Source organism: Sus scrofa, chromosome 8 (genome assembly GCF_000003025.6).
Source record: "Sus scrofa isolate TJ Tabasco breed Duroc chromosome 8, Sscrofa11.1, whole genome shotgun sequence".
NCBI lineage: Eukaryota > Metazoa > Chordata > Mammalia > Artiodactyla > Suidae > Sus > Sus scrofa.
Window position 1 is genome coordinate 8,544,428 of NC_010450.4, and position 72,089 is coordinate 8,616,516.

The window sequence follows — 72,089 nt, forward strand, 5'->3', positions numbered from 1 at the left end:
AGTGAACAAATGAATGCCTACATTTCTTTTTTCAAGGGTCATAAACTATAAGTTGTGTTAAACCCTTTGCTAAAGGAACACTTTCAGGAATTAGAAACACGGGTTCTAAGAAGAAGAGACTAGACTTTTTCTTGCTGGCATTCCCTTCATTTTTCTTTCCTGGTGGTCCCTTGGATCCCAGCCATTGGAAGCCCTGGTGCCAATTTGTCTCACATTAAGAATTGATGTGCTCCATAAACTACCCGTAATGGACTCGAATGTGGCTCTCGGGCTTTCGTGTTCACTGTGAGAACCTCCTGCTCTGCTTACATAGCATCTTTATTATCCGCGTGGAGTCATGGAGTCCCCACATCAGGAAAAGCTAGATGTTTCCTCCTCAGAGACAGATATTTGACTCTATTGCTGCTCAAACATGACTTTTCTACTTGAAGTATCGGAGAGATTTGCCACTGCATTTCTTATCTCAAAACACCAGGAAAGAATTTCCCATACATCAATTTAGCAAATATGTCTTGAGGGCCTCATATAGTCTCAGACTTCAGTGGACCTGGAGAGACCGTCTAGTCAAACTTCCTTATTTCACCGAGAAAATCACAGAACCTCGAGAGGCTCCTGACCTCAAATCCATTAAATAATTTTCTATGCATGAATATAAAAATGTGTAGTACGCTCTCCCAATCTTCAACAAGAAAGAGGTCCAACGATAAATAGGCAGCAATAACATATTTTGACTAACTAACACAGTGCCTGGTATATAGTAAGCATATAATAATATCCTCTTAAATAAGTGAATGATTAGGTGAATAAATGAACATGTCAATCAGTTAAAGAATGCAATATAATATTGTACCTACAAGAGTTTATATTTATGTGACTATTCATTAAAACTGCTTCCCTTATCTAAATATTAGGTTGATGAGAAAAAGACAGTTTGTTATTTGCTAACTATTGGAGCTCCCATGTTTCTCAGAGTACATGGAACACAGAACAGTTGGTCCTAGTTATTTATAGATTCTATATTTGCAAATTTACCTATTCCATACAATTTATCTGTAATCCTCAAACCATTATTATTGTTATTCATGGAACTTTGGTCAGTCACCGACATGCATAAAGTGGCCACAAATTTTAGTTGCTTGGCACACAAGTTCCCAGTTGAGGTCAAACAAGGTGACCCTATGCCTTCTTGTCTCAGCTCTTACACTATAAACAAATATCCTTTTCACATTTAGGAAAAGCTATTGTGATGTCCCAGATTACACAATTTCAAAGGTTTTATTGGTGATTTCACTGTTTATATGCCCCCCAGTGTAGTGTTGAAATGTTGTCAAGGGTCCCTTAGTGCGAGAAGCCTGTGATGGGCTTTACAGACAGAACACTTGTCTTAGATAAGCTTCATTCAGGTGTGAATTACAGTAATGTTGGCTGTGAGTTCAATGGTGATGAAGCAATAATATATATATATACACACACACATATATATAAATATATATATACATATATATAAATATATATATACATATATATATACATATATATAATTAGATGCCCTTAAATGGAATAGCACATAAAACAAGATTATGTATTGATTGGTTGGTGAAAATGAAACCAGAGGCTTGCAGGAACCTAATGCTGTATTTCCTCTGGGAGCAATAGCAGAGGAATTCGGTGATTGTGTTACTTTTAAACAACGTAACTACAAAGAATATTGAGTATCAACTGTATAGGTTCAATGAGTATAGAAGGGAGAGAGAGAGGAAGGAAGGAAGGAAAGAAGGAGGGAAGGAGGGAAGGGAAGAAAGAGGAAAGGAAGGAAGGAGGAAAGGAGGAAGAAAGCTCATGCTAGGTGGGAGAGAAAAATCTCTCCATTTAGTCATTCTAGTTGCCTTTTAGGGAAGCAGATTCTACGTGCTTTGGACAGTAGAGAACTCATCCTGCGGCTTTTAAACAAAGCTTCTGAGGAATCCTAAAATACCAACCACCAGGGAGATGTTTATCTGAGAGCTTAGGTGGGGGCTGAGAAAACAAACACCTTGAATGTGTTTGGTGTTAGGGTGGAAGGCACCAGGTCCTCCTCGATCGACTTGTGGAGTCCCTGCCTCCACTCGCCGCCCCCCGTATCTAAGAAGACCTGAACTTAGACCCTGAGTGGAAGGGGAAAGTGTGTGCTGTTTGTACAGCTGAAAACAAGATGAAAAACCCCAGGCCCCCTCTCACACCCCATTAGGCCCTGAAGTCCATGGAGTGTTGCACTCAACACATAAACACTCTGCTTGGGGAAGCCGTGGTCCGGGTGTGAGAGGGCGCGACGGCGTCTTGGGGAAGAACAATGGCATCTCTGTGAGAGGCAAGCATCCGCCTCCAGCAGCCCCTGCCCCAGGAGGCATTAATCACGACCCCCACCTGTGTGCTTCAGGAAACCCCCACGGCCTTTGGGGACTGATGACGGGACAACAGGTAAGAGGATAGCCAATCAGAAAATAAACACTCTTGGACCAAGGAGTGAACATCCCTCTTTTCCTCTCCAGGGTGGCAGAGGGAGAGAAAAAGAAAGTTAGGGCACATGATAACTGGGCTCCAATCTAAGCTCCCAGCATAGCTGGTGTGGCACTGAGTAGCTGAGAAAGGTCTCTGGCTTTCTGCGGCCCTACTCTCATAGTTCCTAGGAGGATGGTGGATGTGACTGTTTGGGTTCTGCAACACGGACAAGAACATATGGAAAGCCACTTGTGAGCTATGATTGACCAAGAATTGACTACCGTGCCTGCTTACGTCAATCCCTGGCCTCAGCAGGGCGGTTACATTTATCCAGACGTGGACACGAGACATGGAGAGGAGATGTGTACTCCTTTGTCACATCCCTCCCCTGCACATTGTTCCCGCCCTTTATAAGCAGAAGGACTCCTGACAATCGCTGCTGATGCCACCCTGGGCTCAACCCTTTCATTCTGTATGCCATAAGGAATCTCTCTTGCTCTCCTGACTTGGCCTTGTGCATCCCTCCCTCAGCAAACCTAACATACTCCTCTGCCCATTGCTATCTGCCTGATATTTTCTCCTACCACATATGCTTTCTCCAGGGATATTCTTACCTTTCTAGGAAAAACCTCCCAGGTCCTGTTCTCAGAGAAGCCTTTTCATTTTCCCAGCCTACGCCTAGTGTTTCACACCCTTCTCGGTATCCCCTCTGCAGGCCATAATAACACTTTTATTAAAGGACTTTTTCATGGCATATTGGAATTTACATGCCTGCATTTACCCTTTGCTTTTCAGTAGATGGTCATGTCTTTCCACTTTCTAAGTTAATACAGATTATGAGAGTGGAGCCTCTAGTTTATCACCTTAATCTCTGCAAACACAATTCTACAGGTACACTCATTGTGTTTGCAGCTATTATGGGTTAATTGTGTCCCTCTGAAAGATGCTGGAATCTTAACCCCTGGTCCCTACAAACCTGACTTGCCTGGTTGTTTTGTCTTTGCAGATGCAATCAGGTTGAGAGGAAGTGATACTAGGTTAAGATGGGGCCCTAAATCCAAAGAATGGTATTGTTTTTTTCCCTTTTTTTTTCCTTTCCCTATTTTGGTCACACCCAAGGCATATGGAAGTTCCTGGGCCAGGGATTCAATCCAAGCCCCATCTGTGACCTATCCCACAGCTGCAGCAATGCCGAATCCTTTATCCACTGCAGCACAGTGGGAATTGCAGTGAATGGTATTCTTATAAGGAGAAGAAGATTTGGAGATTGCTGTGGACTGTGGAGATTTGCTCTGTCCTCTCCAAATTCAGATGTTCAAACCATAATTTCCCTACATGATGGCATTGGGATGGGACCTTTGGAATATAATCATGGTGCCTTCCTGATGAGATGAATTCCTTCTAAGAAAAGGCACCAGAGAGCTTTCTCTCTCTTTCTCTTTGTAAACACAAAGACATCATCTGTGCACATAACTAAATAATGACCACCTACAAGCCAAGAAGAGTCCTCAAAATGAAACCTTCCCCACTGGCACCTTGATCATGAAACTGGAACATTTTACATCAATTATACTTTGGTAAAAAATCCTTATCACTATTGTTTAATAATAAAGAAATCAACATGCTAAAAAAGAAAGAAATTCCCAGATGCTAGAACTATAATTTCTAGTGTTTAAGGTACCCAGGCTATGGTATTTTGTAATAGCGGCCTGAAATAAGAGAGAAACACAGGAAAATACACAGAAGGAAGAAATCCATGTGAAGATAGTGGTAGAAGACGGAGTGATGTCACTATAAACCAGGTATTTCCAAAGATTGCTAGCAACCACCAGCAGGTCAAAAGCGACCGGGAGGAATGATTTGCTAGATCTTCAGCAGAGTGTGGTCTTGCTAACGCCTTGATTTCTGACTCCTAGTCTCCAAAACCGTGAAGGGATCATGTTTTGTCATTTTAAGCAACCCAATTTATGACAACGATAGGAACTAGGGCAAAGGTATGTCCCTTTTCATTCTTCTTGATTTGACTGACCTTTGGCTCCTCCCTGTTTTCCTCTGGGATACAGGAATAGAACCTGATTGAACATTTCCCTCTCTACCAGCCCCTTCCCTGTAGCTGATGTAAATGTTCCAGTCTCCTACATTTAAAGCAACATTAGAAATGCTCTTCTGGGACTCGAAGTCCCTGTCTAGAAAAAAATAACCTCTCCTTTTCTCACAACTAAATTTCTCAGTATGAGTCTGCTCTTGCTGCCAGTCCTCAAATCCTATTCACTCTCCATCCTACATGGAAGTCACTTGGCAAAAATCATGACTTACCAAACTCCATCCTTTCTTTGCAACCTTTAGCCTACTCTGCTGCATGGGTTAAAATCTACCCATATCTCTTTTTGTCCTAATCTGTTTGGGTGGTTATCACAAAATACTACATACTGGGTAGTTTATAAACCACGGAAATTTGTTTCTCATAGTTTCAGAGGCTGGGGATTTGAGACAAGAGTAGCAGCATGGTCCATCAGGTGAGGACCCTGTTTCTAGACACAGACGTCTTGTGCACTCACACAGGGGAAGGGGCATGGGAGTTCTGTGGGGTCTCTTTTGTAAGAGCACTGATACAATTCGTGAGGGATCCAGCCTCAGGACCTAGTTACCTCCCAAAGGCCCCACATACCAATACGATCATCACGGCAGGTTAGGATTTCAACATATGAATGTGGGGCGCCACAAACATCCAAGCCATAGCACTTTCCCGTGGCTTCTGTGATAGAACTTTATTCAATTTGCCTCTAAGTTCATTTCTTTCTCAGTTTCCTGGCGAACCCTCTTTCCTCTAACGTACCCTTATTTGTTCATAGGACAGTGTTCTGACCTCAGTCCTCTTCACGTTTTCCTTCACATACTCTCCTTAATCAATTCCATCTACGGGACATCTTCAATGATCATCTGTTGAGTAGTCCTTAGAGGTCTCTCCTGAACAGGCTTTCTCGTTTGTTTCAATATGCATAAGCTGAGAATGTTCCAAATCTCTAGGTTCTAATTTGTCTTGACGAACGAGGTGAACGTTAGATTCACTCACCTCTTCCTGCGTTTTACTACAAGCAATCAGGAGGAACCAGGCTGTTTCCTCTGCGCTTTGCTTGGAGAGTTCCCCATCTGATATCCAGTTGCACTGACCGCAGTTTCAACCTTCAACACCAGCTCTTGGACAGAATTCATCCAAGTGCTGTGCCACTTGACAACAAGGATGGTCCTTCCTCCATGTCCAAATGTGTGTTCCTTACTTCTGTCTGAGACATCATCAGAAAGGTCTTTATTGTTCATATTTTGCAACAGTCTATGCAGGATTACTTAGGCATTTTTGCAGAAGATTGAGGCTTTCTCTACAGCTCCCCTCTTTCCTTTTTGGGCCTTTTCCAGAACCATCCTTAATGATGCACTGATAGAAATATATGCTTTCACAAGCTTGCACCCCAAGATTCTTCTAACTTCTATCCATTACTCAGTTCCAAAGCTTCTTCCATGTCTTTCGGTATTTGTTACAGCAGCACCTCATTTCTTCATATCAATTTCTATTTCAATATGTTTAGGCTTCCTTAACAGAATACCATTGGCTGAGTAGCTTAAACAACAGAGATTTATTTATCACAGTTCTGGAGGCTGGGAAGTCCAAGATCAAGGCATTAGCAGATGTGATGTCTGATGAGGGCCAGCTTGCTCATTTATGGATGGCAGTCTTTTCACTGTGTCTTCACATGGACAAAGGGGAAAGGAATCTCTCTGTGGTCTCTTTTATAAGGGCACTAATCTTGTTCTTGAGAACATGATCTAATCACCTTCAGAGGCCCCAACTCCCCAAATCATGATATTGACAGAATTCCAATATGTGAATTTGAGGTTTGGGCAGGGGAGACATTCAGCCTATAGACATTCAGTGCTATTTATTCAAAAAAAAAAAAGCTTTGTTTTGGGCACTATTAAATTCCTAGAATATAAATACATTAAATACCATGTGACATTGTATGCTCTTCTGAAGAAAATGAGCTCATGAAGAAACATCAGTGCAGTGCAATAAATATTAGATAAAGTAGGAGCACAGAAAAGGGAGACATGAGAAGCAAAATATAAATAACTGCAAAGATGCATAAGTGTCTCTTATGGATAGAATATTTGATGCTTGCATTTGCATATGTTAGCTAATTAGTGAGAGAAAAGATCATAATGACATGTGATCTTTCAGCTGGCCATGACTTTGGTCATTGTTCATTCTAGCTTGCTCTTCTAGAAGTGAACAATTTCTTGGTCTGGAATAGGCTTGGATAAGTGTTATGGAAGAGCTGAAACTGACCAAAAACTTGACATCTTCCTCAGACCTGAATAGGCTTAAAAGTGGAAAAGGTTATTATGGAAGAATTCCATGCAGTAAGAGATTACATTCAATAAAACCTCTATCACTCTAAATTTAACCATCTTTTTAAAAAAAAAGTTCTTAAAAAAATAAAATCCTGTATTATTAACTAGCATTTTAAAACTTACCACTTGACCTTCCTGGCATTCTTAGAGGTCTCCTAGCTTTTTTTTTTAAGCAGTCATTATATTATATTAATTATATTATATTATTACATTATAAAGCGTCAGTAATCTAAAACTATTCCTACATAATTAAAAATCTTACAAAATGGGAAATGATTAACTGTATCAGATTTTCCAAAATGTGCACTGATTCTTTTTAGTGAAAAAAGTTTGCATCAGGAATAAATTCAAACACTTGTGGTTAGATACTTCATTAGACTAGTAACAGTAACTTGGATTTCAATCATAGCAAAATTGGCACATATAGGAATTCTTCACAGAGAATGGAAAAAATTTAACCTTTTAAACAACCACCACTTGAGCTCAAGAGCACAGCCTTCTCTTTGATAACCCCAAAGGAAGATCTCATTCCTTATCATCTATAAATCACAACTAATACTTAGCATCCTTAACAAGCCAGCTCAGACCCTACAGTTGTTCTGCTTATCCACTGGTTTTTATCTTCAGTTCTTGCTCTCAACACAGTGATCAGCTGTGGTCAGACTAACACACCCAGTCTCTCTCAGCACAATGGACAAAATGCAAACCACCCTAAACCCAAACAAACTAGCCTGAGATGCCACAATACTAGGACAGAACTTCCACATGCTAAGTTCACTGGATGCACCAAGCCCTTAAATCCTACTTAAAGATTTTTGTAGAAATCAAGAATATCTTCCTGCATGAGATGTGAGAAAAGCACTGTGTTTCCTTTTAAATCTCTCACAAAAAAAAATGTAATTTTCATAAAGAACAGCCTCAGAAGTTCATCCAAAACAACTTTTGCTTTAATCGACTCAAAATTAACTTGTATTTTGGAGACAGCCGTTCCCAATGATTTACAAATAAAATCACTGCCAACCATATTATTTGCTTAACAAATGGCTCAAATGCAGAAAGGAAAATTTAATACAATTTGGTAAACTGTTTTTGAAACAGTACATTAAAAAATGCAAAACCCTAAGAAACAGTGTACCAAGTACACTATGTACGATATACCTCTTTGATTTGAAGTGGTGAGAATTTCCAAGAAACCCAATCCCTGTTTTTCAGAATGATTTGCATTTTAATCTTCCGCATATTTTGTGAATTATGAGGAAGGGGCTTTAGACTGTTCTCAGCTAGGATGGACAATAGCACTTTGCTATGGAAGAAGTCTTTCTAAAACCCAAAGTCTAGGAGTTAATGAAACTGACTAGGATCCATGAAGATGCAGGTTCGATCCCTGGACTTGCTCGTGGGTTAAGGATCCGGGACTGCCATGAACTGTGGTGTAGGTCGCAGACATGGCTCAGATCCACAGAGTTGCTGTGGCTCTGGTGTAGGCTGGCACCTACAGCTCCAATTCGACCCCTAGCCCGGGAAACTCTGTATGCCGCAGGTGCGGCTCTAAAAGACAAAAAAACTAGAAGACCAAAGAAAAAAAAAAAAAACCCAAAACCCTGAAGTCTATTTGCTGAATTCTGGTGTGCCTGTCTTAACCTCCCTCACATAAAAGTACTTGGCTCAGTGGAGTTCCCGCTGTGGCGCAATGGGGATTGGTGGCGTCTTGGGAGTGCTGGGACATAGGTCGGATCCCCGACGATGGCACAGTGGGTTATGGATCCGGCATTGCTGCAGCTGCAGCTTAGGTCACAACTGTGGCTCAGATCTGATCCCTGGCCTGGGAACTCCATATGCCATGGGATGGCCAAATAAGAAAAAAATATGTATATACTTAAATGTATCAACAATTTGTGCAGCTGGATTGATTATCTAATGCACTCCATTGTACATTAAACTCGATGTTCTGGAGAAGCAGTTGAAAGCCAAAAGTGGACATTTTCCTGAGTCCTTATTTGGAAGGAAAATCTGCTTTTGAATATTGAAGCAACTAAATATCACATTGTCATTTACACTATTTAATATATTTTCTCCTTTTTTATATCAAATAAAGTCAGATTTGCATTTTCTGAGGGATTTTTTTCCGCAACCTATACAGTATTTTGAAAAAGACTTATTATATTCTTTTAAATCATCCTTGAACACACTCTTCCACTGGATACTTTGGTTAACAGAGATGATGATATATTTTCTCAAGTATATGATACACTTGAGCATTAGCCATCTGGGGTAGATGAACAGCGAGGCTTTCTTGGGCTTCTGAGAGAGAGGTCTTCTGACTTTTATGAACATAAGCCAGGTTTTCTCTCTCCTCCAAGTCATGAATGAGAATCCTGCACCCCAGGCTATTGACAGGCATATTATAATCATGGGAGAATTTGCCTTAGGACAGAATCAATGACAGATTTTGATGATACCATTAAATGCTGGACTGACCAGTCTTGAAGCCCACACACCTCTGAAGTCCTTCTCATCTGAATTTATGTTTCCATAATGTTCAGAATAATTCAAGTTTAAATTTCTATTATTTGCTGCCAAGAGCACTCCAATAGACACTCTTGCTTTTCCTGTCTATTTTTACATCAAACCCTAAAATGGGAAAAGCTGCAAGACTCCAGCCCTCTCAAAAATATGGAGTAGAATTCTATGTTGTTCTCATTTCCCACTGACTCCTCTGATAAGAGGAGCAGTGAATATCTAGGTGGAGATTTAACCTGAGTGAATGTCAGATCTGACATTCACAGTCTCTTCTTCGCTGATGGGGAAAGGGAGGCCTCTGTTCACACTGTTAATGTAAGATACGGTATGAGCAGGTGTCTGCTCCCTCTTCAGGCAGCTTAGCTCCCATGTGCCCCACTGAAGAGCAGATAGAAGAAAGTAGAGAAGGCCCCACAGTGCCTAATCAAGCTTGACCAGCAACAAAACAGGTGTTACACATTTTTTTGTGCCTTAGATACAAGAGTACAGTCACAATTAGTTCAGAATCAAGGAGGATTAATTAACACCTTCAATACCTGGCAAGAGTGGTTATGTCTGAGTACTAGGGGTAGGGGTAGTTACCTGCTTTCCAAAATAATAATAATAATAATAATAATAATAATAATGAACTTTTATATAGCAGGACTGTCCTAAGTATTTTACGCCTGTTGTCTGTAATCTCCACAAAATTAGATAGGTAGATATATAGATAGATATAGATACGTATACATAGATGAGCTAAGATTCAAACATTGAGTAGTTTACTGATCATAAACAACACTTAGTTTAGAATCAAGATCCATGTAATTCCAAGACGTTTTTCTTACTCTAATAGAAAAGGTTTGTAGGTTTGCCATGTATTTAGTTTGTGCCTCTGACTTGACATAGCCAAAAAAAAAAAAAAAAAAAAAAAAAAATCCTACCTTTCGTGGAAATACTGATTGGATCTTTCTTTGTTATGACTTATTCAAAGTCTACATATTAGATGGCATACTTTTCCTGAAACAGACTGTGCACCTGTTCTACATATGTTAGCCATTTCTTTCCAAGAATATTGCAATTTTCCAGAGAAATTGCCCTGGCAGAGGCACAGAATCTTGTCACAAAGGGTATGATAAAGGCCATGGGATACAGGCTCCAGAGAAAAGGTCTTCCATCACCCGGTAGCCAAGAGTAATCCACATGAAGCAGCACAATTGCAATATGTTTCTAGGGGTTTGCACATTCTTCACCCAGTCCACAAATGTATCCTGATGAGGTTCAAGATTTGCAGTCAAAGTCTGATGATTAGAGCTCTAATCTACCATCCATCACAAGATATGACTGGCAGGAGCCACATATATTATTTTCTCCCTCTGGAAAACTGATTTTATGGCCTTATGACCCTAATTTTAAGGGTATTGGTGAGGATTATTTAAAATAATAAATATATAAAATCAAGTGACATGGCATAATTAAAATTTACATTGATTGCCGTCTTTCGTGTCTTACAAAAGATTAATTTAAAGACCTTCTAATTCAACTTCATATTATTAATTTGAGAAGGTATAAGGAAATAGGAATAAGCAAAGTAGACAGGTAGATAAATAACAAATGTAATACACTAGAAATAAATAATTCATTAAAATCATAAAATGAGATATTTATCCCTTCTTTAGGTTGTTTATAATCCTATAACATTTAAAACAATAGGAAATATTAAAATGGAAAATAATATGATTATTTATATATGTAAATAATATGCACACAGAGAGAGAAAGAAAGAAAAGATATGTGAATTTAGCTAAATAGCTAGATGATAAATAGATACATAGATACTACCCCATTAGGTAGACAGACTTATAGACAGACAGGTAACTAACTATAGGCTTAGCAGCTTTTCTTCTGCACTCTCTCATCTCCACACAATCTCCACTAGGCCACTTGGATTGCAACTGTTTATATACATCTCTCTAAATCCATCATGTTTCAGTTATCTTACACAAAGGGATGATGTGGTAAATAATTTGTAGTCAAAGAAAAATAATTTTTAGTCGAATTTATTTTTTTATGGCCACATATGGAAGTTCCCAGGCCAGGGATTAAATCTAAACTGCAGTGACAGCCTACACTGCAGCTGCGGCAATGCTGGAGACTTTATTAATCCACAGCACCAAGGTGGGGATTGAACCCAGGGCTCCACAGCAACCCAAGTCCTTGTAGTTGGATTCCTAACCCACTTCGCCACAGCAGAAACTCCCCAAACTAAATTTTAAGGTGATGTTTAGTGTGGATTTTGTACAGATGATAAAAACAAAATATTGTGACATACCAATGCAGACTTCTAGAAAAATAGAGCTGAGAATAAAAAAAAAAGTATCAACAGATGGTAGAAAAATAGAATTTTTTTTAAATACAGAACTAGAAAGATTTTTCTGATTTGTATTTCATCAGCTCCTGGTACTCTTGATAAAATCCCATGATGTCATATTCATAATTTGATGCAGATGTCATCCTTGTTTGCTGAAATATAAACAATATATAATACTTTCTCCATATTTTAGCTTCATACATTCCTAAAACTTCCTTTTGTAATTGCTTACATAAATTCCAAGTTAAAGAAATGGACTGGAAAGACATCTTGGACTGGCTAGCCCTTACGTAAAAATTTCAGACAAGAATTTGGAGCCAGATGTCAAGAATTACCTTATGTAGAATTCTTTCTTAGCCAGGCTTTCATCCATCCAGGTGTGGTATACAAGAAAATATTAATGTTACTTCAATATTGTTTGCATGCATTATAAAACTCTCTAGTGCAAGGAAAGGTTTAGTAAATTTATAGCCATTGCCATTCTGGGCTTGAATGTTACTGCTATATTCATATTCAGTTAAAAAAACATATTCCCTGTGTATGCACATTGCACAGGTTAAACGAGTTTCTGCCTCCACTACAATATTTGCCACACTCTCCATCTATACATCTCTATGCATCTATCAAATTGATTGGATTAAAATTAAACTCAACTAATCATTAAGAGATGCAGGGGATGCAATGGGATGCAACAGAATATACTGTTGCTTTTTGTTGAATAATGATTTTATCCATCTATTAATTCAGAAAACAGAGACCTATAAAGGCCATGAGACCAATGTTACTAAAATGCTACTAAGTGTCAGGCACTTGGGTGCTTTGTAGATAAATGATATGAAAGATAAATATTGGCCTAGCAAAACAATGTAGATTGATGCACTCTCTTTATAACAGATTCAAACTATTGCATTTGGAATGGATACGCAATGAGATCCTGCTGCATAGCACAGGGAACGGTATCTAATCACTTGTGATGGAACATGATGGAGGATAATATGAAAAAAAAGGAATGTGTATAAATGTATAGCTGGGTCACTCTTTGTACGGCAGAAATTGACAGAACATTGTAAATCAACAGTAAAATAAAAACTAAAAAAAAAAACACATAGTAAAACATGATTTCTTAGGAGTATGTACAAAAAAAAAAAAAAAAAAGGAAGGACTTTTTTTTCCCCATGGCCTTGTCTTTTCTCCTTTGTTAGGCATCAGCTTCATTGAAGATGGGGAGTTTGTATTATTCAACTTTGTTTCTCAGCATAAAAAGTATTAAACTTTTTTGAAATGTGTTTTTCCTGTGTGTGCCTGGATGTACAATGGCAGGGTGATACAGGAAACAAAAAATTAAACCTTTGTATGTATTTCCTTATGTATGTGAGTGAATACAGAGGGGGATAGGAAGGTTGGCAGAGGGGTGGGGAGTAAGGAGACAGATGTGTCATAGATACAAGAAGTCAGTGTGACATCAAGTAAAAGGCCAGCCGAAGAGTAAGAAATCCAAGATTTGTCCCACAGACGGAGCAAAGCAAATTTTCTCTTTGCATCTCAACTTTATCACCTAAATCAATCACTTCCCTGCTTATATCCCCATAATAATTATTAGGAGAATTAAGTTAGGATATATATCCTTATATTACAACACATGCAAACACACATACATAGGTAGCTATATATCTGTAACTATATAAATACTTAAGAAACTGTGGCAAAAACTGTCATCAACTAGGGGAGTTGAACTTCCATATGAAAATAAATTTCAATCCATAAGCCAAGCTGTAATCGATGGCCTCAGAAGAGAACGTCTCAGACAAAACAACCAACAGATTTTTGCATTTTTAGTCACCTTTCAAGATATTATCAGGCAGTTCTTTTAGTGTTTACACAAAAAAATAAAAGGCTTATAAAACTGTCTTTTCCAAAGAAATAGTTTTTTATCTATTTTACAAAAAAAGATTCTTACCTTGTAAAACATGAGCTCCTACTCTATTTTTTCATCCCCGAATGTCTTGGAACACAAAGTATGGATTCAGGAATATAATAATTCTTGCTAGATCTCTAAGCTGTCAGAGTCTGGAATAGTTTCCATTCCAAACTCCTAGCACCATGTTTTCAAATGCTTACCAAAAAATGCTCCCAGTATGAAATTTTGCATCCTCAAATCATTTTGAAGTAATTTGGCATTAATTAATACATGTCAGCAATACACTCACTAAGCATCCACTCTGGGTAAAGCCTAGGATGAAGCCCTTTTAGAGATGTGGTTCAAAGAGTAAACTGGGAGTTCCTGTCATGGCGCACTGGTTAATGAATCTGACTAGGAACCATGAAGTTGCAGGTTTGATCCCTGGCCTTAATCAGTGGGTTAAGGATCCCGCGTTGCCATGAGCTGTGGTGTAGGTCGCGGATGTGGCTCAGATCCCACATTGCTGTGGCTCTGGTGTAGGCCGGTGGCTACAGCTCCAATTGGACCCCTAGCTTGGGAGCATCCATATGCCGTGGGAAGGGCCCTAGAAAAAGGCAAAAAGACCAAAAAAAGAAAGAAAAAAAAAAGAGTAAACTGGATTAGAACTAAGAACTCTGTTGTCAATTTTTTTCTATAACAAAAATGGAAATCACAGATACAAAATTTCTATGTTTCAGTTTTCTTTCTCTTTTTTTGCTCTATTTTAATGGTATTGAGATATAATTCACATAACATGGAATTAATCCATGTAAAGCATATAATTCAATGCTCTTTAGTATATTTGCAGACTTGTACAAGCATCACTACAATCTAATTTTAGAACATTTCACCGCCCCCCAAAGAAACCCCATTCCTGTTGTTAGTAATCCCCCATTCTCTCTCCACTCTTCATCCACCTCGGGGAAAACACCAATCTATTTTCTGTCTTATGGGTTTGCCAATTCTGGACAATTCGTGTAAATGAAACCATTTTGCATGTGATCTTTTGTGACTGGTTGCTTTCACAGACATGTTTTCAAGGTTCACCCATATTGTACCATACAGTAAATACTTCATTCCTTTTTATAGCTAATTGTATTCCACTGTGTGAATATACCACATTCTGTTTATCTACCAAATCATTTAATGGACATTTGGGTTGTTTCCACTATTATGTAAATAGCTGCTATGAACAATTCATGTACAAAGTTTGGGGACATTTTCTATTATCTTGGGTATATACCTTGGAGTAGAATTGTTGGATCGTAGGGTAATATTTTAAAGAACTGCCAAACTGTTTTGCAAAGATGTTACACCATTTTATATACTTATCAACAATGTGCGATTTAATCTAATGTTATGTTAAATAATAAAATGTTTTTTCCTTATTTCATAATAAAATAAATTTACTCACTGACCTCCCATTACTCTGACAAAGCTTCAATTATTCTGATATTTGTTTTTAAAATAATATCCTTTTTGTTACTTTTAATTTTTTCTATATTGTGTCTTTAATTACCCCTATTATCCAGCTTTCATTTTTGAGACAATTTTTTCATTGTTTGGGGTTTAAACATATTAATCAATAGTCAAAGCAACTTATAACACTTTGACCCTTTGGCTATATTGAGATTTTGTTGTGGTCAATTTTTGTAAACAATCCAATCTGTGTATTTTAGAAGTGAATGGTATTTTTTCTTAATGAGCTATAGACATTCTTAGAAAAGTGTTAACTCCCTATTAGTAACAGTGTAATTTCTTCTCCTGCTCTTAACCTCAGTATTAGCAACAGTATAAATTCTCCTCCCACTCTCTATTCATAAGTTTATTGGGAAGATTTATGCACTAACTTATACATGGTTTGGGGGAAAAAAGACTGGCATATTGAACAAAAATTGAATATCATTAGCTATTTTTATCCAGTCACATTAACGTTAAAATCTCCTTTTACAAGTCTATCTCTGTTAGAAAAGGGAACCCTCCTGAACTACTAGTGGGAATGTAAACTGGTGCAACTACTATGGAAAACAGTACGGAGGTTCCTCAAAAAACTGAAAATAGAGTTGCTCTATGACACAGAAATCCCACTCCTGGGCATCCATCCAGACAAAACTATAATTTGAAAAGATCCATGCACCCTCATGTTCACAGCAGCACTATATACAGTAGCCAAGACATGGAAACAACAACCTAAATGTCCACTGACAGATGAATGGATAAAGAAGTGAGTATATACATATATACTCCACACACACACTGGAATATTACTCAGCCATAAATGAAAGAAAATAATGCCACAATAATATCTGAAGTAACATGGATGGACTTAGAAATTGTCATACTAAGTAAAGTAAGTTAGACAGAGAAAGACAAGTACCACATGATACCACTTACCTATGGAGTCTAAAAGACGACATACGTGGAGTTCCCGTCGTGGTGCAGTGGTTAACGAATCCGACTAGGAACCATGAGGTTGCGGGTTTGGTCCCTGCCCTTGCTCAGTGGGTTAACGATCCGGCGTTGCCGTGAGCTGTGGTGTAGGTCTCAGATGCGGCTCGGATCCTGCGTTGCTGTGGCTGTGGTGTAGACTGGCGGCAACAGCTCCGACTCGACCCCTAGCCTGGGAACCTCCACATGTCGCGGGAGCGGCCCAAGAAATAGCAAAAAAAGACCAAAAAAAATAAAATAAAATAAAATAAAAAAGTAAAAGACGACATACGTGGACATATCTGTGAAATAAATAGACTCACAGACATAAGAGAACAGACTTGTGATTGCCAAGTGGGAAAGTGGTTGTGGAGGGAAATAGTAAGAGTTCGAAATTAGCAGATGCAAGCTATTGTATATAGGATGGATAAACAACAAAATCCTACTGCATAACACAGGGAACAATATTCAATATCCTGTGATAAACCATAATGGAAATATATATATATATATATATATATATGAAATAAATTACTATATATATCTGAATCACTTTTCTGTGCAGTAGAAATTAACACTACATTGTATATCAGCTACACTTCACTAAAATAAAATTAGAAAAATTTCTATCCCTGTTGATTTCTTCTCAGGGCTCTAAAATAGTTCACTCATGTATTCTGATTATGTACTATTTAACTTATATTTACTCATGTCGAAACTTCATAGCTGAATACCTTTCATCTTAATTTAATAATGGTAGAATGATAGTAATACTGTTAATTTAATTCTAACTTGTCTGACTCTAATGTTAACACTTTTACTTTCTTTTTGTTTCATGCTTGTGTGAAAATAGAACTTCTTTTGTTTTCAAAATATCTTTCTAAACCACTTTGATCATGTCAATATTTCTAAGCAAATACTGTTTGATTTTATTTTTAATCCATCCTAAAAATTAACGTCAGCTGACAGGATAACTTAGATTAATAATCTTTATTATTGTGACAATTTGCTATCTGTTACGTCATTTTATGTTATTCCATTTTTGCTTTTCTGATAATCATTTATACCATGCAATTTACTGAATGGATATTAAAATTTTCATATGACTTGAAATTGTATTTTTACTCTATTGTGTAAGTCAAAACAAATTTAGAAAAGGCAAATAAACAAAAAGGGATTTTTTTTACATTTATAATCTAAAATTTTACTGTCTGTGGAAACAGCTATTGAGGATATGCATCAAATATATTTATTGCAAGCTTCTAGCAGTTGGGAATGAAGGGTAAATTTAGAATTTCCCATGAAAATGCTGACAGACACTCTTAAAAGAGTCATTTTCATGGAAATTATATATCATGACCACCTCAATAATTTATTTTCGATTTGACTCTTTTATGATAGTTTTCACAGAGATCTGGGGTGGTCAGCTCACTGTCTCCCACTGGCACTTCAGTTCTTGGTTCACAACAAGGATTATATGTGAGTCTGGGCTTTCAGAACTCAATACCTTAACAGAAAATAAAATAGCATATATATAAATTAGATCACCTAACTGGAATTGAACAGTCAGTGTTTCCTAGTTCTTGAAACAATGATTGTTTCCTTTAGCATATAAGAAAAAGAATATTTTTCCAAACAGACCACCTAAAAAACAATTTGGATTCATTGCTGCTACATATGTATAAGCCTTATAAAAAGTATCTCTGAAGTAAAGACAATAAAAATAGTCGCCCAATATCCATCTCTATTCTTTCCATGGACACAAGACATTTGTAGCCTGGGGGCCAGAACAGAGAATGAAGATTATATTTCCAAGACACTTTGCAGCTGGACGTGGCTGTGTGAAAGATACATGTCAGCAGAGGTGTCACAAGGAAAATGTAAATCATTTTACAAGTAAAACTACTTACACAGATAGTCTTTTTCATTTCTTGTTCTGTACTGCTTCTGGAACATGGAGACCATGCTGCTTCATGAAAATAAGGGCCACTCTACCAAGAATCTGTGGAGTTTCATCTTCACCAGGCATGGTTGACCTCTGGGCATTGAGTGAGAATGAGAAGAAACATAGTCTCTGGAGCTGGATATGAGAAAGAATCTGTGGAGTTCCATCTTCACTGGGGGTGGAACACCATATGTAGCCTATGTTCAAGTCCTGGCTCCTCTACTCACAGGCTGCAAAAGCTTGGGAATGTTATATACTCTGTCTCAGTTTCTTCATTTATAAAACGAGAATAATAAGATCCCATAGAGTTCTGTAACAGGTAAATAAATCAACAAATGGAATGCACTCAGAATGGTGCCTGGAACATAGTGAATGCAAGAAATCATCAGACATTTTTGTCCCTTTGAGTGAAATAAAAGTTCTTTCATGTTAAAAAATGGCTATTTATTTATTTCTATTAGTCACAGTTAAACTTACTTTTCATTAAGACATCAAAGTGATATCCATTGCAATTTTGATAAAATGTAGGTTTAGCTTTTTTTTTTTTTTTAGGACTGCTCCCATAGCATACGGAGGTTCGCAACCTAGGGTGCGAATCAGAGCTGTAGCTGCCAGCCTGTTCCACAGCTCACTGCAGTGCTGGATCCTTAACACAATGAGAAAGGCCAGGGATCAAATTTGCATCGTCATGGATGCCAGTCAGATCCGTTAACCACTGAGCCATGACGTGAACTCCTACAGTGTAGGTTTTTTCAATGTATTTCTAAACTAAGTCCATAAATTTTCCAACTTCTCCAAGGATACCACAAGGAAAATATTGAGAGGAAACGAAAAGAAAATTAGCAGGTTTAGTATTTGTATACTTTTATTGACATCAGATAAATGATAAACTTGTCATGATACTTTTTATTTTTCCATTCCTCCCAAGAGTCAAAAGTGGTCTTGGCCTTTTTCTAAGTCACTTTTCTTCTATAATATGCATTATGTACACACATATATGTGTCTACACACACATATACGAGAATGTACATGTATACTGTATACATATATATATCTGACCAGGTTGTAGATATTTCCAAGGTATTATTTGGCCTTCAACACATAGATTTTTTTTTTTTAAAGAGAGTGAAAAAGCATAAGTCATATATTGTGATGAAAATGTTGTCAAAAGTACTATGTTTAGCGAAAAAATTTTGGTTCTAGTCTCTTAGAATATGAAACATATTTAGAAATAAATTATTTAATTGAAACTTCTGTACCATATTGTTTTAAATTTATGGCAAATACATTTTTGTGACAAAAATAACACTGAGCACTTATTACATTTTTCTGTAATTTTTTACTTATTGGCTCCATCTCTATTTCCCAGACTGAGCACTCTTGCAAGGATTTTATTTTGTTTCCTTTTCCGTATCTCATTAAGTAGCATTCGATCTGATATATAGCTAGTGGACAACAACCTACTTTTGAGAGAATGAGAAATAAATGGGTTTCATAGGTTTCCAGAGCTGGTAGTTATCCCATTATACTGGGGAGAAAATCAAGGCTACAAGATGTAAGAAAAAGACTTGCCTGACAACCTAAGGGCACTTGAGGGTAGGAACAAGTCAAGAGTTCAAGTCCCCTGCTTCTCAACCCCATAGAACCTGTTTAATCCCCACCATATGTCTGAAATTTTAGGAGTTAGAGCTTTTATTTTTTTTCTCTTACTTTTTGTAAGTGGTGCTGAATGATGAAAAAAGGGGGGGGGGAGAGAGGAATACAATTCAAACTGCCAGTGATGAAAATAAATTAGTAGGAGGCATCGTGAAGGTCTAGGAATGAATACCCATGCATGGCAGCAAGCATATGTTTTTCCTGGCACCCTCTGACTCTGAATGTAAGCAAGCACAGAAGTTGGTATTTCACTACTTTGAGCATTTGTATTACAGCGTTTGTATATGTCAGTGGTGTGTAGGGAGAAAGATTAAAAAGAAATTTCTTGTTATTACATATTTTGAAATGTTCTATATTCCTACTGCAAGGTTTATTTTTAGTTCCCTTTCTCAGCATGCAATTCTGACAATTTGGAGATAGAAAAATCTCTAACAGACACAGATTCTTAGGCATATATAATATGTGACATGGGCTGCCTACATTTGAATCCTGGCTTCATTCCATGGCTGTATGACTTTGAAAAGTAAAATAACATTTGGAGTCCTTGTTTCTTACTATGGAAATGTTAAAAATAATACAGTATCTATCTCACAAAAATGTTTTGGGTGTTAAACCAGATAATATATATAAAGCATTTGTCACAGTGCTTGAAACTTTTAAATATTCTATCACTTAAATATTTGTATGGAACGAGTGACCTCAAAACTTAGTGGGTTAAAACAATAGGCATTTATTATTACAATTTACAGGTCCATGGGATATCACAGCGTTGGCTGACCTGGGCTCATTGGGATGACTCTGATGATCTTTGTGGACAAATGCATCCCTCTGAAGGTTGGATGGGACACTCTGCTCTAAGCTTAGACTTGGCTGGGCAATTTAATTGATGTAGCTTTACTCCTATGTCCTTCATTCTACCCCCAGTATTAACCCAGGCTAGAACATGCAGGCATGTTCTTCTCAAGAAACTGATGGAATCAAAGGAGCAAGCAAGCCTAACGTGCAAACACTTTTCACAACGTTGTTTGCTTCATTTCTGCAAACATCTACTTGGCCACATCAAGTCTCATGACAAGATCAGGAGTAGAAATTATCCCTCCAGCCCACTGCCCTTGGAATGGATGCACTGAAAATTTTAAATGCAAAGGACATGGATACAGGGCAAGAAGACAAGTTGGTGCCAATAACACAATCTTACAAACTCTTAACTGCACAACACTGGGTCATATTAACTCCACCATTGACTTCCCAAATCTTTGAACGTAAAATGCCTTATTTCTTCCTAAGCTATTGAATTGCCCAGAGCACTTGCTAAAAATTTCTGACTTAAGTAGTCTGAGTCTTGGTGCCTACCATAAAAAGTATCCAACAGCTTAGCGAAGGTAGGCTCTTTGTCACCCGTCAGAAACTGGAAACTCAACAGCACATCTCCCATTATCACACTTTCAGGAGGCTTCCTTTCAGCTCATTCTCTTTTTGAAAACTTAGCATTCTTATCATAGCTATACTCTTAAGCACATTCAACCTTTTAGCCTTTTTTCTCTCTGTTCTTCGGATTGAGTAAATTCTATTGCTCTATCTTTTGAGGTCACTGAATCTTCTTTCAACTTTTCATTCTGTTTTTGTGCTTGTCTACTGGAAATTTCTATCCACTTATTTATATAGATTCAGCTTCTCTGTTCAAATTCTCTAATTTTTTCATTAGGATCATTTTTTTCTTTTAATTCCTTGATATTTTTTCTTTATTTTTGAAGGTATTCATAACATATACTTTTAAATCTTGGTCTGCCGTATATAACATGTGGGCATGTTTAGTCTCTGTTCCATTTGCTGTCATTTTTCCTGAGTATGGATCACGGTTTACTGTCACTATGTATGTCTTCAAATTTTCAGTGTAAAACTGAATAGTTCAGATATTATTGCAGAGCTATTTTGCAATCTGTGTGTTGTTCTGGTTATTCTGTTCGTCTCTTCCATGATATGCAGCATTTCAAATCTTTACATACTTCTTACAGCTTCAGGTTGTTGCTATTACAACCCAATCTCTTTGTATTATCCCCTTATATTTATAATTTGGTAACCATTACAGATTTAAGTAGTGCTTCTACTCATATTTTGGAGTTTATCCTCTCTCAGGTTGTTTGATTCTGGAAATTCCTCTGCTAATTCTCTATCTGCCTCAGTCTCTGTTCTCTGATCCTTTAAGCCAATAAGGCTTTTTAGCTTTTTGCCATGTGAGCTACATATTTGGAAAATACACTTAATTAAAAAAAAAAGAGCGTATTCATGGATATCACCCAGTACAGCTCTGTCTTTTAAGGATAGGTTCTATTATTTCTCTTCTTGCATTTTCTTTGAGTCCTCTCAGTATAACCACTAGCATGCACAATCAAACAAGGAATTGCACATAGTATATATTCATACGTTGGACCCTGCTCTCTTCTAGAATTATGTTCTTGGTTTTTTACACCCTGAGTAATGAGGCTGTGAGTTTCTGCTTCCAACTCATGATGAGCGTCCTGCAAAGACAAAGCCGCAAGCTTTCAACCGTTTCCATTTCCTGTTGAAGTTTTTTCTGAAGATGAACTATCTTCTGGCTTCTGTCTCATTTTGGACACTCTCCAGTGTCTTACTAGTTGTTTTTTTATGCTGTGTCTAGACTTTATATCAGTGATCCACAGAAGGATTCTTGAGAGCACTTCACTTTACTTCCATACCATTAGCTCTCTGCCTTGTCAGACAATGACTACAATGCTGGCTCACTCCTCCAGGGTATTTTTAAAGATAAAAGCAGGACTCCAATTATTCACAGCAACATGGATGAACCTAGGGGGTATTAAGATAAATAAAATAAGTCAGAGAGAGAAAGACAAATACTGCATGATTTCATTTATATGTGGAATCTAAATACAAAACAAACCAAAAAAAAATACAGAAAAGAAACAGAATAATAGATATAGAGAACAAACAGGTGGTTGCCAGAGGAGGTGAAACGAGGAAAGAAAGAGATGAGGGAGCTTAAGAGATACAAGCTTCCAGCTGCAAAACAAATGAGTCACGAGTATGAAAAGCACACTAAAGAAAACGCAGTTGATAATCATGTATAACATGTTGGTATGTTTGGTAACAGATGGCAATTAGGCTGATCGTGGTGATAATTTTTAATGCATAGGAGTATCAGATCACTGCATTGTGTACAAGGAGCTAACATGGTGTCGTAGGTCAATTATACTCCAGAAATAAACAAACAAAGTTATAGAAAAAGAGGTCAGATTTGTGGTTATCAGAGTCACAGGGCAGGGGGAGGGAGGATTGGATGAAGGTAGTCAGAAGGTACAAACTTACAATGAGAGGTAAGTACTAGGGAAGCAATGTGCATGATAACTATCATTAACTTTGCTGTACGTTATATGTGAAAACTGTTGACAGAATAAGTCCAAAGAGTTCTCAACACAAGGAAATTTTTCTTATTTCCTTTTTTTTTTTTTTTTTTGTCTTTTTGCTATTTTTTTTTCTTTGGGCCGCTCCCACGGCATATGGAGGTTCCCAGGCTAGGGGTCTAATCGGAGCTGTAGCCACCAGCCTAAGCCAGAGCCACAGCAACGCGGGATCCGAGCCGCGTCTGCAACCCACACCACAGCTCACGGCAACGCCGGATCATTAACCCACTGAGCAAGGGCAGGGACCGAACCCGCAACCTCATGGTTCCTACTCGGATTCGTTAACCACTGCGCCACGACAGGAACTCCTTTTCTTATTTCTTTAAGTTTCTATCTATATGAGATGATGGGTGTTCACTAAACGTGTGGTAATCTTTTCATGATTATGTAAATCAAGTCACTATGCTTACGCCTTAAACTTATATATTGCTGTATGTTAATTATATCTCAATAAGACTGGAAGAGGAAAAAAAAACATAAATAACATGCCAAAGCTATTAATCAACAAAGAGTGCTCAGAAGTTCGGCAGATTAAAAAAAAAAATCATGCCGTTAAATGGCAAACCTCTAAGTTTTAAAAGAACACCGAGGAATAATGCTGACACACAGCTCTGGGAATCAGGAGGGACACAAAATCAACCTCGAAACATAAAGAAGAATCAACATTCTTAGAAGGCTGCAGCGGACATGATATTTCCCTAACCGAATTCAGTGAAACGTAGGAAGCGTAAGAAACACTCTAGGAAGAGAATGAGAAAATAGTAGGCTTCTTTACCATACAACTGTTGATAATAGAACAGCACTTAGCAATAAAATCTGGCATCAGGGGAGTTCCCGTTGTGGTGCAGGGGAAATGAATCTAACTAGTACCCATGAGGATATGGGTTCTATCCCTGGCCTCAATCCGTGGGGCACAGGTCCAGTGTTGCCATGAGCTGTGGTATAGGTCGCAGATGTGGCTTGGATACCGAGTTGCTGTGGCTGCGGCTGGCAGCTGTAGCTCCCACATGAGCCCTAGCCTGGGAACCTCCATATACTGCAAGTACAGGCCTAAAAAGGAAAAAAAAAAAATCTGGTATGGGAAACTCCCAATATCCAGATGCTGTCATATAATAGTTGTGTCATGATGAATAGGTATCAAACTTGTCAGTACTCCTTCGTGAGCACACAGTAGAAACCCAATCAACAGTTGCTACTATACTGTGGAGCAAGAATTCAGAATGTGGGGGGCAAGGTTTTGGGGGGAGAGGAGAAATAAGATGTGTGAACAGAAAGGAAGCACTGACTATAACCAGGATTCAGGAAATGGGAAAAATGGATAAACAGCAGTTATAAGGTAAGTAGAGCAAGACGACAGAGGTGAGAGGGAAGTTGGATTCAATCCTGAAACATATTTATGAAGAAATTATGTGAAAGTCGTGGAGGATCACCAGGTCTCATGGAAGAGTAAGAACTGAATAAATCAATGGCCATACTCCTTCACCCTCACTCCTTTCTTCCCCCAGCTTCTCAGAGATGCTAAGCTAGTCATGTACCCCCCATTCATAGAGGACATAGGGAGGAAGACAGTGACCAGAGAATATTCTTGGGGTGTCTCCCCTCATTCCTCCAACTTGACTGAAGGCCATCTTTATGGGGCCATCTGCCTAAGGGAACTAGGGAGGACCAGAGTGCCACTTGGAGAAACAAACAAAAAGGGAATTGCACATTAATGAGGCCTGACCAGAGTCCTGAAATCTGGGAGGGAAAATAATGGAGCCCTAGGAGTCCTATGCTGTCTATCCCAGACCTTTAACGGAAGAGAAAAGAAAGTATTTAGAGATTCAGCATCTAAGAAACAACCAACCAGGATTTCATTTTGGATTATTATGAGCATTTTGCTACATAAAATTAGTGTATTAGAGAATATTACGATTTCCTTGTGGCTTTAGTATTCCAGAACACAAAGACTATGAGCATAGAGATCAAAGGTATTCGTACTCTTTATGGAGAGCAGGGTATCTTTAAGCCTAAAATTGGCATCTAGTTGTTATGAAGACTATGTCGTGTGATGCCCGAAAGCCTCATTTAGGGAGCCAGACATCCTGGGTTTGAATCTCAAATGTGCCATTTAATTGCTTTAACTTGTTTTTATCATTTGAACTTTTCATGCCTCAGTGTTTTTTTTCAATAAAATGTAGATAACGATGATAATGACACAAAACTTTTCCTAAGAACTAGATAAATTAATATGTATATATAAATGCATAGAATATTAAATGGTATATTATGACATATAGTAGTTATTAACTGCTTTTATTTAAAAATAAGAAAAAGGTCATAAATAAATCGTAAAGGCTCATTAACTCTATGCAGAAGGGTAATCAGACTCAGCATCATAAAGGACTCGGTTTGAGTGTTAGCCTATCCACTTGCTAGATGCGTCATACAGGGCATACCACATAATCTCTGTGGATCTGCTTCTAGCCGCAGGATGGATAACTTCCTGCCTCACCTATCTTGTTCATGCTATGAAAGTTAAGACAGACAGTGGGTTTGAAAGATCTTTGTAAACTGCAAAGTGCTGAACAAAACATAGGTGCATTGAGAGGAAGTATCTTTAGCTTAAAAAAAAAAAAGAATCTTGGGACCTTTTGTGCACTGTCAATAGGTGTATAGTCAACAGTGTACCCACCAACAGTGGCTGCAGCTACTGGGAAAAACAGTATGTAGTTTTCTCAAAAAATTGAAATTAGAACTTCCATGTGATCTAGAAATTCCATTTTTGGATATTTTTCCAAAGAAATGAAAAATCAAAAAGAAACATGCATTCCCACATTCACTTTAGCATTATTTAAAATAGTCAAGGATATATATATATATATATACACACACATATATATATATATAATATTATATTATATTATACTAATAAAATAACTATAATATTATATAGCATATAACTATATTATCTTGTCATAAAAAGAAGTATATCTTGCCTTTTGCAACAACAAAGATAAAACTTGAGAGCATTATGCTAAGTGCAATAAAGTCAAACAGAGAAAGGCAAATACTGAATGATCTCACGTATATGTGGGATCTAAAAAATAAAAACCAATCTCATAGATACAGAGAACAGAATGCCATAAGTGATTGTGGAGAGTGGGTAAAATGGGTGAAGATTGTCAAAAGTACAAACTTTGTTATAAAAAATAAATAAGTACTAGGGACATAATGCATAGTGTGGCAGGTATTATTAATAATACTGAATTGAATATTTTAGGATTCATGTGTTCACTTTTTCCGGATGAATTGCTCAATTATATGATAGTTCCATTTCTAGTGTTTTTTTTTTTGAGGAATCTCCATGCTAATTTCCACTGTGGCTGCACCAATTTGCATTTCCACCAACAGTGTTCATGGCAGCACTATTCACAACAGCCAAGATACGGAAGAAACTCAAGTGTCCAACAGGCAAATGAATAAAGAAAATGTGGTTTTCACATACAGTATAATATTATTCAGCCATAACTAAGAATGAAATTATGTCACATGCAGCAAAATAGATGGACCTAGAGAATATTATGCTCAATGAAATGCAATAAGTCAGAGAAAGACAAATACTGTATGATAGCACCTATATGTGGAGTTTAAAAAAAACAAAAACACCAAAGTGTACATAGCTAAACAGAAACTGACTCTCAGATATAGAAAACAGACTAGTGGTTGCCAGTGGGGTGAGGGAAGGGGGCCACCAAGAAAGGAGTATGGGATTAAGAGATACAAACTGCTATGTTTTAAGTGGATAAGCAACAAGGATGTATTGTACCGCATAGGAAATTATAGCCATTATCTCGTAATAACTTTTAATGGAGTGTAATTGATAAAAAATACTGTATCACTATGCTGTACACTTGAAACTAATATAATATTGTAAATCAAATATGCATCAATAAAAATAAAACAAATTGGATATAATAATAATAACTTAAAGAATAAAACCCTACTTTGTATTTGAAAGTTCCTAAGAGAGTAAATCTTAAAGAGTTCTTATTATAAATAGTTGTAACCATATATGGGGATGGATGTTAAACAAACTTATTGTAGTGATCACTTTACTATATACACATATATTGAATCACTATGATGTATACCTGAAACAAATGTAATGTTATATGTCAATTATTTCTCAGTTAAAAAAAATGAAAACAAAACCTAGAGGGAACTTAGGTAATATTTTGAACTCAATAATAATACATATCGAGACTTGTGCAGGCAAAACAGTATCATAGGGATAGGAATAGCTTCTAAGGCACATACTTGCTTTAAAAAAAGGCAAAATAAAAAGAAAATAGAAGGAAATAATAAAGAAAAGAGGGAGTTCCTGCCGTGGCTGCGCAGTTAGCAAAACTGACTAGCATCCATGAGGACACGGGTTCAATCCCTGGCCTCGTTCAGTGGGTTAAGAATCTGGTGTTGCCGTGAGCTGTGGTATAGGTTGCAGACATGGCTTGGATCCTGCATTACTGTGGCTGTGGTGTAGGCCAGCAGCTGTAGCTTCAATTGGACCTCTAACCTGGGAACGTCCATATGCTGCAGGTGTGGCCCTAAAAGGACAAAAAGACAAGAGAGAGAGAGAAAGGAAGGAAGGAGGGAAGGAAGGAAGGAAGGAAGGAAGGAAGGAAGGAAGGAAGGAAGGAAGGAAGGAAGGAAGGAAGGAAGGAAGAAAGAATAATAACTGAGATAGAAAAAATGTGCAATAGGAACTATCACCAAAACTAAAATTGGTGCTCTGAAAATCAGTAACATTGATGAAACACTCTGGTGAGACTAATCAAGATAGAAGGCACACAAAAAGTGACATCAGGAGTGAAAGCAGAAGTTCCCATCATGACTCAGTGGAAATGAATCTAACTGGTAACCACGAAGACTCAGGTTTGATCCCCGGCCTTGCTTGGTGGTTTAAAGACCTGGTGTTGCCATGAGCTGTGATATAGGTGGCAGATGCAGCTCAGATCTGGCATTGCTGTGGCTGTGTCTGTGGCCAGTTCTACAGCTCCAGTTCGACCCCTAGCCTGGGAATCTCCATATGCCGCAGGTATGGCCCCCAAAAGACAAAAACAAAAACAAACAAACAAACAAACAAAAAACAGTGAAAGTAGAGGGAGTTCCCTTCACAGCTCAGTGGTTAACAAACCTGACAATGATCCATGAGAATGCGGGTTTGATCCCTGACCTTGATCAGTGGGTTAAGGATCTGACATTGCTGTGACTGTGGTGCAGGCTGGCAGTTGCAGCTCTGATTTGAACCCTAGCCTTAGAACTTCCATATGCCACTGGGAGTGACCCTAAAAAACAAAAAAAAAAGAGTGAAAGCAGAAACACATTACAGATCTTGAATACATTAAAAACCTAGAAAGATATTATGAGCAAGTAAATAGCATAGATAAAACAGACAAAACATCCTTTTCAAGCAATATAGAATATCTTTCTTCTGAGACTGAGAACAAGACAAGGACACATGGTAACACGACTTTTCAGTATTGTTCAGGACTACTAACTATGTAGCAGAAAAAGAAAAATCATATGAATTAGAAATGAAGGAACATAGCCCACTATCTGCCAGTGGTATGACTGGATGTATTGACAATCGCAATTAATCTACAAGTAAATTATTACAAACAGGAAATTTTATAAATTGAAAAATATCTGGATTTAAAAATTATTTTGGGAAAATCAGCTTGATTTCTATATATTCACAACAAAGAGAAAAAATACATAGAGATATATACTTGATATTCAGAAGTATCAAGTATTTATAAATAAATCCAATAAAAGATATGCAAAACTTCCTCAAATTAACAGATAATATTCTATTGAGACATTGCAGAATATCTAAATTAATTGAAATATATATCCTCTTTACGGATTAGAAGGCTCAACATTGTAAAGATGTCCATTCTCTCTCAGGCTCATGTACAATAGAATCAGTGTCAACCAAAATTCCCCCCAAAGTTTTTGTTGTTGTAGTAACAAAAAATGAATTTCATTTCCCCACAAGGATTTACCGGGCGGAGTCACACCACATTTTTGTCTCAACTGAAGAGTTCCTTATATATGCCCTCTCTTATTCAAAGCCCTTGCTCTATATTTTCATGCTAATTACAAGATGCCACACAGTAGCACCTGCCTTTCACTACTGGATTATGTGAATCCTTAAAATAAATAATGCCAGGTCTTATGTTTTAACTGGGTGTTTGAGAATATGGAACAGTTTAAGGTTACACAAAATTTACCAAAAAAATGAGAAGAGGGAAAATGAATTCACAAAAATTCAGTAAAAATATTTCTATCTTCACAGATGACCACATCCTGGTACAGAAATGAATTTCTAGAATTCAGGCATCAGGGATCCTTTTACAAAAACAATGGAATGTTTCCTGAAAATCTCTGCACATGATAGACGAGGTACAGACATAAAACTGAACTTGGCCTTGTGTGAGTGTTCTTAGTGGGTTCTTAAGATTCAGCATTTATAAATCCCTCGTAATGCCTACAATACCATAAAGCAAAGAGATATAAGTAGACAAAATGCCCTTCTGTTTTCTTAACAAGTCTAACCAATCCTTGTGGTATGAAACCACATATTAATAATCAAACCAATAATTTTCCATGGGAAATCCAACACAATGCTTATTTGGTACTATCTTAGGTTACGTTTTTCTAGAGTGATGGCTCACTTATTTCTACCAGCTCTTTTGTGGAAGTCATTTTTGTTGTTGCTATTGTTGTCTATATCTGTTAGGAACGCAGACAGCTGCAATTAATAACATCCGAGTAGAAATAGCCGAAACTCATTTATAGTGCTCCAATAACAAGAAATCTGGAGATAGGTAATGGCTATTGATGTTGCCTTAGAGGCAAATGACATTAGGGCTCGAGTTTAACATCTCTAAGATTAACTTGACCTCATGACTACCAGTGGCTGCAAGTGTACCAAGTATCACAAGTACATTCAGAGGCAGCATTGCGAATGGGTAGGCAGGATACAAGTAGATCATGGAACAGGGAATTTCTCTTTGTAGGACTTCCTGTTTTCACGCAGGAAAATCTTTTCCCCGAGGGTTCCCAGTCATTCTTCTTATATCTCATCATCCAGAACTGGGTCCCATATTAACTACCTCCTAGATTAAGTAGTTGAGCTTACCTTTTCTGATGTCTGAACAAAACCACGATTGAAGTTATCTTGGAGATAGGAAAGTACCAGCGTTGGCCATGTTTGCTTTTTTTTTTTAATTTACATGTTTTTTCCTAATTTTATTTATTTAACAAATAATTCAAAACAATAGAATAATTTCAACTAGAACACAGAAGATGCTTCAGATTCCCCAACTGTTAACATTTACCGCATTTAATTTTCATTTTCCCTTTCATCTCGCATGTACACATACTGATTTTTTATGAAACAGTTGATATTAATTTGTAGACATTATTCCCTATTATCCTGAATGCTCCAGTACATACTTCCTAAAAAACAAACAAAATCTCTTACATGACCTCATTACTGCCCTCAGAATCAGGAAGTTCAGGAATTCCTGTTATGGTTCCAAGGGTTAAGAACTCCAATGGTGTCCATGAGGATGCTGGTTCAATCCCTGGCCTTACTCAGTGAGTTAGGATCTGGCTGCTGCAAGGTGTGGTGTAGGTCACAGATGCAGCTTGGTTCCCACATTGCTATTGCTGTGGTGTAGGTTGGCAGCTGCAGCTCTGATTTAACACCTACCTATCCCAGGAACTTCCATATCCCATAGGTGTGGCCATTAAAAAGAAAAAAAAAATAAGAAAAAGAAAAAAATTATAAAAATCAATTCAAATCAATGCAATAATTCCTCATGATTACATTTAATTATGCATTTGGAGAAGCAATGTCACAGAACTGATTCTGTGCTCTCAGAATCCTGATGTGCAGTATACAGTATTGATTTGTCCCAGTATAGGTAAGATAAACTATGACCATATGGTTAAATTGGAGTCTGCTAGGTTTCTCTACTATACAATGATTATGTCTTTCTTCATAAGTAGTAAGTATTTTATTAGGAAATTCTTTGAGACTATGAAAATATCCTATTTCTCTTTAAACTTCTCTTAAAGAGAAGTTTAGAAGATGATCTTACTTTAACCAGTTTAGAGATTGATGATCTTACTTTAACCAGTTAACATTATAATGGTTATCTTATAGTGATTTTAAAATTATATTAACTCCATCTGTGTTTATGATTTGTCATTCCACTATTAAGGAAGAATTTTCTCTTCTTTGCATTAATTCGTTATATCCAGAAACTAATGGATTCCTACTTAACTCAGTAGATTCAGATCCAATAGTATTATATTGATGCTTGGTGTGTCTAAATTTCCATCAGTGGAAGCCCATCCAAACTGACTTCTGTATGCCTTTGATATGCCATCATGATTCTTTGAATAGTTCTTTACCATCTGTCAAAATAAGTTGCTCCACGTTCAACATATATTTTTGTAGACCCATACTCAAAGCCATCCATTTTTCCATGGAATCCTCATTCCCTTCAGTGAGAATGATACTTGTAAACCAACATCTGGTCTCGGTATCAACATTTACACATTGCTTCTCAGGTCTCATTTTTTTTCAAGCCCTCTTAATAGACAGCTAATAAATATGTATGCATCTACCTAAATATTTGTCTCTGCACATTTACTTTTATATTCGTTTATATATCTATAACTATTATTGAAAACCATGTGTTTACTCTGGCACCTCCAATTCTAATCTAAACTTTAGGGTAATCTAGTTTCCCCCTTTTCCATATTTCTCTCTCTCTTCTCCAATAGTGAGAATCATGGCTCCCATGATCCTCATTATATTAATTTATTTGCTCGAGTCTTTTTTACATAACCAATCTCCAAGCAAGACTGGCTCTTGACCTTGGCTATAGCATCATCTTCTGTCTCAGTCACGACTACACTATAGGCTTCCTGCTGATCTCCTCCTGCCCTACTGGACTGGCCATCTTTTTGCTTGGCCTTTTCCTTGCTTCAGTTCTGGTTATACCAGCTACTCAGCCTCTGATTGATATTTTTTCTCTCATCATTTCACATACAAATGTTTTTATACTGTGTACCATAATCAGTTTTATAGAACTACTTTGGCACAAATCCACAGAAATAAACTGATGGACCCATCAGCTGGAACATCATCACAAGCCCATGTGAACAATGGCAGGCACATAGATTAATGGGTAGAAAAGCAAAAGCACAATAAAATAAAACAAAATGTTTGTTCAAATCTTAACATTTCTTTCACCAGTGAAACACTGTTAAACATTATACCAGAGACATTTTCCCAAGCCTTCCATATTTAATACCTGACTCATTTTATATGCTATTATAACAGGTGCCTACTTTGTCCAGGTACCTGTCATCTTCTACCTAAATGTCTGTTTGTCAGTCTCTCCAATTAGCTTTGGAACTCTTTGAAGATGAGGACCGACATCCATTTCCATATCCCCAGAGCGTAGTCTAGGGCATCATACACTGGGATTTGGTAAATATTTGCAGAATCTCTGAGTTATTTAATGACTAACTAATAACCATTAGTCAAAATGAACGCATGCAACCCTCAACGGAATGTTCTAAAATTTTTTGCTTACCGTTTTTCTTTTAGAGAATGTGTATTGTTTTCCTCTTTATTACACATCCTCAATACATTTCAGGAAGCCTCTGTAGCACCTCTTCTCTGCATCAGGCCCTGTGCTTGTAGCTGCTATCTGAACACATTTTCCTATTGGCAATGACTCTTCAAATTCCCAGAGGCCAGACACTTGACTCAGAAACAGAGATTTTTATCCACCGCCAACATCCTGGTTTGAGTTGAACTCAGAAAGGTCAACTTTTACAAAGACTGTGCAAAACCACAACATTAACGACTTTTCCAGAGTTCTCCAAATTCTGCTTCACCTTCATATCCTGCTAATCCACATTTTTTTAACTTGTGGACACCAGAAAAAGCAGTTCTTGGTATTGATTTTGTTTCTCCCTCTTACAAACCAAGTTCTCAGATATCACTTTTAACTTGAAATCAAAGTTAGCGTTAAAATTTCACAGACTTCACATCTCTTAAAATTTGATTATCTGAGGCTTCCAAGTACCTATCTGAGAGGAAGAAAACACTATATTAAAGAAAGATGTTAAATCATAGGACAATTCTGAAGCAACTCTGTGAGACAGCATATTCCCATCTAGAAGATATTCTCAGTAAGAGAAGATTTCTGAGGGGGTCTCTGTTCTCCTCTTGGCCACCACAGCATTGGAACTGGGGCTCTGGGTCCCCCTATACCTGTGCTTCCTAAAAGGATAGCTGCTTGCCATACGGGAGTGCTTGAAATGTGGCTGTTCTGAATTGAGATGTGCTGTAAAATATACACCAGATTTTGAAGACTTGGTTCAATTAAAATAAATCTAAATTACCTTAGTATTAATTTTTAAGATCCATTGTGGGTGAAAATGAATTTTTGATATATTGGTTTTAATAAAATACATGATAAGTTGTCATTTCTTTTCTCTGTTCTGTTTTATAAGAAGAGTTTGAAAGCATAGTCTTCACCCACCTCACACTCTCTTCGCAAGAGGACAAAGACTTCAGTTACCAAGGTTTAAAAGGATCTCTATATTGCAAAATTCTGTGGTCACGACCTATTTTTAATGGATTTGATCTTAGCATTATTTGACACAGGTGATGACTCCCTTCTTTGAAAACCCTCTCTTCTCTTGGCTTCATTGACCCTATACGCTTATGGTTTTCCCTTTCGCCTCAGTGGGGCTTTTCTTGGCTGATTCCTTTCCTTCTCTTTGACCTCTAAATTTTTTTTTTTTTGTCCTTTTGTTATTTCTTGGGCCGCTCCCAGGGCATATGGAGATTCCCAGGCTAGGGGTCTAATCGGAGCCGTAACCACTAGCCTATGCCAGAGCCACAGCAACGCGTGATCTGAGCCGCGTCTGCAACCTGCACCACAGCTCACGGCAACGCCGGATCGTCAACCCACTGAGCAAGGGCAGGGACCGAACCCGCAACCTCATGGTTCCTAGTCGGATTCGCTAACCATTGCACCACGATGGGAACTCCTCTTTGACCTCTAAATATTGGAGTGACTCTAGGCTCAGTTCTGGGACTTCACCTCTCTTCAGCATTCACTCTCTCACTCACCCAGTGTTTTAGTTTTAAACACCACTGGCGTGTATCAAAGAATCCAAAATGTTTCCTCTAGCCTTGCAATATTTCCCAAATTCATGTAAACAACAATCATTTGGTATCTTTAGCTGGCTACCTAATACACACCTCCAACTTAACTCAGTTTTCTCTCATTCTCCCTTAGCTCATCCTTTCCGGACACCTACCAAAGTTCTCACTCTTGGTAGATGGCACCTCCTCTGCCACCTTGCTAAGCTCTGTGTTTAGAATCTCACCTCTCTTTCTCTTATATCCAATACATGAGTGTATTTGATTAACTCAACCTCTGAAGTACATCTTTATCTTCCCTGGCTACTTCCTGGTCCAAGGTATCATCTTCTATCACCTGAATTGTTTTAAAGGTTGACCAATTAGATTTCCTGTTTCCATTCTTACCTCAGTATAATCCACTCTAGATGCTGTGGGAAAGCCATCCCTTATCTTACAAATTAGATCATGGCAGATTCCTACTATAAAGTTTTTACCTTAAATGTTTCCTACTGCCTTAGGATAAAATCCAGACTCCTATCTCTGTCTATCCTCAGCTTATTTCCTCACAATCTATTTTCCAACTTTAAAAAAATTGTTTTATTAAAGCATAATTGATTTACAATGTTGTATTAGTTTCTTCTGTACAGAAGACTGATCAAATATATATGTTATATACACATATTCTTTTTCATATTCTTTTCCATTATTATTACAAGGCATTCAATATAGTTCCCTGTGCTATACAGTATGTCCTTGTTTATCCATTCTATAGATAATTGTGCATCTGCTAACCCTAAACTCCTGCTCCATCCCTCCCTCACCCTACTCCCTTCGTCTGTGAGTCTGTTTCTCTTTCTTAGATAAGTTCATTTGTGTCATATTTTATTTTATTATCTTTTTAAGGTTGCACCTGCAGCATATGGAGGTTCCCAGGCCAGAGGTCAAATCAGAGATGTAGCCACTACCCTACATGCAGCCATAGCAACACCAGATCCTAGCCATGTCTGCAGTCTATACCACAGCTCACAGCAATGCCAGATCCTTAACCCACCGTATGAGCACAGGGATCGAACCTGCATCCTCATGGATGCTAATCAGATTTGTTTCTGCTCTGCCATGATGGGAACTCCATTTGTGTCATATTTTAGATTCCACATATACATGATATCACATGGTATTTGTCTTTATCTGACTTACTTCACTTAGCATGATAATCTCTAGATCTCTCTATGTTGCTGTAAATGACATGATTTCATTCATTTTATGGCTGAGTAGTGTTCCATTGTGTGTGTGTGTGTGTGTGTGTGTGTGTGTGTGTGTGTGTATGGAGGTGGGCATATTATATGTTACATCTTCTTTATCCATCATTCAATGGACATTTAGGTTGTTTCCATGTCAACTGTTGTAACTAGTGTTGCTATGGACACGAGGTCTTTTCCAACTCTTAAACCATGCTCCAGATAATCTCGCCTTCTGAAAGTCCCTCAAACACACAAGAATGTTCTTCCTGCCTGTTCCCAGTGTTGATATTGCTTTTCCCTAATCTTTTCATAACTGGCTCCTTCGTCCCATTGCATTTCCGGTCCATTGTCATTTTTTCAGAGACATCCTCCTCATTGCCCTATCTCAGTCATACCTGGTCACTATTTTAAATAGCCGCATATTTTAATTTCCTATTTACCCCTAATAATTACTGCACAGTATTTTCTTATTCATCTTCCTAATCGTTTGACTCTCCTTGGTATTAGACAGAATCTTTTCTGCCCTACTCACCAGAAGATTCCCAGTGCCTAGAGCAGGGCACCTACTGAATATTCAAATATTTTTTGTTGGATAAATAATTGCATCATCTTATTCACTAGCACAGGGGGAAAAAAACTGAAAAATCAGTGCTATTGGGGAAAGATATCAGGTTTCATAATAAACTTAATGTTGTGTTTTCAAGTCTGTCTCCTTTAATAGATATTCACCTCTTTGAGCCCACCTACTTGTTTTCACTTTCAAACAATTTTGTCCCAACTAGCTTTCCGTGGTGTTCAGTATAACAGCTATCAATCACGTGTAGCTAATAAGAACCTGAAATGGGACTAGTGCACTTGAGTAGCTGAATACTTAATTTCATTCAACTTCAATTTAAAAAGCCACATGTGACTAGTGGCTATCATGCTGGATAGAGCAGCTCCAGAGTGAAAGCTCCTTCAAGGCCATTTCTCTGTTTCAGTTCACTTCCATATCCTGAGTACCAAGCAACACAGGTGCTCATTAAGGCTGGTTAAAATATTTGAATCAAAGGCAGAATATCAAGAATTGGGGGCCTTGCTAGAGAAGGGGCAGGGAACCTAGGTGTTGTCTCTGTGGCAGAGAAAGGCCCCATACTGTGTCTCTCTTTCCGTGTCATCATGGAAACAGAGTAGATTTTAGGAATTTCGAAATTCAAGATGTTCACCTGATTTATACAAGCTGTGTGACCTCAGGCAAGCCACATTACCATCTCTGGGCTTCTTTTTTCCTCACCTGTGAAATGATTATATAAAAGAATGTAGCCTCTAACTCACTGGATTTGTATAGGAATCAATCGATGCCAAGCATAGAAACACCTATCTGTAAATTGTGAAGTGGTCTGTAAGTACATAGTTCTGGTATTAGTCCTGCAGATTGGTCTTGTTGGCAGATAAATATTAGGAGTCAGTTATCAAACATCACATCATCTAGACAGCCCTGGCCCTAGAAATGTTGGCATCTGCTCATTTTACTCCATGATGGAAAAAAGAATAAATAAATCATAAATGATTAATTTAGACTTCCCTCCACACCTCCCGTTAACAGCTCAAAGTCCCCACCACACAGCAGGCTCAGTGATGAACTGGTGTGGTAGAACCTTCAAGACGGCGGCTAACCCTTCTCCAAGTACAACCAGCTGTGAAAACAAATTTAGCCCCACCAACACTGCAAAGGAGCAAAGCTTTTTCATAGGTTAGAGATATAAAGTTCACCCCATTCAGAGGAATCCAAACCAAATACCAGTGGCTTGTGGGGGTAAGAGGATATTAAGCATAATAGACAGACTATCTGCTAGTTTACTGAAGGTGGAGGAAGAGACATTTGTCATAGTTTTGCTAGAAAATGAGACTTTATCAAAGGGAGAGAGGGTGAAAGGTCACCGGTTCTATTGCTGCGATTATTATCTTTGCATAGCTGGAGTGGCAAAAGAAATGATCCCAAACAGAGCAAAACAAAACAGACCTCACCGAAGCACTTCAAGATGAGCCCCAAGAAGCCATCACACCAGACCCACTGGCTTCATCTTAATTTATCATCCTGGTCCTTGTTGACAAGAGTTGATTGGCTTCTCCACCTATCCATGCTGCAGCAGGTTTCATGGTGGCAAATCACTAGGTAGACACTGGGAATGCTTATTTTTTGGGAAGCACTCATTAGAATAAGAAAGATACTACCCACTGAGCAAGGCAAATTCAATCCTGTCTTTAGAGATTTAATTTATTTCCTTCCCTTACCTGAGCTGATAGGAATAGTGTTAAGAAGAGACATCAGAAAGCTCACTCTCTCCTTCTTTCTCCATCTGTACCAAAGAGGGGGTCATATAACCACACAGTGAGATGGCCTACAATCCAATAAGACTGGAGAAGATGGCTCAGAGAGAAACCTACCTTGTTATCACCTTGATATTGAAATCCAGAAATGTGAGAAAATAAATTCCTGCTGTTTTCAGCCACAGCTGAAACAGCTATATTTGTTATGCAGCCATAACAGACTAATACACTTCTTAAGACAGCTCACCTGGGACTAGTACACAGAATACCACACATAGTTACGTGTTCATTACTTGTTGAATGATTAATATGTCTAGTCATTTTGGATCTTTCTGAGCTAAAAAGGTACCCACCTTCTCTTTTAGGAATGAATCTGTCTTAACTGTCTCTGCTGAACCTGTCATAACACATTACCCCTCATGTTGTCAATGCCCACTGATTTGTCTGCCTACCACCAAGGATCCTGGGAGACAGGGATTAGATATTATCCACACATTGTCATAATTAACATAAAGCAAAGACCCTCCCACACTGAATTCTTTCAATTTCCAGTGGCACACACTCAATTAAAAAAAGGCTATGTTTCATGTCTTATAAAAACCTATAATGGAAAAGAAACTGAAAAAGGGATTTTATAGATATAAAGCTAAATCTCTTTGCTGTACACCTGAAACTAACACAACACTCTAAATCAACTATACTTCAAGAAAAAAATGGCATAGTATAAAATGTGACATTACTCCAAGTGCTTAGGACTTGGGTTTGCTAGTTCCAAGGGCTCTGAAATCGGTGTCCAAACCCCTTCTTCAAGTTGCCCAGTTCAGATCTTCTCTGAGAATTCACCCAGTTTGGTGACAATACCCTTATGTGAGTACACATGTTGGGGCACTGCTGGGCTGGGATCAAATGTTTCCTGTTGGACTGGGTCTCAACAGCCCTTGGAGGGCTCTCAGTGACCCCTAGAGCCGGTGTGAAAGTGGACCAGCAGCCAGATGGCTTCATGTTTCCACATTCCTTTAGCTTGTTTTCTTACTGCTGCAGATACCCAAGAGCATCCCAAATCCTCAAGAGATGAGATTTCATGAAAACCCTTGTTACCTTTGCAAAGCAGGAGAGATGAGCTCAATGAAGCAAGTGAAGATTTGAAACCTATACCAAAGGTTTTCAAGATATCTGCAATGATATAAAAGAAATACACAAATTAATGGTGGGTCTCTCTCTCTCTCTTTTTTTTTTTTTTTTTTTTTTTTTTTGGTCAATATTCGGTTCCACCTGGGGACAAAAGTGCCACACATATCCACCCCTGAAGATTAAGACAGGTCAGAGATCACACAGTTGTGGCCACATAAACAGATTATGCTGTTTCCTGAGACATCGTTTATGTTGCAGCTGCCTCTTTGGAGGATGATCGTGAATCACCTTGTTCTCTCTCCCATTTGATCCGACACCGTGTAAACAAGCAATGTTGAATGGGAACAAAAACGTTTCAGGCAAATGATTTCAATACAGTTGAAATGGCTTACCTTGTATAACCAATTTGCTTGCTCCGTATACTTATACTAATTCCTTATACTAGGAAGAAGCAGTTCTGGGGGTGAATAAGTCTGAATCAATAAATGATAAACAATTATTTAACACGAATTACATGACAGGCATTGTTTATTCTTCCCCGCGTACAATCTCGGTTCATCCAGCCACCCTGGGTGGAAGTGATAATAGTACTACTTTCCATAAAAATAAAACATACCCCAAAACCTTTACTAAAAGGGCAAAGTCAGCATTTGAATCCCTGTCTCTTTAAGTCTAAGTAATTAATTTACCAACTCAATGAACACATAATTGTAATTAGCTATGTTAATATCAATAACTTTGCATGAAAGAATGATTACCTAATTTTATCTTATTTTATCTGTTTTTGAACTAAAGAAACTGGAAATAAAGAAGTTGAAGAACTTATTTTCACAAGTCTCAAAAGATTAAGTTTAGATATTTTCTCTCATAAAGAAATCGAAGGATGAGAAAAATCAAGCTTAAGATATAAACTAGTATGATGAGGATGAAGTGTCAATAAAATATTACAGTGCACCACCATTTGAGATAAGTTGATTTGGGACCACAAAAAAATAATAATATTTCTTAGAGTACATACAAAAGACTCTACTAAGAAATCACAGATGACTCTGGTATCAGCAAAATTCTCACTGACAAAAAGATAAAAGTAAAGATCAAGATGCTGAGAAAGACACTGCTAAACAAATAGCCACCCAGATAAAAGAAGCATTTGGTTTGGTTTAAATAGTGGTGATAAAGTTGGCAAAACTGCAATAAGAGCATTGCTTTAAAGATGTGTGAAATCTTTCTTGGGAGTGCTTCCTGTAAAATTTATCAGTTTAGGGGAAATTTTTGGAAGTGTAACTCAGCAATAAAAACCCTGACATTTGCAAATTAGATCTGTCTGGAATAATATTCCAATCCTGGAAATACCATGTGTAGACCTTGAGAAATTCACCTATCTCTCTGAGCTCTAGGGGAGGGGGATACTCATTACACCTACTTTATTTAATATCATGACAACTGAATGAGATAATCATTCTAAAGCACACGGACAACACCGAATGTATAATATTCCTGGAATAAACAGAGAGAATAAAATTACTAAATGAAAACAAACTTTTATTATTTATACCATGGCATAAAATGTTATTTCATTTTACTTATACTATTACAATTGTATTTAGATGATTTTGGTGTTGAAATCAGGCTTCTACATCTTGCCTTTTTTGATCTAATTTCTCTATGAGTAGCCTAAACTTAATTTTGCTGGAACATCATTATTAATCAAAGTAACCAGCAAACCAATAAATATTCTGTCACAGATGTCAATCATAGTTACAAATCAGCACTATGACATTTGTTGAAGGAGATGGATTGATATCACCAGCAAGGGAGCAAGGAAGTTATTTACAGGGGGAAAAAAAAGCATCAAATTAAGAATTAGCATAATTTTGGTCAAATTTTCGCTCAAGTTCCATTGTCTCTCTGAGTCTTAGATTCCAGATCCAGGCACAGGTAACTTGGGTAAAATTATATGTATGATCACTTCCATTTCTCAAATGGCAGTTATTACCATTTTGAGGTTGCTTTAGTAATATCATACAAGTATTAGTAACAATTATTATAAATAATTTGGGGTCTACTCCTTCCTGAATCACTGCTTCAGTCATTAAACCCAATTACCTCATTATCTAAATTCACATGGCTTATAACCCTGGAAGGCATGTACAAGAATGGCTTTGAAGAAACCAACATGTCACTTCATGCTTTCATAAAATAATCAAAAGTGTAAGGCCATACGGTAAAAGGTCCAAGGTTTGCCGCCTCCTTTCTCCAACTGTGACTTCCAGTTCTGTTCCACGTCTTGGAGTATTTATTTACCTTGAGCTTAGAGGAGACAGTGCAGTCCCTGAAAGGGATGTGGAGAGATTCAGTTCTGAAGAGGGACTTGGGAGAAAACCATCATTCGTGCCCACTGGCATTTGGAAGACCGTCGAACTATGGGTTGGGCAGTTTCTTGCAAAAAAGCATAAACAGAGAGTGAGAGTGTGGCCGAGTATTTGACTTCCCCTCTGACTTGGAGCTCTCAGCACCTCCAGCTCACCATCTGCAAGATAGATCATCAGAATGCAACAGACCATTTATTCGGATGACCTTGTTTTACTGATGGAGAAATGGGGGCCCTGAACGTGAAGTAATGTGCCCAAGGTCACAGAATGAGTTAGCCTTGTTTCCAGTCAGAGACCACACTCTCAGCGAAATCTCCTTCCTTCGTTTAGGTCAAGCAGGAGTTTGTGACAAGGAAGAATTTGGATCATTGTAATAGGGCACTATTCACTCACCTTGCTGTGTTTCAGCCACGCAGTGAATTTCGATTAGGGGCTTTACTTGCAAGCATTTTTATTCAATAGCTGTGTGTTTTCATTTTTGCTTTTGTTTGGTTTTTGGTTTTCTAGCTTATGGGTTACCCTCTGTTCCCTTCTTTGTAAAAACAACGGTAATAAACTCTAGTTTATGGAATCATTGTTGCATCAAAAGAAAATGTGATAACATATCCTAAGGAGTAGAGCACAGTGCCTGAAAAATAGTGGAGAGTCTTTAAAAATCCTTTGCTTTTCTGTTGACTCCCCAGAGGTTGTGATAATCATACTTCACTCTTCAACTTTCAACCATTTTTCATAAAATGCCCAGAGGTATTTCATGAAAATGCTGTTTTTCAAATATTTATTTTTTTCAGTTACATGGTAGATAGGATTTCTGCTAAAAACACACTCTGCCAGGGAACAAAAAAGGAGTTCTAAAAATAATTATTTTGAGACCTCCAGCTAAAAATAGTAGAACACACACATACACCTACAAACACACACTATACCTATATTCTTACTTTCATCCCCTTTTCCCAACCCACTCATACCCTTCAAAAAACAAACAAACAAACAAAGAAAGCACTACAAAGATAGCCAAAATATTTTTAAAAGCATATATTCATAAGGACCAAGAGAATGGCATAACAATTTTGGGAGCTGGAAAGCAGATGCCTGAATTGTAGTAACTAACTTGGCAGACCCACAAAAATAGATTCTTAAGCTGGCAGTGAAGGAAGCCAAGAAGCAACTTGATTTATACCACAGAACTCCCAAAAGGCTCAGAAATTGACAGCTTTACATACCTCTGGTGATGGGAGAAAACCTGAGAAAAAATGCAAAAGAAACGACTGAAAGAAACACTGTTGAAAAGCCATCAGATGATTAGATCACCTTCCTTTGTTCAAACAGCTTTCCACTCATCCAGCTAGAAAAGAGGAGCTTATTCTCTAAATAAAGTAAAACAAAATCCTCTGAAAAGACAGACACCAGGCACCAATGGGCACAGAGATGGAGGAGCAATAGTGAAAATAGGGAAAACAAGGAAAAATTTACCTACTCAGTGTTGAGACATGGAAATTTCCCTGTCCTCTCTACTCTAAGCTTTCAGAGTGCTGGCAGCTAGACTTATGTGTTGGAGATTGAAAGAATCCTCTCTAGAGAATTGGACTAGTTTAAGAGGAAAGACCTAGTAGTATTGACTTCAGGGATTGAACAATGACAACAGCCAGGTAGGTCTCCCTATTGTAAAAGAGCCCACTGACAAGCACAAAACTTCTAATCAGATATCAGTGCCATCCTTATAAACTGGAAATCAGTCTAGGCATCTGTCATTGAAAAAGTATATAATACAAAAGTCAGACTAAAGAGAGAGAGAAAAAAAGAAATTAGAAGAAAGAGTAACCACACAGCAAGAAGAGAACTTAAAATACTATCATTGGTGTCTTCCAAGGTATAAAAGATTATATGAAATCTACAAAATAGGAACAGGAAGCTATGAAACAGTAACTCTCAAAGAGCAGCAAAAATGCTCTTACTATTATGAGAAATATGAAAGAATTAGAGAAATATGAGAAAATATGAGAGAAGGAATTAAGAAAAACAACAGAAGCCTTTAAACATAAAATCCATTGTCTCATAAAAAGTAGAACAAAATAATAGAAATAGAAAATAGATGAAACAAAAAGTGCCAAATTCAAGAGATTCAATATGCAAATATTAGGAATTCCAGTCATATAGTATAAAATTTGAAGATAAAGAATGAGCGATCCTGCCGTGGTACAGCAGAAACAAATCCGACCAGGAACCATGAGGTTGCGGATTCGATCCCTGGCCTCGCTCTTTGGGTTGTGGCTCCCTGAACTGTGGTGTACGTCACTGACACGGCTCAGATCTGGTGTTCCTGTGGCTCTGGTGTAGGCTGGTGGCTACAGCTAAAATTAGACCCCTAGCCTGGGAAACTCCATATGCCATGGGTGTGCCCCTAAAAAGACAATAGACAAAAATAATAATAATAAAAATAAATTTAAATAAAGATAAAAAATGAACCAAAGAAATAATTAAACAGTTTCCAAATGTGAAGCACATGAGTTTCTGTTTCAAAAGGCTTTGTATAGTTCATAGAAACAAACCTGCACCTAGACATATCACCAAGTGGGAATGTAAATTGGTACAACCACTATGGAAAACAGTATGGAGATACCTTAGAAAACTATACGTGTATGACCCAGCAATCCTACTCTTGGGCATATATCCAGAAAAAATTTTCCTTGAAAAAGACACATGCACCCACATGTTCATTGCAGAATTATTCACAATAGCCAAGAGATGGAAACAACCTAAATGTCCACTGACCAATGAATGGATTAAGAAGATGTGGTATATATACACAGTGGAATACTACTCAGCCATAAAAAAGAACAAAATAATGACATTGCAGCAACATGGATGGAAATAGAGACTCTCAGACCAAGTGAAGTAAGTCAGAAAGATAAAGACAAATACCATATGATTTCACTTATATCTAGAATGTAATAAATGGCATAAATGAACCTTTCCACAGAAAAGACATGGAGAACAGACTTGCAGTTGCCAGGGGGGGAGTGGGAGGGACTGGGAGTGACTGGGAATTTTGGGTTAATAGATGCAAACTATTGCCTTTGGAATGGATAAGCATTGGGATCCTGCTGTATAGCACTGGGAACTATGTCTCTTCACTTGTGATGGAACATGATAATATGAGAATAAAGAATGTATATATGTATACGTGACTGGCTGACCTCGCTGTGCAGTAGAAAATTGACAGAACACTGTAAATCAGCTATAATGGAAAAAATAAAAACCATTATTTAAAAAAAGAAAAAAAAAAAAGACATACCACCAAGAAGTTTCAGAATATTGGAGAAAAAAAAAAAAAGGTTCACAAGCTTCTGAATAAGGGGCCAGGTATTCCAGAGCAGGGGGCGAATTTTAGATACAGGATCAAGAATCAATACAAGGCTGTACTTCTCAACAGGACCACATGAAACAAGAAGAAAATGGAAAAACACATATAAAAATTCTAAGGGAATATGTTTTGTCCCCTAAGACTCATATGCATAGACAGTCTATTGATTTCATAGGAAGATACAACAAAAAGGTATGCTCAGCCAGGAAAGGTCTTAAAATCCCCAATTATGTATTCTTTCACCTAGCAGATTTGATTTGCTTTATCTGAAGGAGGGCATAAACCAAGAAGGAGGATACAGTGAGGTCTGGATCCAAATAGGTGACCCCAACACAAGAGAGAGGAAAAAAAAAATCAATCTCCAGAGTGAAAGGAGATGATGGGGTTGTCTGTGTAACTCATCCATAGAAGAAGCAGGCCAGGGAGGGGCGTAGAGGAGCGGAATACTCTAAGAGAATAATTTTTTTCTTCTTTTTTAAATTTTTATTATGGTTGATTTATAATGTTGTGCAAATTTCTGCTGTACAGCAAAGTTAGCTCACATATACATATATAGGTGGATAGATAGATAGATGCACTCTCTCTTTTTTACGGTATTTTCCATCATAGTTCAGGAGATTAAACATAGTTCCCTGTTCTATACGGTAGGGACATGTTGTTTATCTACTAAATCCCAAATGTAATAATTTGCATCTACTAACCCCAAACTCCCAGTCCAACCCACTCCCTCCCTCCCCACCCTGGGCAACCACAAGTCTGTTCTATAGGTCTATGAGTCTGTTTCTGTTTTGCAGGTGGGTTCATTTGTGCCATATTTCAGATTCCACATATAAGTGATATCATGTACTTGTCTTTCTCTCTCTGACTTACTTCACTTAGTATAATAATCTCTAGTTGCAACCATGTTGCTGTGAATGGCATTATTTCAATCTTTTTTGTGACTGAGTAGTATTCCATTGTATATATGTACCACATAGAAGATAACATTTTTTTAAAATACCTAAGGTATTTGGGTGTATTCAAAGGAGATTTACACAACTGGCAGGACTTCAGGGTTGAATTAATCATGAGCACATGGAAGATAAGCAAATGAAACAAAAACGAAAAACAATTTCATGGGTAAATATTTGCAAGAAAATAGACAATCATATTGTGTTATATGGGTCAACCAGGAATAGCTTATGTATAGTAATAATAATGTAATTCTGTACATTGAATTAAACAAAATCATTCAAGTATGTGAGGAAAATAAAGCAATAGAAAATATGCAAAAGAGTAAAAAGAGAAAAAAAGAGGGAACTAGGAAGATCCTGTGTGGCACAGTAGATTAAAAATCTGGTGTTGCTGTAGCTGTGGTGCAGGTTGCAACGGCAGTGCAGGTTTGATCCCTGGCCCAGGAACTTCCACATGCCTTGGGTGTGGCCAAAAAAAAAAAAGGAACTGGTGATCAGGATGGTGGGTAAAAGAAAACAAATTTCCATAAATTGTAAAGTCAATGTACAATGTATAAAACAAAGATCTAAAAAATAATTATGCATTTAAAAATATAGATACAAATAATTTAGCTTTAAAATATTACAAGCAGTTGCCTGTAGGAAAAAGAAGTCTAGGGTGGGGCAGGATCATACTTTTCCTAAAAAGTCATATATAACTACTTGATTCTTTCCAAACATACACATGTTTTCTTTTGATAAAAGTAAAATTATATTAAAAGCTAGTTTTCTAAACTTCCTCTCTAAGACTTTTGCCATATCTATTAACTGTAACATATTAGTTACCTTTTTCAATAGCCTCCTTTGTATTCAAGAACGAACCAAAACCTCCTCTAATCACTAAATTTGATGTGCTGTCTCATAAGTTTCTTCCAACACATATTAACTTTAAATCCTCAACCCTAGAATTAAGAAATGTTCGTTTATGTACCACCAGGAATCATCTTCCTTTAGTTTCCACCTGCACACCCCACAGAGAAAGCACTTTGAACTAATCGCTCATGAAAGGTACGTCACTGCTGTGCACTCACCACTAGAGGGAAATATTGGTCTTTTTACTAAATGCAGTCCATTGGAGAACAGCTTCAGGAAAAGGATAGGCATTACAAAGCCATGGCCTGTGTCATTTTTCCCTTCTCAGAGTGTAAAGTACCTGAGCCTGAGTGGACTTTGGCGTCCCTCTAGCTCAAGTCTCTCTTTCTCTACTAGAAAGAAACCAAGGCCCAGAGATGAATGGTGCTTTCCTAGGTCATGGGATAAGGATGTGAGAACCTCTGTGCTGAAGCCAGTTTCCTTATTTATCTAAACTGGGCAAATGGAGAATTAAACAAGAGAATAACTCGAAAGAGGTTACTGGAAATGTTCCCATCAAGGCTCCACGGAAATGAATCTGACTAGCATCCATGAGGACGCAGGTTTGATCCCTGGCCTTGTTCACTGGGTTAAGGATCCGGCATTGGTATGAACTGTGTCACAGATGCAGCTCGGATCTGGCATTGTTGTAGCTATGGTATAGAGTGGCAGCTACAGCTCTGATTGGACCCCTAGCCTGGGAACCTCCATATACCATGGGCGCGGCCCTAAAAAGCAAAAAAAAAAAGAAAAAAAAACCAGGTAGTTTTTTCATGTAAGATCGTTGACCTGGGGTGTGCTGATAAATATTAGCCCATGATGGAATGTTTGCCATATGCTGGGACTTGAATATCTTTATTCTTCATTCTTGTCATGTGGAGTAAGAATAATCATTCTCTCTCTTCTTTAGATGAGGAAACTAAGGCACAGAGAGGTTAAGTTATCTGCCCCAAATCACACAGGTATTAGCAAAGCAGTGAATTCATGTTGGTAGCCATCATTTTTATTGCTTACCCACGGAAGGCATGACATTTATTGGTTAACATGGAACCAGCTACTTCTTCTCTCTGGGGAAGTGATCTCACTTCGCTTTTTATTTTGAAGAGATGATTTGACCCACTGACCTCTGAGGCACTCCAAAATTCCAGCCTGCTAAGTAGAATTGTGTCAAGGGCTGATTTCTTTCTGATCCCAATGCCTGTCTCAGTGCCTAGTTCAGAGGACTGGTCCACTAAATGTTAAATGAGTCAATAAATACAATCTTAATTATGTCACAAACAAATCAGTTGCAGAGTAAATGTATTCATGTCACATCTCATAATTTATATAGTTTAAGAAAACCCCACCAAAGCTATCATTGTCTTCTTGGTCTCTCTTAAGACTGTGGAATTGATCCAACCAAACGCCTAATTCTTCCTGAATCTCTTCCCCCACACCCCTGCCAGTTTGTAGTGCAGTTTTTCAGTCCATAAAACACAATCATGTCACTGTGCACATGGGAAGGCTCCTAAGCCCACTGCATTGTATCATTTCATGAGCTGACATGTCACCGCTTTGCAGAACACCTGGAGTCTGTATCATTTATTGCTTTGGCTGGCCAAGTCCTCATCCTCCTCATTCACAGAACTTCGAGCTGGTTTAGTTTACCATTTCTCGGAACACTGGGGCTGAGGCGGGGGGGAGGCTCTCATGCAAACATGGAAATCATGTTCAAAGAGAAGGGTTTCCTAATGCAGTTTACAGCTGGGGAAATTTCCTCTCAAGGACTGGGCGTCTCTCTGCACAGAAGGAAAGCATGTTCAAAGAAGAATCCCTATAGATTTTCCACCTCCCTGCTGGAAGATTGTAAGTCATTCCACGCAATTCTAGGAGTTCAGAGGGTTGAAATGCCCCTGTCTCGCCGCCTTCTAATTCATCGTCCACATTCTTTTTAACACTGCCTTTATTTTGGTATACAATGCTGTGAATTTTAACACAAGTACAGCTTCTTGTCATAACCACCACAGTCAAGACAGAACAATTCCATCGCCTCCCCAAAAGTGGTATTTCTCATGGACATATCCCGTCCTTTTCTCTAATCTCTGGAAATCATTGATTTATTCTCCATCGCTATAATTTTTTTCTTGATTGAGACTGTTATATAAATGTGATCATAGAGCATATAAACTTTGAGACTGACTCCAATCACTCAGCATATGCGTTTGAGATTCATTCAAATTATTTTGAGTATCTATAGTTATTATTTTGTATTGCTGAAAACCATTCTGTTGCATGGATGTACCACAGTTTGCCTGACATTTACCCACTGAAAGATATTCGACTTGTTATCAGGCTGGGGCAATTATTAATAGACCTATAAACATTCATATGCAGCTTTTTTGTGTGATATAAGTTTTCATGACTCTAGGATAAATACCTAGGAATAGATTTGCTTTGCCCTATGCTAAGCGTATGTTTAATTTTTTTTTTTCAGCTACCCCCATATGGAAGTTCCTGGGCCCTGGGTCAGGGACCAAATCTGAGCCAGACCTGCAATCTATGCCACAGCTGCAGCAATGCAGGATCCTTAACCCACTGCACCAGGGATCAAATCAGTGCCTCCACAGAGACAAGCCAGATCATTAACTCATTGCACCACAGCAGGAACTACCTATCTTTATGACAAACTGCCGAAATGTTTTCCAGAGTAGCTGTATCATATTGCATTCCCACCAGCAATATATGAGAATTCCACTTGCTCTGCATCCTCTCCATACCTTGGTATTATTGGTATATTTTTTGAAAGATTTTTATTTTTTCTATTATAGTTGATTTACAACATTCTGTCAATTTCTGCTTCACAGAAAAGTGACCCAGTCACACACTCACAGACATATATCTACATTCTTATTCTCACATTATCCTCCATCACGTCCCATTACAAGTGACTAGTTATAGTTCCCTGTGCTATACAACAGGATCTTATTGCTTATCCACTCCAAATGCAACTGTTTGCATCTGCTAACGCCAAACTCCCACTCCATTCCACTCCCTCCTGCTCCCCCTGGCAACCACAAGTCTATTCTCCAAGCCCATGAGTCTGTTTCTTTTCTGTAGAAAGGTTCATTTGTGCCATTTATTAGATTCCAGTTCTAAGTGATATCATATGGTATTTATCTATCTCTTTCTGATTTACTTCACTTAGTATGAGAGTCTCTGATGTCATCCATGTTGCTACAAATGGCATTATTTTGTTTTTTATGGCTGAGTAGTATTCCATTGTGTATATATACCACATCTTCTTAATCCATTCATCTGTCAATGGACATTTAGGTTGTTTCCATGCCTTGGCTATTGTGAATAGCGCAGCAATGAATATAACAGATGCCCGTATCTTTTTCAAGGAAAGTTTCTTCTGGATATATGCCCAAGAATGGGATTTCTGGGTCATATGGCAGCTCTATATTTAGCTCTCTGAGGTACCTCCACATTGTTTTCCATAGTGGTTGTACCAATTTATATTCCCACCAACAGTGAAGGAAGGTACCTTTTCTCCACACCCTCTCCAGCATTTGTTATTTGTGGACTTGTTAATGATGGCCATTCTGACAGGTGTGAAGTGGTACCTCATAGTAGTTTTGATTTGCATTTCTCTAATAATTAGTGATGCTGAGCAATTTTCCAGGTGCCTGTTTCTCATCTGTATATCTTCTTTGGAGAAATGTCTATTCAGGTCTTCTGCCCATTTTTCAATTTTTTTTCTATTGAGTTGTAAGTTGTTTCTATACTTTAGAGATTAAGCCCTTGTCAGTTGCATCATTTGAAACTATTTTCTCACATTGCATATGTTGTCTTTTTGGTTTTTTTATGGTGAAAGACTTATATGATGAGAACTATAAAACATTAATCAAGGAAATTAAAGAGGATTCAAAGAAATTGTAAGATATTCCATGTTCCTAGATTGGAAGAATCGATATTGTTAAAATGGCCGTATTACCCAAAGCAATCTACAGATTCAATGCAATCCCTATCAAATTACCAATGACATTTTTCACAGAACTAAAACAAGCAATCCAAAAATTTATATGGAACCATAAAAGACCCAGAATTGCCAAAGCAATCCTGAGGAACGAAAACCAAGTAGGCAGTATAAATCTCCCAGAATTCAGAAAATATTACAAAGCTACAATATCAGTAATTTTTAAAGCATTCTAATAGTTATGTACTGTTTTCTCATGGTGGTGTTAATTCACATTTCTTATGGCTTATGATATTGATTATCTTTTAATGAACTTGTCTTCTGTATACCTCCTTTGACTGTGTCTATGCAAATACAGCACCATAAATAAATAAATGTTTTTATTTTCTCATTATTGAGTTTGGAAAAATTGCATATGTGTTCTGTAGAAGTCATTTGTCAGATATGCAATTTTTAAACATTTTCTCCTAGTCTATGATATGCCTTTTCATACTTTTAGCAATTTCCTTCAAAAAGTAATTTTAAAAACATTTTCGAGGAATTCCCATTGTGGCTTAGCAGGTCGAGGACCCAAAGTCGTTTCTGTGGATGCAGCTCTGATACCTGGTCTCACACAGTGGGTTAAGGATCCAGTGTTGCTGCAAGCTGTGGCATAGGTCACAGATGCTGCTCAGATCTGGTGTTGCTGTGTCTGCGGTGTAGGCTCCATCTGCAGCTCCAACTCAACCCCTAGCCTGGGAACTTCTATATATCATGGGTGTGGCTGTAAAAAGGAAAAATAAAATTTTTATAAAGTTCAATTTATCATTTGAAAAAATTATGGATTGTGCTTTAATGGTAATATTTAATAACTTCTTGCTTAAAGCTTGGCCACAGAGATTATTTTAAAAATTTTATTATTTATTATTCTACATTTAGATCTCTGATCCATTTTGAGTTAATATTTGTATAAAGTGTGAGATTCGATTGAGGTTTATTATTTAGCATATGGATAATCTATGTTTTTCCAAAACAATTTATTGAAAGACTACACTTTCTCTACTGAATTGCCTTTGCATCTTGGTCAAAATTAATTGACTATGTGTGGCTCTACCTGTAGATTCTCTTCTGCTCCATTGATTTATATGTTAATCCCTCCAGTACCACAAGGTCATGATTACTGTAGCTTTATGTAAGTCTTAAAATCGGGCAGTATGACTACTCCAACACTACTCTACCATTTTGATAATTCTAGTTCATTTATCTTTGTAATTTTAGAAACATTAAGTATGATGCTACCTATAGAATTTTTTGTAGATGTTCTTTATAGGCTTAAAGAAATTCCCTTCTATTCTTAATTGGCAGAGAATTTCTGTCATGACTAATGCTGTACTTTGCCAATTATTGTCCTGCATATATTGCTATGAGCATATTTTTTTATTGATCTTTAAAAACCCCTGCTTTGGTTTTTTTTTTTTTTTTTTTGGTTAGGTTTTCGTTTTTTGTCTTTTTGTTTTTTTTTTTTTTGGACACGTCCACAAGCACATGGAAGTTCCCAAGCCAGGGATCCAACCTGTGCCACTACAGTGACCCAAGCTGTTGCAGTGAAAACAACAATACTGGATCTTTAACATGCTGAGCCACAGCAGAACTCCAAAACTCTAGCTTTTTGTTTGATTTTTATCTATGATTTTTCTATTTAAAATTTCATTGATATCATTCCATATGTTTATGATGTCCTTTCTGTTCTTTTTTTGGGTGCATTTTTCTTTTCTTTTTCTAGTTTTTTGAGGTGGGAACTTAGATTATTGATTTGAGATCTTCCTTCTTTTCTAATTTTTAATTAGTTAATCCTATGAACTTTTCTTTTGAACTACTCTAACTATATCCCACACAGTTTTACATATTGTGTTTTCACTTTTATTCCGTTAAATATGTTGAGACTTCTTTGATCATGTATTATTTAGAAGCACATTTTAAAGTGTTTAGACTTTCTCCTATAATCTTTAATATTAGTTTCTAGATTAAACTATCATGGAATAAACTTTGATTTCAAGCATTTTTAATATTTCCCTCTGTTTTGTAACCCAGGATATACACTATCTCAGTGACTCTTCTGCGTTCACTTGAAAATAATGTGTTCTTCTCTTATGGATGGAAGAGTATTATAAATGTAAAAAAAAAAGAATCCAGTGATTGATGCTATTATTCAGTTCTTCTCTATTTTTGTTGATATTGTGCCCACTAATTCTATTAATTAATGAAAGCTGAGTTGAATTATGGAGAGAAGAGATTATATACCCTAATACAATTGTGGATTTGTATACTTCTCCTCTTAGTTCCATCCAATTTTTTTCCTAAAATTTGAAGAGCTATGGTGAGGATTTTTTTTTTTTACGCATTTGAGATTTGTATGTCTTCTTGGTGAATTGACTTTGTTTTTATTCTGTAATGTCTCATTTTATCCCTGTCAGTGTTCTTTGCTCTGAAGTCTGTTTTGTCTGATATTAATACAGTTTTATATTAACTCTAATTTTTGATTAATGTTAGCATAGCACATCTGTCCTCTCCTTCCATTTTTATCTTAGTGTTATCATTATATTTGAAGTGAGTTTTTTAATTTTAATTTTTTTGTCTTTTTTTTTGGAGTGGTGCACTTGTGACTTATGGAAGCTCCCAGGCTACAGGTCAAATTGGTGCTGTACCTGCCAGCCTACACCACAGCCACAGCGACATGGGATCCAAGCCGCTTCTGTGACCTATGCCACAGGTCATAGCAAAGCCAGATCCTTAACCCACTAAGTAAGGCCAAGGATCAAACCCAAGTCCTCATGGATACTAGTCATGTTCATTACCGCTGAGCCACAATAGGAACTCCAAACTGAGTTTTCATTTGAAGAGAATACTGTTAGTGTGGTTTGTCTGAAAAACTTCTTTACTGATTATTTTAGAGTAGGTCTGTTGGCAAAAAATTCTCTTAGTTCCCCTTCATCTGAACATGACTTTATTTCATCATCTTTTCTGCAGAAACTTTTCACTTGACAGAGAATTCTAGGTTAATTGTTCTTTTCTTTCAGCCCTTTAAAAGTGTTGTTCCACTTCCTTCTAGCATCTATACTTTCTGATGAAATATGTATAGCTATTGAAATAGTAATTTCCCTAGGTAATGCATCATTTTTCTCTGTCTCCAAGATTTTTTCTTCGTTTTTAATTTCTAGTACTTTATGATGTGTCTGTTGCGTATTCGGGTTTTTTAAAAATTTTCATTAATCTATTTCTTATTTTGGGTTTGCTTAACTTTTGAATCTGTACATTTACAGCTTTTGCCAAATTCAGGAAGTTTTCCTACCATTATTTCTTCAACTATTTCTTCTGCACACTACTTCTCATCTTTTGAGACTTTATTCCATAAAGATTAGGTACTTTTATATTTTACTATAGGTCCCTGAGAAACTGCTCATTTAAAAAAATCTTTCTTCTCTGAATTCTTCAGATTAAATAATTCCTATTGATCAACTTTAAGTTTATTGATTCTTTCCTTTATCATCTTTATTCTGCTTTTGAGCCCATTCTAATTCCATGGTTAACATGTTTTTCTGCTTTAAGTTTCTATTTGGTTCTTCTTTATATCTCCTAGTTCTTTGCTTAGACTTTCTATCTTCCCATTTGTTTCAAGATTGTTGACTTGACCTTGTTCAGGTATTTTCAAAATAGCTATCAGATAGTTCCAACATCTACTTTTGCATCTTTTGATCCCCTGTTCCCCTGGGAGTTGGTATTAGCTTGATTCTTCATATAATGATTAAATTTTGGACTGTATTCTGGATAGTTTCAATTTATGTCATGAGATACTGGGTCTTATTTAAATCATATGAAATATTTTTGTTTTAGCATATCTATGCATAGTGTGTGGTGTGCCCAGGAGTTCACAAACAAGTTTCATTGTCATTTTCTGGAACTGCTCCTCGCTGAAATCTTCTCAGAACTTCCCCATTTCCTAAAAATCCCCTTTTCAGTGTCTAAACTGAGAGCTGAAGTCTTAGTTACTCCAGTCTCCTGCAGTCCTATTGTGACAGCACGCGTGTCTGGGACGAAGATGTGGTAGACAGAGAGAGAGAATTGAAATGGGGGCATTTCCTCCCTCCTGGAAGCACAGCTTCTCTGATCAAAAAGGAAGATTCCACTTCTTCAGAATTTTAGGTGTTTGCAAAATATGAAAAATTGACTTTTTAATTAAAGTATAGTTGATTTACAATGTTGTGCCAATATCTACTGCAATTTCTACAGCAAAGTGACTTTTTACATATATATATATATATATATATATATTTTTTTTTACATATATATATATTTTTTTTTACATATATATATATTTTTTTCTTTTTTGGCTGCCCCATGGCATATGGAGTTCCCAGGCCAGGGATCAGATCTGAGCCACAGCTGCAGCAATGCTGGATCCTTAATCCACTTGGCCAGACCAGGGATTGAACCCTCGTCCTGGCATACCCAAAATGCCATCAATCCTGTTGCATCACAGTGGGAACTCTTATTCATTCTTTTTCTCATATCATCCCCCATCATATTCTATCCCAAGAGACAGGACACAATTGACATTTTTAATAAGATTGTTTACTCCATTCTTTCCGGCCATTAAGAAGTTAAGTTTTCAGGACCCAAGCCAAAACTAGAGTGCTTCTCCTGGAATTCTCTCTCTCTACATCAGCCCTCATTTCCAAGTTCTGGGCTGTGTCACATCCAGGCTGGGGGACAGCAGAGTGAAAAGGAACCAAAAAACTCACTACTAGTTCGGTGGTAGTTTGAATTCTGGTCTTCTTCCTTCATCCTCCGGCAACACTTTATTTTACAGAGTCTGCAAAATAACGCTTCCCCATGCATTATAGTCAGGTTTTTTAGCTACATTCCATAGGATAGCAAGTGTAGATCTGCTTAGCCTGTATTACCCATATCTGAAACCCCTGCATTGTTTGTAATTCAAAAAATATTTCCTTTAAGTTTCCTCAGAAGGTCCTTCTATGTCCTGCCTTTGCATACTTTGCCAGTCCTTGTCCTTACCAAACTTCAATAAAATCATCGAATTGTTCTACATTATTGGTACATTGCACAAAACCAGAGACACTTGGAATGAAATGTTAATGGAACTTCCCCAAATTGTGAAACACAGAAGCCGTACAATTCCATCAGGGTTTTATACCTATCCTCCCTCCTCCAAATCTGTCCAGTTAACTCCTTAGATTTAAACATTGAAATGTTTAAGTGTTGGCTTGAGGTTGAATTCGGTATTTATCTTCTATTTACACCTTCGATGTTCTGGACTGTTTAAGAATGCTTATCTGATGAGCTGTAACTTCTATTAAGGACCGTGTCTTTTTTTACCTGTGTATTTCCAGAATCTAGAAGAAAGTGGATTTTTCATAAATGTTTGTTGAATAAATAAAGAAAAAGAAAGGAATGAAAATTAATTGAGTGCTCACTTTATAAATATTGTTCTTATGTAATCTGCACAATCTTAAAAGAACATAATTGTATTAGACATGTTTTGCAAGTGACTGTCCTTCATGTTTCCTGTCCATAAACCTTTTTAAAGGTGAATTGCCCTAACCCAAAGCCTCTGCTGTCACAGACAATTGGATCCGGATGGGCATGTGCTCAAGTTCAGCTTAACCGAAGGCTGAATAACATCCTATGGCTGGAAAGAAAAATACGAACTAAGCCAATCATCATAAGTTTTGAGGAATTTTGGAATTAGGAAACTGAAAAAACTGTAGGCAACTGAAGCCAAAAGGCCACATACAATTGAGACTAAGGTGACAAAATTGTTTTGTTCAACCTGATGCAAATAAAATAAATGAGTTTATAAGGACAAGTAGTCATACATAAACAAGATGCTTTGGGAATTTGGAGAGACACTGTGTTATTACATTATTACCATTTAAATCCTCTGCCCAATTTTTAATTCCTCTCTGATGTCCTTTTTATTTGCTTCTACCCATACTAAGTCAATTACTGTCCACGCTTTATAATTTAGTTCAGAAACCTAGTAAATACGGCATACATGAATTGTTAATTTACTCAACAAAATCCCCGCTAACACTACAAGTCCACCTAAACTTTATTGATATAACCTGGTTGTTTTCTCCTTTTATTACAGTCAACTTCTCCTCTGCAAAGCCACACCCTCTATCCTATTGCCCAAGCAAAGACTTTGTACTCGAAAATATCTTTTTTCTTTTCTGAAGACTTTTCTCTCTCTTTACTAAGCTTCATCAGTCAATATACGCAATCTATTACACTGTTCTAAAATGCGACTCTCCCTTGATGCCATAGTCCCCTACAGCTCTGACTACATTTGTCTACTCCCCACAAGAGCAGAAATCCAAAAGGTTGGCTGTCACTGCTGTTTTCAATGTCACCCCTACCTCTCCCCAGAAGTGACTCTTCTGAGGAACTATAGTGATCCCCATTTCTGCTACCAAGTTCACCATGATTGCACATCTCTTTTTGTGGAAGTAATTGTTTCCCTTGCCTTTTACATTATCACATTGACTTGGCTCTTCTTCCTCCTAACTGGCCACACCTTCTCCCCTTTATTCCTTGCTAGCTCCTCGTCCTCATCAATTGTCCCTTAAAAGTGGGAGAAACGGCATTCCTATTGTGGCTCAGTGGGTTTAGAACCCAACTAGTATACATGAGGATGCGGGTTCCATCCCTGGCCTCACTCTGTGGGTTAAGAATCCATTGTTGCCACGAGCTGTGGCATAGGCTGGCAGCTGCAGCTCTGATTCAACCCCTAGCCTGGGAACTTCCATATGCCATGGGTGCATCCCTAAAAAGACAAAAAAAAAAAAAAATAGTGGGAGAGCTTTCAGGGTTGGATGCTGAGTCCCTGCCTTGTCTATATCCACTCAATCTTCCAAGGCAATGGCAATTGGTCACATAGATTTAAATATCATCCAGAGACATCTCCCACTAAATGTTAGCCACTCCTTCCTGGAACCAGAAATGCTAACTAGGAGACTATTACTTATTATTTTAAAGGGAAAAAATCATAAGGTGTTGTATGTCAATTTCAAACCCACAACTTATTTTATAAAACACAATACAATGTTTACATACAAGTAATAAACTGTTATATAAGGTGTAAAATTGTTGAAATAGTGCCTCCTGATCAGCAAACCATTAAAATGATGTTAACAGGTGCTTGCTTTGTCTTCAGCAGCCTGACTTCTCTACTATCTAAATAACACTATCCAAGAAATGCACCCATTTGTTAACACTTAGAAACTTTTAACATATTTGCCTGTGTGTTTGTGTCTGCCGCTTAGAACTTCCCCTGTACCTCTGACATCTTCCTACACTCAACTTGATACACAACACTTATGCTCTTGTTCTCACTTTCTCTGTCTTTCCTATACATAACACACATGTGCACACACACGCTTGGTTCTCTTAATCTTCCCCTAATTAGCCAAAGTCATCACCATCCACCAAGATGTTTAAAGCAAAAATCTAGGCATAATCTCTGATCCCTCTTTTCCACTCAATGCCAATATTTAATCCATCAGAAAATCTTGTCAATTGTATATACAAAACATGTCCTGTGTTAATTCCTTCCCCCACCTCCAGTAGAGCGTCATAAAATCATGAGACCCAAACAATAATTTTAGCTTGTCAGAGTTATTGGAAAAGACTCCAAACTGGTCTCTCTGTGTTGATTTACTGCTCTGCCACCATGTTTTCCGTTGAGAAGCCAGATGATACACTCCACTAAATCATTTCAAAGACTTCCTAGTTTTCGTAAGATAAAACACACATTCCAAAGTCCAAGTTGTGTAGGGGAGTGGCTTGAGAGGAGGGGTCCTGAGGCCTGTTTCTTCAGCATCTGTATCAACCCCAACTCAAGGACCCCAGAGTTACTGTACCTTCCAAGATCCCCAAGACCCCACAGAATATACTGTGAAAATCTGGACTTTCAAAAAGTAAAGCGAAAATTATTAAAATGTTTTAAAATTATGGTAAAGAATAATATTGATAACAGTCACACCATCAAAATGTAAAGCAAACTGGAACAAATCTAACAAAATGTGCCTAAGATCTTTAGAGAATATTTGTTAAATATTTACAAATAAAAATAGTAAAACTTAAATGGAGAGAGAAAACAGGATCCCAAGTTAAAAGATTAAACATCATGAAAGTGTTATCTCTCCTTAAGTAAAGCTATTGTAAATGTAATTACATCAAAGTATCAACAGAAATTTCAACGAAACTTAAAAATTGATCCTAAAATTCATAGGAAAACTTGTAGTCAAGATAACCAGGATGGGAAGCTCCCTGGTGACTTAGACATTAATAACTTGGCATTATCACTGCTGTGGTTCAGGTTACAGCTGTGGCTTGGGTTCGATCCCTGGCCTGAGAACTTCTGCATGCCACAGGTATAGCCCTCCCCCCCAAAAAAAAAGATAACCAGTTGATTCTTTTTTTAAAAAAAAATAGGGGGTCTTAGCAACTACATATCAATAATTTTATCAATTCATAGCTATTAAAATATGGAGTCAATGGTTAAATAGACCAATATTTCACAGCCCTGTAACAGGCATATATGTATGTTGTATATGTGTATATTTGTAATTTGACACATAACTGATAGCTGATTATTGATATTTAACAGAGCATTGAACAAACTCCTGCTTACTTTTCAATTGATTGACTAACTGAATAAATGAACAGAGGATAATCAGAGTTTTGTTCATTGTGGATCATCTAGCCCACACCACATAACTGGAGCTCAGGGGTGGCTATCCCCTGTTAACATCCCTTCTTTAAAAGAAAAGGAACAGGAGTTCCCATCGTGGTGCAGTGGTTAACGAATCCGACTAGGAACCATGAGGTTGCGGGTTCGGTCCCTGCCCTTGCTCAGTGGGTTAACGATCCGGCGTTGCCGTGAGCTGTGGTGTAGGTCGCAGACGTGGCTCGGATCCCGGGTTGCTGTGGCTCTGGTGTAGGTTGGTGGCTACAGCTCCGATTCGACCCCTAGCCTGGGAACCTCCATATGCCACAGGAGCGGCCCAAGAAATAGCAAAAAGAAAAAAGAAAAAAAAAGAAAAGGAACAAAATGTCTAAATGAGAGTAGAGCAGGTGGAAATTACAAAGGGCAAAGACTCTCTAAAAGAACTGCATATGTTTAAGCATGAGGAGAGTCAGACCTCCTTCCAAATCTACAAGGCAATTGTCAAGTGGCTCTACAGCAGAGCTGCATTCCATGTACACAACTGAATGGAGGTCGATTTTGTCTCAGTGGGTAATGACTGCACTTTGTCATAATGGGAGGACGTGTGGAGTTATGGAAATAGCAAGAGTTTGGAGTCAGTCAGGTTCAAATAACCACGGTGTGACCTGTGACCAGTCACTAAAGCTCTCTGGGACTTGATCATCATGTCATTAAATTTGGGATGACCAGAGGCAGAAAAACATAGCAGTAAAAAGTGCAGATTCTGGATCCCACTGCCTGTATTTAAATTCACCCTGTAGCTGTGTGAATTTGAACAAGCTGTTTAACCTCCCTGAACATAATAGCAGAAATAAAAGAGAACACTCAGAGTATTTGGAAAGATTATATGACTTCATATATCGAAAGTACGTAGAAGAATGCCTGGACCACAGTACACCTTGAGAGTGGTAGTAGTAATAGCAGTAGAACCTGCCTCCAAATATTATGATGTGGGGTATATAAAATGATGCATATCAAGGTTCAGGCACAGTGCCTAAAACATCTAAAGTGCCCTTTAAAAGTTATTTCCTTTCTTTTCCTTAAGCTGTCTACAAAAGGAACAAATGCCCTCCAAAGGTGGTGAGTTTCCCATCAGCAGGAGTATTCAAGCAGAATTTGGTTAACCACATCTCCAGAATATTACAGGGAAGTATTTGAAACTAGATAGAAAGGCGATCCCTGAGCTCCCCTTCAAATTAAAAACTCCATGATTAAATTGGAAACTTTGGGAAGGTCTGTCAAAAGGGAATTGTGGGTAACCAAAACTTTCCCGAAATTTCCAGCTCATTTTCCAGGATAAATTCAGCTCCCATCTTCCTACACAGCACACCAAATATTAACGCACACACACATACACACACACATACACACTCACACACCCCACACACATAAACACACGCATGTACACAGAGGCATCATTCATATGTCAGTAGCATAAATCTTTTCACCACAATGACTGCGGTTGTCAGTGAAAGAAATACTCTTGTTCAGTCCAATGCACTTGGGTAGCCCAAATAAACAATGGTATAATACCCAGCATTTATTCAGCACCCTTTGGGGCAAAAGCTCACACTTTATACATATTTCTCGTTTATCATGGCCACATTCCTGGGAGACAGGCTGCCCCTCAGAGAGGCAATGGGGTTGGGCTTTTGATTCCAAGCCGGGCCGACGGAGACTGTTGCTTTCTGCACATTAGAATGTGCAGTACTTAAATGTCCTTCAGCCTTCTTGGGCCTGGTTAAGTGGCCTTTCATGACAGACTTCTGATGCCCCACTGGGAATCACAGTGCCTCTGGTCTCCACTGTTTCTCTTCACCACTGGGGCTTCTACCCTTGTAGGTTAAAATCAGACTCCAAGTAACAGCTTTGTGATGTCCTCCAGCAATAGCGCCCCCTTGAGGGTGCTACAGTATTTGCATACAGCTGGGGAGCAGCCTGCAGGAGCTTTGGAGGTCAATATGAATCCTAGGCTATACCACTTGGCACCTATGTGACCTTAGGGAAATTACTTAACCTCTCTTAGCTACTTGACCTAAAAAAAAGGCCCCTGAAGACATAATTTTCTAGGCTGCTAGCATGCTAACATAGAATAAGGCATGTAAATCCCCCAGCATGCGTGTGTTTATGTGTATGGGGTGTGTGTGTGCGTGTTAATATTTGGTGTGCTGTGTAGGAAGATGGGAGCTGAATTTTTCCTGGAAACTGAATAAAAGCATCTCCTACTTTATATGCATCATCTTGCCTCCTGGTTACCAAGCTCACTGTTTCTGCACATCCAGTATTCCCCGCCCCACCACTCAGCCCCCATCAAACTCATGCGTTGAAGTGCTAACCCCCAGTACCTCAAAATGTGACTGTATTTAAATGGGACTCTTTAAAGAAGCAACTCAGTTAAAACAAGGTTATTAACAGGGGCCTAATACAACATGACTGGTGTCCTCATAAGAGATTAGAGCTGATACCCACGGAGGGAAGCCCCTGTGAGGACATATGCAGAAGATGGCCATCCATAGCCAGGGAGAGAGCCCCCAGAAGAACCCAACCTTGCTAATATCTTGATCTCACACTGGAAGCCTCCAGAACCGTGAGACAGTACATTTCTGTTGTTTAAACCACCCAGTCTGCAACAGCCTTAACAGACTCATACATCTAGTTTGAGTTTACACCCGTAAAGAAGCCCCAGACCTCAAGTCATGAGACCCCCTTGAAAGACGAGGTGAATAATGTCCCAAGTTTCAGGAAGATATTAAGCGAACAGAAGTGTAATTGCACATGGGAAGTGAGTTGGATAAGCCCCTTGGTGAGAGAGCAAAATCAAACCATTTTCTCCATCGGTGGGATGAATCAGAAAAATCACCAGATTTGCACCAGAAGTCAGAGTGGGAATCCCACCTTTACTAAAGGTTTAGCTGTGGAACTTTGATAGCCGTTCATTTCTATGGGCTTCAGTTTTACTCAATGAATTCGCTTCTCTTTCATGCCAGACCATCCTTAACAACCTGAACCAAGTTAACAAACCTTATTCATTCATTTCAAGCTACTGGTTTCGTTCAGTCACTGGCTTATACAAATGATACGTCGTCCTCAGATGTGTAGAACTTAGAGATTCTATTTGGAGTTATTCTCAAGCCTTCACTTCAGAGTTAGATGAAAAGACAAATGCTTCTTTCAATAAATATCACCGTTACTACATAAAGAGAAGAGATGTCCTAGAATCATAGCAAAGGGATCTTTTGCTTGGTACTTTCTAACATGGGAGTAGACAATACGTAACGTTTTCATGAACAGTCAGATTGATTCCTACATGCTTTACAGAGCTGATGTAAAATAAATGTTGAACTGAGTGATGTACGTAATTCTTGAGGTATATTTTCAGAAAAAAAAAATATTTTTGGAGACAAGAGAATTATCCTTCAACCTTCATAATCAGCACAAAAATCATTGCTACCCTGAAGTTATCCATCTGTGGCAAGTGACCCTAAAACTTCTCCAGCTTTGTTCCTGTTCAACTTAGTTTTCATAAGTATCCTTCCTTCCCACTCAAGGAATGTATGGGAGTTCTTATGTTTTTTTAAAGGCAAATCTCTGGCATTTTATGTGCTGCTATTTTCTCATTACAGCTAATTTTCTATCAAAATAATTTGCTACCTACCAAGTGAGTTTTGAGAACTAATTAATGTGTTTTAAGTGCTATGGGTTTCTGAGATGAAAGTCTCATAAAAATTTCATGTTGTTTTTATGTTCCGATTCAATAAAAATTGTTAGCAAAAAAAAAAGTGCTTTTAGAGGCACTTTTAAGCCTTTGAGACTTGATCACAAAGGCAAAGGAACTCCTATTCCACATTTTCCCCCAGTATGTTTAAGAATCCTACAGACCAGCCTCACACAGGGCTTGGAAAGCTCCTGTTTTTGGTGCTTAAAGGGCTGTCAGTTGACATCCCAGCTCAGTTACTTGCCAATTTTAGCAACTAAAGTGACTCTGAGGTGTTACTTTACATCTCTCAGCCTCAGTTTCCATGTTCTTAATTGGTAAGATGGAAACAGTAATAAAATCAACCTGACAGAACCACTGTGAAGATAAAACAATAGCTGGCAGGTCTGAGTGTGGGGTTTACACGGCAGATTGGCATGTGTGACTCCCTCTCCACTTAAAAGCACATTTTCTCTCCTCTAGACGCAAGAGTGGTGACTATGACTAAATTCCCAAATATATATTAAGCACTTACTATGTACTATAGATAGTATTTGCCCTCAGAATCTCCTAAATTAGCCAAGAAAGAAGCTTAGCTATAGGGCAGTGCCTTTAAGTTGGGTCAACTGTTTTAGGCAATGAAGTCCAAGCTGCAAACGCACACACACCCAACACCCCACCCTTGCAAAACTCACAGTTCAGTGGGGAAGGCAGACGCAAAGAGGGTAAATGAATAAATACATATAGAATGTTAATAGTGATCAGAGCTAAGGCTATAAAGATAAGAAAGTGAACAGAGAATGCCCGGTATGGGGTATGGGTTGTAATTTTAGTTGGTCAGAGGTGTTTCACCAGAAGATGGCATTTATGTAAGTGTGTGAAGGAACTGACATCTTTCATCTTGGTCACCTTTTCAGTGGCAGGTTATGACAAGTGCCAAGTGGCATAAGATGCTGCCAAGAGTCTGAGGTAGGGATGGGTGTTCCCTTCACAGTGCCCAGGATACACCTGCTCATTTGCACCTGGAAACCAGTCACGATCCTGTTAGAACCTATTCTCTGTGCTCGTCCAGTGGCCAGTATCACTGAGAGCTAATAGTGATAAAGATCTTTGAAGATCGTGGCCATGAATCTGTATCTGACATATTTAAAAACATACCATTTGGGCAATAATACTGAAAACATCAGGTCAATCTTTTACACCATTGCAATCTTAGGATTTTTCAAATCCATCTGCATATAACTTGCTGAGATTGAGAGCCCAGAGGGTCTAATATAGACAATCTGTTCTGGTAAAAAAAAAAAAAAAAAAAAAAAAAAAAAAAAAAAAAAAAAAAGCCCAGGGCACACGGCCAAAAAGACACAGAAAATAAGGGCTCAGAAGCCAAGCTCTAGTTCTCTCCAGTTTTTCTCTGGAAAAATCCATGTGGCTCAGACATCCCATCCTATCTATATGAGACGCAACCCTGGAGGAGAAAACACAAGATGTGATCAATTTCAGTTTCGCCATTCCCCCAGTAGAACCCAGCTCTGCCGTCTGCTTAGCTGTCTCACCTGGGCCTGGAGGAGTTGTGAGAAAGAACCGATTATAAAAAATTTCCCCTTAGGGTTGGGTGGCCTGTGCGAGCTGGGGTTTCTGTACAGCACGACTGTGGTTTGGGCTAGCTCTGAAGATTGCCAGAATGCTTGCAGGGATTAAAAACAGGAAATCCAATGATCCACATAAATGATATTTTCCTAATGGTAATATTCCACGCATTTAAAGAACACAAACCCTAGAATTGTTCAGGGAAATGGGACCCCTCCTGGTCTTCCTTTCATGTCAATAACTCCACTGTGTGAGTCCTCTGTCATCTTCGCACACCCACTCAACTTGGGACATGTCAACTTAGCAATTTGGGTGTTAAGAGTGTGGCCTTTACTGCTTGTCCCAAACTTGTGGGGTCATTCCACGTTTGACGGCCCACCAAAGCACTTTCAAAGATGTGGAGATAAATTTCAAATGTTACAATACCAGGTATCCCAGTCTCAGAATTTTGTGTTCAACTTTACATATGGATAGTTAACTGGGAGTCTATCTAGCAGACATCACACAGGGTACTCTGGGGGATGAACAAAGTGGCAAAGCTGTGCAGCCCACCTGTTTGTAGCATATTATCTAGCATGAAATTTGACTCAAAGTATCTAGTTCTCTGAGAGGAATAAAAGCTAGCTGAAAATTTCTGAAAGGCAATCTGTACTCATGATCAAGAGCCTTGACAAATATTCTTATTCTTTAAATTAGCTAATCTTTTAGAAATCCATCCCATTGAAATTATTAGAGATATATGTATAAAGGTTAGTCTTTGAACCACTATTCACATTATAAGAAAAATGGGAAAAATAAAAATATTTCGTTATAGGGAACAATGAATAAATTTTGACACATCTATAAAATGGATGATTACGCAACCAATAAAATTATGTTTTTCAAGGATATACACCAAAGAGTTCCCATCATGGCTCAGTGGTAATGAACCCGACTAGTATCCATGAGGACTCAGGTTCGATTCCTGGCCTCACTAAGAGGGTTAAGGATCTAACTTTGCCGTGAGCTGTAGCATAAGCCAGTAGCTACAGCTCCAATTTGACCTCTAGCCTGGGAACTTCCATTTGTTGCAGGTGAGGCCCTAAAAAGACCAAAAAAAAAAAAAAGAAGAAGAATATACACCAAAAAAACTACTTATGCACTAAATAACATCATACGAAAAAAAATCAGGATACAAAATTATCCTGTAAGTAAGATTTCAAATTTTTGTCCTTGACAAGCAGTGTGCGTACACATTTGTGTCTATTCTTGTATTCAGAAGATGACAGCAGACATCACTAGGTGGTGCTATCAGTGGTGTTTCTTTTATTCTTAAAAGGAGATATTCTTTTCACGCAACACTAAGCTCTGGGTTATATGATATACCATTTTATTTCATAGTGATATAAACCTGGTATGGACATAGCACAGCCCATGGTCCAAATCCAGCCCATGATCCGTTTTTGTAAATAAAGCTTTATTTGAGCCATGAATGACAGCCATGGACATTCATTTACATATTGTTCATAGTTGCTTTGGGACAATGAGAGTTGAGTCATGCTCACAGAGGCCATATCGCTCTCAAACCCTAAGAAAAAAGTGTGCAGTCTGATCCCTGATATAAATGTAAATCAATGATTCTCAACAGGGGGGTCTTCAAGCCGATAAGAGACTTTTGTCAATGTCTGGAAATATTTTCAGCTGTCATAATTGGGAATGACAGTGGTGCTCCCATTATCTAGTGGATAGAGATTAGCAATGCTGATAAATATCTTACAATAAGCAGGACACCTCCCTACAACAGAGGATTGTCCAGCCTGGAAGGTTAACATTATCAAGTCTTGGTTAATCTGATATAGACAAAGAAATAAACCATTCTAGTGTTCCCATCAGATTACGAGGTTTGGCCAAACCATACCTTCTGAAAACCCTTCACAAGATGAACTTTTCATCTTTGTGGATGAAAACTGAACTTAGTCCTTTGTCCTTTTGTGATTTTTAAGGGCTATTTTATTCATTCTTATTGCTACTAGTTAAAAAGTGTTATTCTTTCTGATCTGAGGAAATCGAGTTATCTTAAGAATAGGAAATCACCAGAAATAAAATGTTGCTATTAGAATACATAATTTTTTATACATTTTGAAAAGGTAGAGGAAAGAATTATTAAAAAGCTTAAATATCCATTTGCATATATTTCGGGCCCTATCTTGTTCTGGAGGAAGTAGAAATATATATTTTTAAAAGCAGAGAGACTGAAGTATAAAAGAGACTGGTGTATTATCTCGTTACCTTTAAAAAGAAAATATGCCCCAATATGTGATCAATTTTTGAGAATGTTCCATGCACACTTGAGAAGAATGTGTATTTTGATTTTTTTGGATGTAGTGTCCTGAAAGATGTCAATTAAGTCTAACTTTTCTATTGTTTCCTTTAGGATCTCTGTTGCTTTACTGGTTTTCTGTCTAGAGGATCTGTCCATTGATGTGAGTGGGGTGTTAAAGTCTCCTACTATGATTGTATTCCCATCAATTTCTCCCTTTATGTCTGTTAATATTTGTTGTATGTATCTGGGTGCTACTATATTTGGAGCATATATGCTGACGATAGTAATATCCTCTTCTTGAATGGATCCCTTAATCATTAAATAGTGTCCTTCTTGGTCTTTCTTTATGGCTTTGTTTTAAAGTCTATTTTGTCTGATGTGAGTATTGCAATTCATACTTTCCTGTCATGTCCATTGGCATGAAATATTTTTCTCACCCCCTCACTTTCAATCTATATGTGTCCTTTGTCCTAAAACACAAAAGACCCAAAATTGTCAAAGCAATCCTGAGAAACAAAAACCAAGCAGGAGGCATATCTCTTCCAGACTTCAAGCAATATTACAAAGCCACAGTCATCAAAACAGTGTGGTACTGGTACCAAAACAGACATACAGACCAATGGAACAGAATAGAGAACCCAGAAATAATCCCTGACACCTATGGTCAATTAATCTTTGATAAAGGAGGCAAGAGCATAAAATGGGAAAAGAAAGTCTATTCAGCAAGAATTGCTGGGAAAACTGGACAGCTGGATGCAAAGCAATGAAACTAGAACACACCCTCATACTATGCACAAAGATAAACTCAAAATGGCTGAAAAATAAAACATGCAGTCTGTTAGACTCAGTGATCTTAATTTAAGGTGGAAAGATTGGTTAAGACGGTTCTAGGGCTATGTGTGTTAAATCTGGAGAGAGTGATTATAAATTCTGTTGGTATCCAGCTATTTCTCTTAATGATTCAAAGGCTCTTCCATATTTCAATAATATGCATGTAACTTTCTCAGTGTCAATGAGTCAACCAATCTTCTGAGAAACTAAATGAATACCTATTTCTGAAACAGGTAAAACTGAAATAAGGAATAGTTTGTTCATCAATACCCATTACTCTATGGTTTAAGTAGATCTCGAGACACAGAGGTCTTAGGGCAGCACCGCAGCTACAAAGCTCCACCAAGTTCTGGGCCCAAGTTAAGCCCAAGTATAATATGAGCAATTTCCTCCTCTGTAGAATGAAGATCATAAAAACCATGTTCATAAATGTACACAAGGAGTAATGAGTTAAGTAGATGTAGATACAGATAAAAATCTAGATTTAGATACAGATACAGATATAGCTAGATAATTGTTTGGGTCAGGACATAGTAAGTTGTGAGCGCTATATTAGTATTAACTATCTGTTGTTATTTTTCTACCTAATGCTCCAAATCATTCTGTGAGGACACGTACTAGTAGACCTATATTTAAAATGTGGACAGAGGAGTTCTTGCTGTGGTACATTGGGTTAAGAATCTGACTGCAGCAGCTGGGGTTGCCGAGGAGGCTAGAGTTAGATGCCTGGCCCTGGGCCATGGGTTAAAGGATCTGGTGATGCTGTAGTTGTGGCATAGGTTGCAGCTGCAGCTCAGATTTAATTCCTGGTCCAGTAACTACCAAATGCCATGCATGTGGCCATTAAAAAAGAATGACAACAACACAGTAAAACATGAACGTGGATATTAAGCAGGTTGCCAGAGTTCACACAGCTAAAAAGTGATGAGGTCAACATAGGACTATTTTACTCCAGAAGACTGGGAAGGCAAACATACTGAGAGTAGTGTCAGAATAGCTTTATTGCCCCAATTTGATGATGATCCTTGACAGCATGCTAAAGGAACCTTCAGGTACTTCCCTAACTCTTGTGTTTGACAGCCCAAGCCTGTCCACACACACCTCCTTCTGCCCCCGTCAGACCCAAATGTAGGCTGGGCCCATAGTGATCCCAATCTGCCATGGCGGTTCTTATGTTCTTAAAGTCTGCCCTGAGTTGAAATTATTTCACTCTATGTGCCTTGCCCTCATTTCAAAGGCTTCTAAGGTCCCCATTTTCAGGTTACAAAAACAGCCCTAAAAACCAACTTCTGCCAAATCGCAAGTAATTGAGCAAATTATGCTTCCTAATCACCCATCTTTCTTTGCATCTCAGCCATCAAACCCTCCTCCTGACATGTTTCTTGGGCCTCCAGCTTTCCAGCCTCTTCTCTGGTGTCATTCTAATTGGCGTTAATAGCTTCAGTAAAATTCAGGCATCAAAAAGACCCCACCAATCAGTTTATCCTTTGACCCTGAGCACTGGCTTCTCCGTCAAGTTCAGGCACTACTAATCCACCTCCTGGTTAGTCTGGACAGCTTATTTTGTCTGCACCTTTTCTTCTTCCACTAAGAACTAAAATGATGACCATCTGCATTCATTAAAATGTCCCTTCCCCTTGCTGCCCCATAAACCTGCCATGTGAGGCAATGTCTGTAACTCCTCCTGGACCTTTGCAAGCCGTCTTCCCTAGAGTGACCTGCAGAGTGTAGGGGCATTCTCTGTGGCCCCTCCCCCATACCAGCCCTTTCTTCCTCACACCTGGGAGGTGAAAAGCCAGACTCCTTTGCTGAGCCCTCAATTTCATCACATTTTTTTCTGTCCCATGGTGAAAGATCAGACAGGTGACCAGTCGAGGTCACTGCCATTGCTGTCAAAAAGTGAAAAACAGAGGTCCTTGGAGGGGATAAAGCTTAAGAGGATTTTTTGGTGCTCTGCCTGCCAAAAGTAATCCTCCCCAAACCATGCCATAAACAAAAACATCCTCTTTCCTGGAAGAAATGCATCAAATACTTGAAAGATATTATGACTCTACCATTTTCTTTCTTGGAGTAGTCAGCCTGCTTACATGTTGGCAAGTGTCCTCACTTTCTCCCTTCAAATTCAAAGAAGACTCAGTTCTTTTCCAGAAGCAGTGAGATATTTTCATCCATGTACAATATCATCATAAGCCCTAACAGCCTCCTGAAAAAACATCATGTGGCAGAAGATATGCAAAGGTTATTTTTGTCCTGGGAATATCAACCCTTTGTAGTAACTCTTTGGGATAAATGGTGTTTTGACTTCTCACATAACAAGAAGAGTCACCATTGTAAGATTACCGACATCTCATAGACTAAGGGTCTGAGTTGGAGCACATATAGCTGCCTTACTAATTTAGCCCACATAATCATGGAAGAAATATTTTGGCTGGTGCTCCAAGAAGGAAAAATGTTTAGTCAGATGAAATAGGAAAAGGGGTGGAAGGAGATATTCAGGGAAAAGGAAGGTCATGAGCAATAATAGGGAAATCCCTACAGACCCTCCCTGCTCACCCCACCCCACCCCTGGACAGAGAGAATATTAGGAAAAGTAGAAGATACTGGGACTTCAGACTCAGAAAGGACTGGATTTTCAACCTAATTTCAACATTAACTTGGACAAATTGCCAGACCATTCTGAGTGGATTCTCTTCTCTGTCAAATGAGATTTATTGCACTTATTTCTCACAAGATTTTATATTTCATGAAAACAAACATGCTTATAATCATATGTAAATGAAAATACTCTTATGATCACCCAACCATAAGATGGTCATCCTTGTAACCACCTTATGTATCATTGTTGCATTACCTGTGACAAAACTGAATTATTAAGACTCTGAAAATGTAGCTAGTGTGTGTTGGAGTAAGATGTGGACCTTGGCAGAGAAATCCCAGCACTAAAATTCCTGCTGGCCCCCTCCCCATCTCCGAGCCTCCGATGATGTATCAGATGGGGGGGTATTAACGTAAGTAGAGCTGACCCTGGGGATTAGCATTCACTTTGCACTGTTTGCTTCTCATCCTTCTTCACCATATTTTCTGCTGTCTGTTTCAGCCCTACTACTGCCTGCAAGTCTTCCCTGCATAACTTTTTATAAAAGGCTTTTCTACTCTGAACTGGGGGTCAACTGACTTCTTGTAGACTGATCCTTGCTGTGGACTCAATTGTTGCCTTTCCCCCCTGAAGTAGTTCTCCTTTAATAGATGGGAATGGAGATATAGAGACATTTATGTGAAGAGCTTGGCTAAAAATCAATCAAATAAGAATGAATTAATTAATTTAATTAGATCCCCTGAGATTTCTTGAGAATGAACAAAATTCCAGGCATGACTCCTAATGGCAAGGAAGTTATGAGGCACATACAGGAAAAAAGACGATACACACCTACAGATCAAAGAGTTCATTTTCGAGAACAGAGAAGAGGCTGAAGCACAGAGACATATAAAAAGTGTTTGGAGGACTTCCCTTCGTGGCACAGTGGAAACAAATCCGACTAGGAACCATGAGGTTGTGGGTTCTATCCCTGGCCTTGCTCAGGGGGTTAAGGATCCGATGCTGTCGTGAGCTCTGGTGTAGGTTGCAGACGTGGCTCAGATCTGGTGTGGCTATGGCTGTGGTGTAGGCCAGCAGCTGCAGCTCCAATTATACCCCTAGCCTGGGAACCTCCATATGCCACAGGTGTGGCCCTAAAAAAGAAAAAAACACACACAAAAAAAGTTTTTTGGCTATAAACCTGGAAAGAGATTGATGTAGGAAGAGTGATGACGGAGTGAATGGAGGAACTTGAGAACTGAGAAATGTCTGGGGAAAATGATTTTTTTAAAAAGGAGAGTGAAAGGGGCATGATGTCTGCCACGAGGTTCTGGTTCAGGAAATTAAATGGATTTACTAAAATAAGGCATAGTTGGAACCATACTTGGGGCAGGGTTTCATGGGCAGAAAATGATGAGTTCTCGTCTCACATCTTAAGTGTGACATCAGTCTGAGCCCTCATGATGGGAAAGTCCAGCAGCAATTAGATGTCTTAGGCTGGAGATTCAGAAAGGGCTGAAGATGCAAACATGGGTCCTGACAACTAAGAGGAGGCTATTGGCTTGAGCCTTGTAAATCCAGTTCTTTGGCACTTTCTAGGAATTAGCTATCTGTTTCTGTGTACAGACTGGCTCCAAGGAATGGTTAACACGAGGGCTTGTCAAACAAAATGCTTTGCAAAATGAAAACCTTGTAGGAAAACCGGCAGATCATCCCACTGATGA

General features: G+C 38.1%; 1 long non-coding RNA gene across 3 annotated transcripts; it reads right to left on the reverse strand.

The window, feature by feature from the left end:
* Nucleotides 18,685-44,730, reverse strand: LOC102160670. 3 transcript variants are annotated; one of them, XR_297478.3, is made up of 4 exons: nt 39,467-43,722; nt 39,042-39,116; nt 32,825-33,326; nt 18,685-22,548 (listed from the first exon to the last, which is right to left on the reverse strand). It is a non-coding gene; the product is annotated as an uncharacterized LOC102160670 (long non-coding RNA). The 3 variants fall into 3 exon arrangements; XR_002346560.1 differs by having other exon boundaries at nt 39,042-44,730; XR_002346561.1 differs by lacking the exon at nt 32,825-33,326.